The sequence below is a fragment of the Eriocheir sinensis genome, unplaced genomic scaffold (assembly GCF_024679095.1).
Source record: "Eriocheir sinensis breed Jianghai 21 unplaced genomic scaffold, ASM2467909v1 Scaffold898, whole genome shotgun sequence".
Lineage (NCBI taxonomy): Eukaryota > Metazoa > Arthropoda > Malacostraca > Decapoda > Varunidae > Eriocheir > Eriocheir sinensis.
In genome coordinates this window covers 62756-134844 of record NW_026112272.1, presented here as the reverse complement: position 1 = coordinate 134844, position 72089 = coordinate 62756, and the positions used below count along the sequence as shown (strand labels likewise).

Here is a 72089-nt window from a genome sequence, read left to right as displayed (position 1 = left end):
GCCACAACCACGGGTAAAAGCCGGCGACCAGCGACGGAGGCACGGGCTCTCCGGGCAGGCGCCCAGGAGACACCCGCAGCGGACTCGTGCGAGCAGCCGACCAGTCGACTTGACTGCGGAGGGGTGGCCCAAAGCGAGGATGACCCCACGGGTCCACCTCGCCTCCGCACTCAGCAGTCTATAGTTGGCCCAAAGGCCTGGAGAGTTGCTCGCTCGACGAGTGCTGGCGGTCCACTGGACGGCCACTTTTTTTTGTTTTTCTTTTTTTAGGGATTTACACCTAAAAGGGGAACAGGCCTTTGTCCATTGACGGCCCGTCGCAGGGGGGAGCCCGCCGCTGGCGTGCGGCGGGTGTGGGGGAAGCCTCCGCTGCCGCCACAGCCACGGAGAGAAGCCGGCGAGCAGCGACGGAGGCACGGGCCCTCCGAGCAGGCGCTCAGGAGCAGCCCGTAGCTGAGCCGAGCGAGCAACTCAGCAGTCTATAGTTGGCCCAAAGGCCTGGAGAGTTGCTCGCTCGACGAGTGCTGGCGGTCCACTCACGGCCACTTTTCGGTTCGGTTCGGTAGGGATTTACCCCCTAAAAAGGGGGAACGGGCCTTTGTCCATTGACGGCCCGGCGCAGAGAACCCGCCGCTGGCGTGCGGCGGTGGGGAATAGGGTGGAGTGAAAATCGCCCAAATATAATTTTTTGTGAATTTTCACTTACTTGAGTTTTTAAATGGTGCCAATGGACTAATAGAACAATATGCAAAAAGTTTATTTGAATTGGATAATTCTTTGATCGACCACCAGCCGTTATAGGTTTACAATAATATGCAATTTTACACCAATCGCCCAAGAAATATTTTTGTTAATTTTAACAGACTTAAGGCTTTAAAAGGTATCAATGGATTAATAGAACAATAATCAAAACAGGTTTATTTCAATCAGACAATTTTTTGATGGGCCACCAAGCGTTATAAGTTTACAATAATATACGATTTTACACAAAAATACATAAAATACTAGTAAACATTAGACTATATATTTTCTGTGATTTTAGCACACTATTATGCTAATGATAGAATCTGAATTATGCATGCATGGTTAATGGTCAATTCAGAACTTATAGTCACTTTTAGACTCAAGTTTCGGCATAAGCTGCCGAGAAGCAATGCGAGCCGAATATAAATCCATGGCGGGACGTCTCGCCACACACAGCGGCTGAAGCTTCGGTAACTAGCTTCACACATCTTTCCACTGCCTGTGTGTGACAAGGGAAGCGAGGGAAGATGACACTTGGTGAAATTTGAGCAGAGATCATGTCCTTCAATTCGTTGTTCGTCATATCCATCATAACAGGAGGCTCCGTCACGGTCAAAGTCTGCCAATCGACCATGTCATGGTATTCGGTCGCGTTGAGGTTGAGTGGTGGCACTTGAAATCTGCGGATTTTGTTTGCAGACACATGTGATCTTGCCTTCATGATTCTTCTGAGTCCAAGTTCCCTTATATGTGGTCACTCATCTGTTATCATGGCTAATAGCACGTTCTCGGGGTGACCGCAGAAGCCATTTCGCTGAATCACCGGGTCGATGACTTTCTTTAGAGAGGAGCTGAGGTACCGTGTTCTCACCATCATCCCGTGCAGATGCTTGGCTCCATCTTTACATGATGGCTGTGTTTTGATGGCGAACCATGTTGGGGCGTAGACGCGGATGATGAATGTGACAAGAGTTTTGATGTTGTTGGATGGTGTATCGAGGCCAACATAGAGGCGCAGGATTCTGTTGGCCGTTGTCAACCATCGCGAGTGGTTCATTAGTCCTGGTTTTCGCAATGCTAGATCACAGGGACAGTGTCCTTTGCTGACAGCTTGACACATCTGCCACAGGTACTGCTGGTCAGTGCTCAGGTCCTTCACATCAACATGCGGCAGTGGCTGTAATAGTGGTATCGGTTCATATGATGTTATATGGAGTTCCGTGCATGCTGTGAGAGCTTTCCCTATTGGTCCTGAGAAGCACTTAGGTCCTGTAGTTGCTCCATCTAAATGCTGAAACAGGTGTCGCAGAAGGAGCTCGGTAGTAATAAGCACACAAGCCATTGTAGCGGTTTTGTAGTAATTCCTCAAACTGCCGAATAACTCCACCATTATGTCCAGTATTGACAGCGGTTCCGTCACATCCGACAACTTTCACACTGTCGAGATCCACACTTCGCACAGTCAAGCATTCAAAGATTGCTTTGGAAATCGCCTTGCTTGATCCACTTGACGGCATCACATGGCCAAAGTATGATGAACCTGGTTCACAAATAATGCTGACGTGCTCTTCCGTAACTCTGTCCCGGTGGCCATGTCCTGCGGCATCTCGTACATTTTCATCGTTTTATCCTTCCGACCGTCAAAGTACAATCCAGGAAAGCATGTCATACTGCTGTCTGAGTCTAGTTTTGTCAGTTCTTGACGAGTTCTGCTTCTTTTTCGGCGAATTTTACTACGATCAATGACTTTGGAGGTGTCATTTGGAGACACAATTCCCATGTCTTGTAGCACAGATGAGGCAATAATGGCTGCTGCTCGATCTGAGACGCCCGTTCTATCGCAAGCTTTAGCCAAAGATGGTAATCGTACAGTCATCGCCATTTTTGTCGTTTACTCTCTGGTGTTGGTAGATCATGTTTACAGTGTGACTTAGATAGAGTGTCATCTTCATCGCTGGTATCTGTGTCGTCGTCCTTGTCTTCCACATTGTAGCTTCTAGAATTGCATTGCTGCTTCGATTGTTCTTGCTGAATGCTGTCACTGTGTCTTCTTGATTCACTTTCTTTCCTGGATATTTTCTTCTGTAGCCTCTTTGTATCCATCAAATCGATGCCTCCTATAATCATCTTCCTGGCTCCTCTCTGGTCCACTAGAAAGTCTCTTTCACTGAGTGGTACTTTGTCTGCTCTTTTGCACTTACAGCTCATTAGGAAATCTACACATTTGCATTTGCTAATGTCAAATAATTTATCTGAGTCTTCTCTGAACTGTTCAAGTTGTTGCTTGTACTTGTCATTGCCCTTCCGAGCCTTGTATGGTTTCAAGATTTTCTTGTATTTTCATTGTATGATCTCAGTGTTTCAATTACTCGTCCGTGTGTCACTGTCGGAAGAGACGCTTTTTCCCAAACAAGTTCAACATCGACGCAAACTTTGTTTGATACTTCGGCGAATGGTGGATATTTGTTATTCTTCGTTGTCAACTGTTGTCTTGTATTGATGTAGGCCTTCATAACATCGGCGTAGGTTGGAAGAACATTAGTGGGTATCTCGTGTGGTGCGCCAAAATCACACATGCCACCTTCTCCCTCGTAATAGTTGCCATTCTGAAAGGAAAAAAATATATAAATTGTAAACAATATAAGACTCCTGTAAGTGATACATCAATGGTTCAAGAAAAGATAACACTGGGGCATTATATCACCCTATGGAATGTTTACAGACCTAGCAGAGCTCTCTATGGGGGGCATTATCCCATCAATTCAATTAACCACTTAAGGTGAAGAATACCAACTTGTAAACAGACATAATTATAATTGACATTAATTTACATTCCACACATGTTGTAATCTTAAAGTAAATCTCAATCATGCAATAAAACAGCCTAAAGCAAACTAAGATGTTAATTTTGAAAAACTTGCATGAAAGATTTTGTGTAATTTTGTGTAAAAATACAGTATATTTAGGTATTACATGAATGCATAATCGTCAAAATCACCTTATAGGAGCCTGGGCAGCACACAACCTCTCAGCTCAATAGCTCAAGCCAAACTGACAGGGTGAAACATGTAATCTGCTGTGCTACCACAGACGTCAGACAGTCACTGAACATGTAAAATCTTGAAATATGCCATATATTAAAATCGCTGGTGGTCAATCAAGCAATGCTTCAATTGTTTTATAATTTCACATGATTGATTATAAAGCCCATTGGCACCTTTTCCACACTCAAGTAAATTAAAAATTCAAAAATAATTTTTTCACTCCACCCTAGTAGGGAAGCCTCCGCCGCCGCTACAGCCACGGGTAGAAGCCGGCGAGCAGCGACGGAGGCACGGGCCCTCCGAGTATGCGCTCAAGAGCAGCCCGTAGCTGAGCCGAGCGAGCAACTCATCAGTCTATAGGTGGCCCAGAGGCCTTGAGTTGCTCGCTCGACGAGTGCTGGCCACTTTTCGTTTTCGTTTCAAGGTTTACCCCTAAGAAGGGGGATCGGGCCGTTGTCTGTGCGACGGCCCGTCGCAGGGGGGAACCCGCCGCTGGCGTGCGGCGGGTGTGGGGAAGCCTCCGCCGCCGCCACAGCCACGAGTAAGAGCCGGCGAGCAGCGACGGAGGCACGGGCTCTCTGGGCAGGCGCCCAGCAGACACGTGCGAGCAGCCGACTGGTCGACTTGACCACGGAGGGGTGGCCCTAAGCGAGGATGACCCCACGGGTCAACCTCGCCTCCGTAGAAAGGCCACCCGGCCGCTCGCCCGAGGAGTGCTGGCGTTCCACTCTGGCCACTTTTTTTTTTCTTTTTTAGGGATTTACCCCCTAAAAAGGGGGAACGGGCCTTTGTCCATTGACGGCCCGTCGCAGGGGGGAACCCGCCGCTGGCGTGCGGCGGGTGTGGGGAAGCCTCCGCCGCCGCCACAGCCACGGGTAGAAGCCGGCGAGCAGCGACGGAGGCACGGGCCCTCCGAGCAGGCGCTCTGGAGCAGCCCGTAGCTGACCCGAGCGAGCAACGCAGCAGTCTATAGGTGGCCAAGAGGCCTGGAGAGTTGCTCGCTCGAGGAGTTGTTGTTGTGTGGGATTTACCCCCTAAAAAAGGGGGAACGGGCCTTTGTCGATTGACGGCCCGTCGCAGGGGGGAACCCGCCGCTGGCGTGCGGCGGGTGTGGGGAAGTCTCCGCCGCCGCCACAGCCACGGGTAGAAGCCGGCGAGCAGCGACGGAGGCACGGGCCCTCCGAGCAGGCGCTCAGGAGCAGCCCGTAGCTGACCCGAGCGAGCAACTCAGCAGTCTATAGGTGGCCAAGAGGCCTGGAGAGTTGCTCGCTCGAGGAGTTGTTGTTCTGTGGGATTTACCCCCTAAAAAAATGGGAACGGGCCTTTGTCGATTGACGGCCCGTCGCAGGGGGGAACCCGCCGCTGCCGTGCGGCGGGTGTGGGGGAAGCCTCCGCCGCCGCCACAGCCACGGGTAGAAGCCGGCGAGCAGCGACGGAGGCACGGGCCCTCCGAGCAGGCGCTCAGGAGCAGCCCGTAGCTGAGCCGATCAAGCAACTCAGCAGTCTATAGGTGGCCCAGAGGCCGGGAGAGTTGCTCGCTCGAGGAGTTCGTTTTCGTTTCAAGGATTTACCCCCTAAAAAGGGGGAACGGGCCTTTGTCCGTGGACGGCCCGTCGCAGAGGGGAACCCGCCGCTGGCATGCGGCGGGTGTGGGGACCCCTCCGCCGCCGCCACAGCCACGGGTAGAAGCCGGCGAGCAGCGACGGAGGAACGGGCCCTCCGAGCAGGCGCTCAGGAGCAGCCCGTTGGGGTGGGCGAGCAATGCAAGCTCGTTGCGGGACGCCCCCGCCGCCGCCACAGCCACGGGTAACAGCCGGCGAGCAGCGACGGAGGCACGGGCTCTCTGGGCAGGCGCCCAGTAGACACCCGTAGCGGTGCACGGGCGAGCAGGCGACCGGTCGACTTGACTGCCGCGGTGGGGCCCTAAGCGAGGATAACCAGGCGGGTCAACCACGCCGCCGCAGAAGGACCCCCCAGCTGCTCGCCCGATGAGTGCTGGCGTTCCACTGGCTCGAGGAGTTTCGTTTCGTTTCTAGGATTTACCCCCTAAAAAGGGGGAACGGGCCTTTGTCCGTGGACGGCCCGTCGCAGATGGGAACCCGCCGCTGGCGTGCGGCGGGTGTGGGGATCCCTCCGCCGCCGCCACAGCCACGGGTAGAAGCCGGCGAGCAGCGACGGAGGAACGGGCCCTCCGAGCAGGCGCTCAGGAGCAGCCCGCTCGTGTGGGCGAGCAATGCAAGCTCGTTGCGGGACCCCTCCGCCGCCGCCACAGCCACGGGTAACAGCCGGCGAGCAGCGACGCTGGCACGGGCTCTCTGGGCTGGCGCCCAGTAGAGGCCCGTCGCGGTGCACGGGCGAGCAGCCGACCGGTCGACTTGACTGCCGCGGTGGGGCCCTAAGCGAGGATAACCAGGCGGGTCAACCACACCGCCGCAGAAGGACCCCCCAGCTGCTCGCCCGAGGAGTGCTGGCGTTCCACTGCTCGAGGAGTTTTTTTTCTTCTTTGTGGGATTTACCCCCTAAAAAGGGGGAACGGGCCTTTGTCAATTGACGGCCCGTCGCCCGCCATAGAGGGGGGCAGGGCCTTGGCCAAATGGTGGCCCTGTAAGGGGGAGCGAGCAATGCAAGCTCGTTGCTGGCGTGCGGCGTGTGTGGGGAAGCCTCCGCCGCCGCCACAGCCACCGGTAGAAGCCGGCGAGCAGCGACGGGGGCACGGGCCCTCCGAGCAGACGCTCAGGAGCAGCCCGTAGCTGAGCCGAATGAGCAACTCAGCAGTCTATAGGTGGCCCAGAGGCCTGGAGAGTTGCTCGCTCAACGAGTTGTTGTTGTTGTTGAAGGTTTACCCCCTAAAAAGGGGGAACGGGCCTTTGTCACAGTGGACGGCCCGTCGCAGAGGGGAACCCGCCGCGGGCGTGCGGCGGGTGGGGAAACCCGTCCGTCGCCGCCTCAGCCACGGGTATAAGCCGGGGGGCAGCGACGGAGGAACGGGCCCTCCGAGCTCTGGCTCAGGAGCAGCCCGCTCGTATGGGCGAGCAATGCAAGCTCGATGCGGGACGCCTCCGCCGCCGCCACAGCCACGGGTAACAGCCGGCGAGCAGCGACGGAGACCTGCTCAGTGGACCGCCAGCACTCCTCGGGCGAGCAGCCGGGGGGTCCTTCTGCTGCGGCGTGGTTGACCCGCTTGGTCATCCTCGCCTAGGGCCCCACCGCGGCAGTCAAGTCGATCGGTCGGCTGCTCGCCCGTGCACCGCTACGGGTGTCTGCTGGGCGCCTGCCCAGAGAGCCCGTGCCTCCGTCGCTGCTCGCCGGCTGTTACCCGTGGCTGTGGCGGCGGCGGAGGCTCCCGCTACGAGCTTGCATTGCTCGCCCACACGAGCGGGCTGCTCCTTGAGCCAGAGCTCGGAGGGCCCGTTCCTCCGTCCCTGCCCCCCGGTTTATACCCGTGGCTGAGGCGGCGACGGAAGGGCTCCCCCACCCGCCGCACGCCCGCGGCGGGTTCCCCTCTGCGGCGGGCCGTCCACTGTGACAAAGGCCCGTTCCCCCTTTTTTAGGGGGTAAATCTGAAAAGGAAAGGAAAGGAAAGGGGGACCTGCTGCTTTCGCCCTGACAAGACGTCTGCCCCGCTTGCTCCAGTACAAGTCACGCCTCGCCGCTCGGTAGTGTCGCCCGCCCATCACCGTGGGCTGTCCACCCCGCGCACGCCGGCCGGCCGCTCGCCTGGTGATAAGCTGCCCCGCGCTGCACACCACACTGTGCCAGTGCTGCCAGATTTGGGGAATTTTCCCTAGTTTTGGGGAAATCATGATGTTGATGGGGAAATGGGGAATTCATGCCCATTTTTGGGGAATTTTCATATGCGACTTCGGATTTACTAGAAAAAATGGGGATTTTTCATTGTGGAGCAGCATTTTCTCTTAGTTTGGTAATTCTTCAACACATCAATATAAATAATATGATACATAATAACTTTAACGGATGTATCTATGGAAATATAATAATTTTAAGATGAAGAGGTAGCCACTAGTAGGAAACAGACAAGTGATAACGGAGTGGAAGTGAGTGGACGCGTCCAGTTCGCGTCCGCCGCCCGCGAGACAGCTCCCTTACTGTGACTGTGTCACTCACTGCCACCCGTGACCCACGCCACGGGCCACACGAGTCACGACACACCACACCAACTTCAACTCCTTACAGTGGTATGTTTATTTCTTTCTGATAGTCTGATATTTGCGATAGAGTTAGGATATATATTGTGCTATGGATTAGAAGAGAGAGTACTAACGAAATGTGTCGTAAATCAGTGTTATTTGGAAGAAATATTCCTTGTGACAAATTATTCACTTACGAAGAGCTCCGGTATAATCAGCCTAACATTTTTTTTTCATTTGGTATAGTTGTGTGAGAGTGAGTCGAGGTTTACCCGAGTCGAGTCAGTTAACTAAAAACATTGGTTGGATTGCTCCATACTAGGCGATACTTGAAAGAGGATTTTTGTTTTAGTTTCCCTGTAAGTATCACCCTTCTCCAACGCATGACCTCTGAAAGCTCTGATATGTATGATTCAGAGTGAATCATGTATATGATACAGGATTAAGGTTAACTAAGCAATGCTACATTTAAGTTTAAAGTTATAATAAGTTTTGAGAGAAGTGTACTACCTATGTTTTTCATTATTGTATTTAAGTTTTCATATTAAAAGTGTGTTCAGCATAAATATAATTGGATCTTCAGTTAACTATGCCAGTATCCTAACTCAAATAAAACGCAATTAAAACCAAACTTTTTGAAATGGGGAAATTTTGTCCAAAAAGGGGAATTTTGGCACTCGGATTTGGGGAAATGTGAGTCATTGCATCTGGCAGCACTGCACTGTGCACCCTCCACCTCGCGCCAGCCTCCATCACACTCCGGCTCCTGCCTTGTACACTCCGTGTACGTGTCCCCCCGCACTTCCTGTGCTCTACCTGTTTTGGTTAAGACCAGTGCTACAACTGCCAATTAGAGACCCCCACTCTTTTCCGACGCCGAACCCTGAAGGAGTGCCAGCGTAGGGCACGTCCACGACGGGGGCCCTCAGAGGGCTGGTTATAGGAAATTGTGGGGTGGCCGTTAGGGACTCTGATAGGTGACAAAGACCCGTAAGGGGCAACGACGGGCCCAGTCTGAAGACTATTTAGCCACCCGTTCGTTGTAGGTCACTGGCATCCAGCCCTCACCCCTCACCCTTAGCTAGCTGTGTTCCCGTTGGGGGCGGTCTTGTTTCTTAGGGTTGTTAGGTTTACTGCTTGTGTTTTTTCATCATGGGCAAGCAGAAAGCCCGGCGTAAATACGCCCCCCCGCCTGCTGGTACTGTTGCTACCCGCTCATCTCCCTCCCCTCCGCCCGCTCGTGGTGGTGTTTCCCGTTCCCGCTCTCCTCCCTCTTCTCCGCCCGCTCGCGGTGCGGCCTCCCGTTCCCGCTCTCCTACCTCTCCTCCGCCCGCTCGTGGTGCTGCTTCCCGCCCCCTCTCTCCTACCGCTTCTCAGCACTCCTCTGCTGTCTCTGGCTCTGACCCCGGCCCCGCTGTTCCTACCCCTGCTGCCACTGCGTCTGTCCTCGGCGCCGGCCCTCCCCTCACTGACTCTGACTCCTGCCCTGGCAGCCCCGCTGACTCTGACTCTCGCCCTGACGGCCCCGCTGCCTCTCTGACTCCGACTCTACCGGCCTCCCCTGCTGACTCTAACTCTAGCCCCGGCTGCTCCGCTGCTCCTCCCTCCGCCTCCGGCCGTGACGTCCAGCATAAGCGTGCCCGCTGCTCCTCCTCCTCGTCCGCTGCCTCCTCAACTGAGGACTTGCCTCCTGATGAGCCCGCCGACTCCTCTGCTTCTCGGGCGTGTAAGTCGCGGAGAGTTCATGATCGAATGGAGGACTCTGAGTCGGGGTCGAGCTTGACATCTTCATCTGAGTCGGAGATTGTCGTCGATGTCCTCGACGGGGAGACTGCTCCTTCACCCACCGCGCCCCCCATCAACGACCCTGCGGGTGATGACGGTTGGCAAACGGTGGGCCCCAAGCGACAGCGTCGCTCCTTACCGGCTGATTCTGCCTTGTCCGCCGGCGCTTCTACCTCGCTGCCCCCTCGGCACCCTCTCGCCCCAGTCACCTCTGCCCCCGCCACCTCGGACTATGAACGCCCCTGCCGCTGCTCAACCCGCTTCGCTGCCGAAGCTGCTCATTCCGGCGACTGTCGGCTTCGAGACAACCCTCGACCTTGCCGAGGCACTGGAGCAACAGCTGGGCGAACGCCTCTCGCTCAAGTTCCTGGAGTCGGGGTGTGTGTTGATCACACCTGCAGACAGTGCCCAGCACGACACCCTGCTCGCGGTGAGGGAGGTATCCGGCGTACCTGTGCAGCTGAGGGTGGCCCCCGGGGCGAACACCAAGGGCGTGCTGCTGGCATACCCTGTTGCCATGCCCCTCAAGCCACTGTTGCGCCATCCACGCGTGTTGGAGGCAGTGCGCTGCACTACCCGAGACGGGCCGACGCGCCAGGTATTCGTCACTGTCGCGGGGCCGCTGCCTGGCTCGTTGGACCTGGGGAGCTGGGGAACCTTCTACACGCGCCCCTACAGCAAGGAGCCCCTCAGGTGCTACAATTGCCAGCAGTTCGGCCACCACCGGGCCAGGTGCAGCCGTCCCCCGGTCTGCGGCATATGCTCTGCCAGTCACGACACGGAGCGGTGCCTGTCAAAATACAAGACTGGCCAGACCATCACCAGCAGATGCCCGAATTGCCAGGGCGAACACCATGCCTGGAATCGGGCCTGCGCCAACAGGCGAGCTGGTCGACAAACAGCGCACTGTCCAACAGCGCTGGGTCATCACTCATCGCCCTGCTCCTCTCGGCACCTTCCGCTGGGGAGCCCAACAGCCCCCCGCGTCCACGGCTGCTCCAACGCCCCGCCTCCCCCAGACTGCTCACCAGCCATCTCTTATACCCCCTTCACCAGCTCCGTACGAGGAGAGCTTCCCTCCCCTTACCCCACACCATCTGCCACCGCCTCCTCCGGCCCAGCCCACCGCTCCCCAAGCGCCCGACGCCAGCCGCCAGCCCCGCCTCCCCACTACAGCAGCTCCCACTGCCGCCCCTCCCGGCTGTCTCCTCATCACAAGGGAGATGATGGTGGGCCTCTTGGAGGGCTTCGGGCGGATTATCGCAACGGCACTCAAGTCGGACGTCGAGCCGAGAGTGTTCTCGGACGCAGCGCAGCAGGTGGTGGGAAATCTCTTCCCGGAAACGCCGGCCCAGCAAGCTGCCGTACCTCCTGTGCAGGCTCCTTCCCCCGACGGGCCATCTTCAACCCCACCTACGCCAACCCCTCGTGCTCTGAAGACTCCCCTTCCACCTCCTCCTGCCCCCGTGCACGCGAGCAGCTCCACACTCCTCCCAACCCCTCCGGCCGTTGCAACCAGCCAGCACTATCCGTTGGTGGCACTGCCCCCTGCTCCCACCTCCCTGAACGAGGGCGGGCTACCGCCCCGGCCGGTGATGGCCCGGTACAGGCACTCCAGGAAGCTGTCCGTATAAATGCCCACCGCCTCACGGTTCTCCAATGGAACATCTGTGGCATCCGCGGTAGGTCCAACCTCCTGCGTGCCGCGATGGCAAGAGACTCTGTGGATGTGGTTCTCCTGCAGGAGACGCTTCTTCCAGAACAGCGCGTGCCCTTCTTCCGGGGTTACCAGTCTTTTTACCTCCCTGCCGTGGCCGGTCAGACACGCGGGTGTGGTATCTTGGTCAAGGATTCAATTCCTTGTTCTCGAGTGCGTCACCCCGTGGCTTGCGGCGACGGCGTGGAGGTATTGGCTGTCACCATCGCGCTTGCCCGGTTGCGCCTGACTTTCTATTGCGTCTACTGTGGGCCGGCGGCGGAGCCTGACTTCGGTGAGCTGTTCACGCTTGCCAGCGAGGAGCCCACCTTCATCGGGGGAGACTTTAATGCTCACCACGAACGCTGGGGAGATGCCAGGCGCAACCGGGCAGGGCGTCTCCTATCTGCCACCCTCGACGAGACCCCTCGGGTGTCTCTCCTTAACACTGGTGAGCCGACACACCTAGCGGGGGGGGTATTAGACCTCTCCTTTGTGTCGAGGCCCTTAGGTGTCGACGCAACGTGGTCGCTCCACCAACACCTCGTGAGCGACCACATTGCCTCCGTCGTCACTCTCCCAGTCCTGCCGCCTGTTCTCCCTCCCCGTCCTCCTGGCTGGAACTTCCGCAGGGCTGACTGGGATAAATTCCGCCACTGTATCACCACCCACCTGGCTGAAACTCCCAGCCCTGCCGAGGCTGACGCTGCCGAGGCCCGCCTTGTCGCCGCCTTCCACTCCGCGGCAGCCTCTGCCATACCCGTCTCCCGTCGCCCCACTTTCCACCACAGGGACAGGTGGTACTATGACGAGGAGATCCGGGAGGTAAACCACCGCGTCAACATGGCGAGAAGACTCAACCGCCGCCATAACACCGAGGAGACTCGACGCCTCCTGCGGGCCGCGGTCCGTATAGCCAGGACAACGACCGACCGGGTGAAGGAGGAGCGTTGGCTCGCCTGGTGCGCCTCCCTCGACTCCACCACTCCTGTCTCCCTCCTCTGGCGAAAGATTCGCTCCATTCGCCGAGGGGCCGTTACCAGGCCGGCGCTTCACCCCCGGCCTCAGGAAGAGGCTGAACGCCTCGCCGAGCTCTTCGCCTCCCGTTCTGCCTCCGCTCGTCTCCCCCCTGCGGTCCAATTGAGGCAACGCCGGGTAAACCCTGGAAGGTGGCTGGCGTACCAGCGGGCTTGCCTCCTGCCACATCCAGCGGACGCTGTCCTTCTCCTCCATGAGCTCCGGCGTGCTATTCCGGGCCGCAACACCTCGCCAGGGGAGGACAAGATCAGCTATTCTATGCTGCGCAATGCTGGTCCTGCCATGGAAGCGGAGATACTCCACCTCTTCAACGCCTCCTACGCCTCTCGCACTGTCCCCACTGCATGGAAGTCCGCTGCCATTGTCCCCATCCCGAAGGCAGGGGATGCCACGCAATACCGCCCCATTTCCCTCATTAGCTGCCTGGGCAAGACGATGGAGCGGGTGCTCTTCGCTCGTCTTGAGTGGGCGCTAGGTCCCCTTCATCGCCATCTCTTCGCTTTTCGCCGGGGCAAAGGCACGCGTGACTGTATATCGACTCTCCTGTCGGGGGTTGTTGGCGGCAAGGCAGTGGTGGTCTTTCTCGATATCGAGAAGGCCTTCGAGATGGCCTCCACTCCTGCCATTCTCTCCATATTGGCTGCAAAGGGCGTGCACGGTCTCCTGCTCAGCTGGGTCGGGCAGTACCTGCAGGGTCGGACGGCGACTGTCCGCTTTCAAGGCACCTCCTCAACTTCGAAGGCCTTTGAAAATGGGACGCCGCAAGGAGGCATTCTCAGCCCTCTCCTCTTCAACCTCTTGGTGGAGCAGCTCGTACGCCTCCAGGGGAACGGGCAGGCCCGGGTCCTGAGCTACGCGGATGACATCGCCATCGTCGCCTCAGGGCCCAACCACGTGGCTCGGGCCCGCGCCATGCTCCGCCGCCTCCTTGTCTCCCAGGCACCCTCTGTGCCCCTTCTCCAGGCGTCCTCTGCACCTTTCCCCAGGCACTCTCTGTGCCCCCTCCAGGCACCCTCTGTGCGTCTTCTCTAGGCACCTTCAGCGCCTCCTCCAGGCTTCCTTAGTGCCCCCTGGTGCTCCTCCCAGCCCTCACCCACCCACCCACCCACCCATCCACCTCCTTCCTGCCTCTCCGCTGGTCCGGCGAATGAGACACGCACACCGTGTGACACGCACACTAGACTCAGTGAACACTCAAACTCAGTGCGACACATTACTGAGACACAGTGACACACACTCAGTGTACACGCCATACAGACTCAATGTATACGCCACCATACACCACACAGACTCAGTGTACACGCAGACACAGTGTGACACCCCACTGGGATTAATAGCTGCCCCCTTGTTTAACCACCGCCTCCTGGATCTACCACCGCCCTCTTGGATTATCCTACACTTGTGGATCTATGTGTACAGTGCAGTGTGTCCATCAACAGTTCAGTGCAGCAAGTCCCCAGCAACAGTTAGTGTCACAGTGTTCCCACTAAGTGTACAGTGTTGTTTTTCAGTGCTTTCTTGGACACTGGTTCACTCCCCGGGCCACTGAGGCCCCTAGCACGCGCCTGTGCCTATACTACACGCAGTTCGTTCTACTCTCACGGACTGCCGTGGCTCCTGGCCCGTTGTACGCCAGCGCCCTTGCCAACACCGTTCAACTTCACCATGTCTGACGACGACAACTCTTCCGCTGGGGCGGCGGTGTCCTTCAAAGCGCCGCCCTTCTGCTCATAGGACCCGTCCATATGGTTCTCGATTTTGGAGTGCGGATTCAAGACTGCCAAAATTACTAACAGCCTTACTCAGTACACTCACGCTGTTAGCCTCCTGCCCGCCGACGTCCTTCCACAAGTCTCTGACGTCATCGCCTCAGCCTACAACTCTGATCATGCCTATGAAGACCTGAAGACGGCCCTACTCCAACGCCTTCAGTCTTCTGTCGCCACCCGCCTCCGTGAACTTCTCTCCAAAGAAGAGTTGGGTAATGAGAAGCCGACGGACCTCCTACGCCGCATGAAGCAGCTGCTCGGCGAAAAGTACCAGTCTTTCGACTCAGACTTGTTCAAACAGCTGTTTTACCAACGTCTGCCCCCTGCTGTCCAGCGCAGCCTTTTCAGCGTTAAGGACGACCTGAAGCCCGACGCCATTGCCAAGTTAGCAGACGAATTCATGGCAAATCTACCTGGACCGCTAACTTCCTCAGTGTATTCCGTCGCCTCCGAAAGGACCACTCAATTTGACGAACTCGTCAAGCAAGTCTTCCTGCTCGCGACGAATGTCACCTCTCTTGAGGAGCGGCTCGATCGCCCCGCTTTCGCTCCCCCACTCCTCACCGACGTCGGCGCCGCTCCCGTTCGAAAAGCACAGGACTCTTCTGGTACCACAACAACTTCGGCGAGAAAGCTAAGAGGTGTACCACCCCGTGCACTTACAAGACGTCAAACTCCAAGGACGAGCACTAGTGCAGCATAGCGCTCGTCATCAACCCTCGGCGCTGCTCCAACTTCATGATTGCCGTTCCAACACAAAGTTCCTGATTGACACCGTCGCTGATGTCAGTATTATCCCAGCAACCGCCAGTCAGCGAACTCTACCTCCACTCTTGCACCTGTACGCCGCCAACGGTACCAAAATACCTGTCTACTCGAGACACACCATGCAAGTGGACCTTTACCTACGACGTTGCTTCGAATGGACCTTCTACGTCGGGAACGTCTCGCAGGCAATCCTTGGAGCTGACTTCCTAAGGCACTTCAACCTCTTAGTCGACGTCAAAGGACGGAGGTTGGTTGACCCGCTCACTTCCATCTTCTCCAATGCTCAACCACCACCAGGTGACAGCTCGCAACTTGCCGTCGTTCACAAGGACCACCAGTTCGCCGCCCTGCTCAAGTCCTTTCCCACGCTGACACAGCCCTATTCAGCCAGCCTGCCCGTCAAGCATCACGTTACGCATCACAGAGACTACAGGACCTCCAGTACACGCCAAGGCCCGTCGCTTAGCTCCTGAACGCTACCGTCAAGCCAAAGCCAAGTTCGAGTCTCTGTTGCGTCAAGGTATTGTACGACCCAGTAGTAGCAACTGGTCATCAGCCCTCCACGTCGTCCCCAAGAAGAACGGCGACATACGTCCCTGTGGAGACTACCGAGCCCTTAACTCGCGCACTAAGATGGACAGATACCCGGTGCCAAACATCCAGGAATTCTCGTCTCAACTTGCTGTTTCCACCATCTTTTCAAGTGTGGACCTTGTCAAGGCCTTTCACCAGATTCCAGTCCATCCTGACGACATACCGAAGACTGCCGTCATCACGCCCTTCGGTCTCTTTGAATACGTCAGGATGCCGTTTGGACTCATGAATGCGGCCCAGACCTTTCAACGCTTCATCGACGAAGTTCTCCGCGGCTTACCCTTCTGCTTCGCCTGCATAAACGATCTGCTCATCGCTAGCCCGGATGAAGCCTCTCACAAACAGCACCTTCACCAAGTCCTCACCAGCTTGCAAGACTACGGAGTACAGATCAACGTGGACAAGTCTGAGCTCGGTGTTACTTCCCTCACCTTCCTTGGCCACACTGTTACTCCAGAGGGCATCGCTCCACTCAACTCGAGGACTGAAGCCATCCAGCAGTTCCTGAAGCCGTCCACCCAGCGCCAACTCAAGGAATTCCGGGGTATGGTTAACTTCTACAACCGCTTCGTCCCACACTGCTCTCTCATGCTTCAACCTCTCTACGCCATGGTGCTAAGAAGGCTCTCAGCGACACAGTCATGTTGTCCTTCCCTGCCCATGACGCGGATATCTCCATAGCAACAGACGCCTCCGACACTGGGACTGGTGCTGTCCTACAACAGTTCATCGACAACGCCTGGAAGCCGATCGCCGTCTTCTCCGTAAGCTCTCTAAGTCTGAAGCCAAGTACAGCGCTTACGACCGGGAACTTCTCGCCATCTTAAAGGCTGTCAAACGTTTCCGCTACTTCATTGAAGGCCGGCGTTTCCACGTGTTCACCGACCACAAGCCCCTCACTACAACCTTCCTGAGGAACAAAGACTCTTATACCTCACGTCAGCTCCGCCACATGGACTACATCTCGCAGTTCACCACTGACATCCGGTACATCAAAGGTGCGGACAACGCTCCAGCTGGCGCCCTCTCACGCAACATTACCGCTGTGACGTCCTCTTCACTTGATTACGCCGCCATAGCCGCCGATCAGTCCGGCGACGCAGAGCTGGAGAAGCTTCTGGACAACCCGGCGCTTAAAGCGAAGAAAATCACACTCCCAGGCACCAAGGTCACTCTCTACGCTGACGTCTCCACGGCCACCATCCGTCCCTACCTGCTACAGCGACACCGCTACCAGGCCTTCCGTCAGCTTCACGACCTCTGTCATCCTGGCATTCGAGCCTCGCAGCGCCTGATAAAGTCCCGCTTCATTTGGGAGGAATTAACAAAGACGTCAGACTATGGACCAAAACCTGCACTGACTGCCAAACCTCCAAGGTGACGCGACATACTCTCTCCACTCGGCACCTTCACGCCCGTCACGGAGAGGTTCGACCACATCCACAAAGACCTTGTTGGTCTCCTGCCACCCTCCCAAGGTCACCGCTACATTCTCACCTGTGTGGATCGTTTCACACGCTGGCCCGAGGCCGTCCCCATCGCTGACATCACTACAGACGTCGTCGCCCATGCCTTCATCGCTACTTAGGTCTCCAGGTTCGGTGTCCCTCTCAGCCTCACCTCAGACCGCGGCGGCCAGTTCGAGGCTAACGTGTGGAACAAAGTTATGACCCTCCTCGGCATCCGCCGCTACAGAACGTCAAGCTATCACCCGCAGGCTAACGGCATGGTCGAGCGCTTCCATCGGCAGCTGAAATCCTCCATCATGGCCTCCACCCAACGCGACAACTGGTCCCTGGCTCTTCCCTTGGTCCTCCTCGGCATCAGGTCCTCCCTGAAGGAAGACCTGCACCACTCCTCGGCTGAGCTAGTGTACGGCACCAACCTCCGGCTCCCAGGCGAACTTCTGGCGCCCACACCTGACACCGCCCCCTGCGGCGTCCAGGACTTCACCGCCCGCCTCAAAGGTGCCATGAGGAGCCTCCAGCCGGTGCAGCCTCGCTCTTCCCCGAAGAAGACCTTCGTCAACCAGGACCTCGACACCTGCACCCACGTCTTCGTGCGCGTGGATGCCGTTCGGCGGCCCCTGCAGCAGCCTTACCAAGGACCCTACCGCGTCCTGACACGGACCAGAAAGACTGTCACGATCGACAAACATGGTTCTCAGGACGCGGTTTCCATAGTCAGGGTCAAGACGGCGTACCTGCTGGCCCCAGACCAGGCGCCCCATCTCTCCGTCGCCGAAACAACACCGTCTGCACCAGTCCGCACCAGGAAGATATCGTTCCTTCTATGAAGTCACTTGGGAGGGGGGGGGGGGGGGGATATCTGTAGCAGTCACCGCTCGAATCGCGTGTTCCTTCCCCTCAGTGACTCAGAGACAGTGGTGCACTGCATAGAAGACTTTAAAATTGTGTTTTCATGTTCATCGTTAGTACTTGTCTCTGTCCGCGTCGTGTCTTCAATGTTTATCTTTCTTGTACTCGTTTACCTTTGATTGTCCGTCTATGTCCTTTTGTTGTCCACCGTTACTCATTGTTATATACATACACCAACACTTAAATGTTAACCTACACAAACAATATTCACACAAACGCATACCCACACAGACACCTTTTCCTTGTGTTGTGTTTGTCTCAATGACTTGATGTATTTTTGTCCAATAAGGTAACCCTGACGGATATGAGTTTCTCTATCCGTGAACCGATTAGCACTTAGAACACTCGCTACCACCAACACGTCCACCTGGGCGCTCCGAGGATATGCCGCAGCGCATACATAAAGATGATTCTAGTATTGATTCCTTCGGGAGGTACGTTGCACGTAGAATACATTCAATGAACCAACGTACTGTAATAACAACTCGAAAGCTAATTCAAGATGTATTGTTTGAGGCAGAGATGGGAAACTTGAATTCTTCATCTAGAGATATTTCAACAACACTCCAAGAAACAGTACCACTACCAATCCCTTCGACTACCTCTGTTTATAGTTGTAGTAGCAACAACAGCAGCAACAGCTATGACTCTGAGATGTCGCACTATTTTGCACATTTTCAACCTTAGTACCGCATAGCACATGCCCCCAACTGTATTTGTTATTTTTTTTATTTTTATACCAACCTTAATATAGATTTATTTTGCTACATATCAGCTCTGCCATAATATGTTTTCAATAAACACTTTGAAATAAACAATTGTTAAAAGTATTTCTTACCTTTAGATAGTCCTTTTGAAGAACCCTTTAGAGAGCATCACACGTTTCTGGTATGATTGATGATAAAGTGCTAGTGGAAATGATAGCTGAAAATTTCAGATCACTAAGTGACCTGCCTGTTGCTAAATAACGTAAAGTGACACTCAGTCTTTCATGTGAAGTTATGGTCTTTCTCATACATGTATCTTCATACGTAATGAAAGGGGTGACACGCCTCAGAAGATCAATGTATATTTCTTCGTCCATCCGCAAATTATTACGCCAGTCATCTGGATCTAATTTCAAATCAACAAGCAAGTTGGTGTGTGAAAGTTGATCTCTTTTTGGCAGCCAGTCCTTCGTCCACTTTGATCTTCTTTTTTTTTCTTTCTTAGTGCCACCGCTAAGCCGTTGGCAATCAAATCGCCCTGGTCAAGAGACATAAGGGAGGCGGTGGTAACTTTGCTTCGCAAACAACACTGAATGGAGGACGTGAGGTTTGATGTACAATGTTTGACTGTCTGACACCTCCTCGAACCGTTTGACAAGCAGGTTCGACAACCGGGTTTGACGCACAGTTTGACCGTGTAAACCCGCCTTAACCTACGATAAGACAACTAACCTGAAACAGCGGGGATACAGCTCTCCACCCTCTAAAGGGCTCGGTAGAGGCCGCTGTTGCCCCTTGCGGGTTTTGGGGGGACCTAGTTAAAACTCCGGTGCTTCCTATAACCATCCCTTTATCCTAAGGGTGCGTTCCCACCAAACCATTCAATTCAATTCCATTCCATTCAATTCATTGTCATTCATGAGTGGCTATGATGGATCACGTTAATTCCTATGTAAGCGTTCCCACCGGGTCATTCAATTCAATTCCATTCCATTCAATTCCTGGCCATTCTCATTCAATGATGCATCTGGTTCCATTTTTCTCTTGAATGACAATCATTCGACTATAATATATAATAATTTTGCAGGTAGCGCCATGTATATTGTCTAATATTTATATTTTTCTGCTAATTTTCATAACTTAATATTCGTGTAAGAAACAATCTGCAATTATCTATATTAATTACAGGTCTATTACGTGTTTGGTTCTCGTATTGAACGTGTTCAGTTGTCGTTGCCATCACAGAGCAACCGCTTCAGTTGTGCTTATGCTGTCGTCATCGAAGCATGGACGTGGAACAATTAATAAGTTTAGTGCAAGACCGGCGGCCCATATTCGATCCCAGCGATCCTTTGCACCGCAATAGGGATGCTATTTCCGCCTTATGGAAGGAGATTGCAGAAAAAATGAAATGCAAAGGTAAGTTTTATTACAGGTTTACTTATCTAACTGAGTATGGAATATTCTTGACTGTTACAATAGATGAAATAGAAAAACGTTATACCTAAAAATATAAACAATACAGCATAGTAAACAACAACTCAATGTGTAGTGTGTTCATTAGTGAATGCTTCTGTCCTGCCACTCAACAGCTCCACCTGGTGAGACAAAATAATGTTTTAGGGCGTCGCGAATGGACGAGGCCTCTACTGTAGGTCGTGTACTTCTTGTTGGTGACATGCTCCTAATGTTCTCGTGGTTGTCATCAATCGCATCATTAGTATTACTGTAAAGGGTCAGGTTATCGTCATAGTGGACGAAATTATGAAGCACACAGATACTTTTAACTACTGCTTGCGATACCTCAACGCTTGTTTCCATTGATGTTTTTAGTACACCAAATTTCTGTGTTAACATGCCGAAAGCACATTCGACGGTTCTCCTGGCTCTACTAATCCTACAGTTGTATACTTTTTGAGGGTAATCTAGGTCTTTTCTGGGATAGGGTCTCATTAAATTGGGCTTCAAAGGGAAAGCTTCATCACCAATGAGGTAGAAAGGTGTTTTGATGTTTGTTCCAGCTATTTCAGTAGGCTGAGGATATTTAACTGCCCAGAGAAAAGGACTTACCAAGGACCCTACCGCGTCCTGACACGGACCAGAAAGACTGTCACGATCGACAAACATGGTTCTCAGGACGCGGTCTCCATAGTCAGGGTCAAGACGGCGTACCTGCTGGCCCCAGACCAGGCGCCCCATCTCTCCGTCGCCGAAACAACACCGTCTGCACCAGTCCGCACCAGGAAGATATCGTTCCTTCTATGAAGTCACTTGGGAGGGGGGATATCTGTAGCAGTCACCGCTCGAATCGCGTGTTCCTTCCCCTCAGTGACTCAGAGACAGTGGTGCACTGCATAGAAGACTTTAAAATTGTGTTTTCATGTTCATCGTTAGTACTTGTCTCTGTCCGCGTCGTGTCTTCAATGTTTATCTTTCTTGTACTCGTTTACCTTTGACTGTCCGTCTATGTCCTTTTGTTGTCCACCGTTACTCATTGTTATATACATACACCAACACTTAAATGTTAACCTACACAAACAATATTCACACAAACGCATACCCACACAGACACCTTTTCCTTGTGTTGTGTTTGTCTCAATGACTTGATGTATTTTTGTCCAATAAGGTAACCCTGACGGATATGAGTTTCTCTATCCGTGAACCGATTAGCACTTAGAACACTCGCTACCACCAACACGTCCACCTGGGCGCTCCGAGGATATGCCGCAGCGCATACATAAAGATGATTCTAGTATTGATTCCTTCGGGAGGTACGTTGCACGTAGAATACATTCAATGAACCAACGTACTGTAATAACAACTCGAAAGCTAATTCAAGATGTATTGTTTGAGGCAGAGATGGGAAACTTGAATTCTTCATCTAGAGATATTTCAACAACACTCCAAGAAACAGTACCACTACCAATCCCTTCGACTACCTCTGTTTATAGTTGTAGTAGCAACAACAGCAGCAACAGCTATGACTCTGAGATGTCGCACTATTTTGCACATTTTCAACCTTAGTACCGCATAGCACATGCCCCCAACTGTATTTGTTATTTTTTATTTTTATACCAACCTTAATATAGATTTATTTTGCTACATATCAGCTCTGCCATAATATGTTTTCAATAAACACTTTGAAATAAACAATTGTTAAAAGTATTTCTTACCTTTAGATAGTCCTTTTGAAGAACCCTTTAGAGAGCATCACACGTTTCTGGTATGATTGATGATAAAGTGCTAGTGGAAATGATAGCTGAAAATTTCAGATCACTAAGTGACCTGCCTGTTGCTAAATAACGTAAAGTGACACTCAGTCTTTCATGTGAAGTTATGGTCTTTCTCATACATGTATCTTCATACGTAATGAAAGGGGTGACACGCCTCAGAAGATCAATGTATATTTCTTCGTCCATCCGCAAATTATTACGCCAGTCATCTGGATCTAATTTCAAATCAACAAGCAAGTTGGTGTGTGAAAGTTGATCTCTTTTTGGCAGCCAGTCCTTCGTCCACTTTGATCTTCTTTTTTTCTTTCTTAGTGCCACCGCTAAGCCGTTGGCAATCAAATCGCCCTGGTCAAGAGACATAAGGGAGGCGGTGGTAACTTTGCTTCGCAAACAACACTGAATGGAGGACGTGAGGTTTGATGTACAATGTTTGACTGTCTGACACCTCCTCGAACCGTTTGACAAGCAGGTTCGACAACCGGGTTTGACGCACAGTTTGACCGTGTAAACCCGCCTTAACCTACGAGAAGCCAACTAACCTGCAACAGCGGGGGGATACAGCTCTCCCACCCTCTAAAGGGCTCGGTAGAGGCCGCTGTTGCCCTTGCGGGTTTTGGGGACCTAGTTAGAACTCCGGTGCTTCCTATAACCATCCCTTTATCCTAAGGGTGCGTTCCCACCAAACCATTCAATTCAATTCCATTCCATTCAATTCATTGTCATTCATGAGTGGCTATGATGGATCACGTTAATTCCTATGTAAGCGTTCCCACCGGGTCATTCAATTCAATTCCATTCCATTCAATTCCTGGCCATTCTCATTCAATGATGCATCTGGTTCCATTTTCTCTCTTGAATGACAATCATTCGACTATAATATATAATAATTTTGCAGGTAGCGCCATGTATATTGTCTAATATTTATATTTTTCTGCTAATTTTCATAACTTAATATTCGTGTAAGAAACAATCTGCAATTATCTATATTAATTACAGGTCTATTACGTGTTTGGTTCTCGTATTGAACGTGTTCAGTTGTCGTTGCCATCACAGAGCAACCGCTTCAGTTGTGCTTATGCTGTCGTCATCGAAGCATGGACGTGGAACAATTAATAAGTTTAGTGCAAGACCGGCGGCCCATATTCGATCCCAGCGATCCTTTGCACCGCAATAGGGATGCTATTTCCGCCTTATGGAAGGAGATTGCAGAAAAAATGAAATGCAAAGGTAAGTTTTATTACAGGTTTACTTATCTAACTGAGTATGGAATATTCTTGACTGTTACAATAGATGAAATAGAAAAACGTTATACCTAAAAATATAAACAATACAGCATAATAAACAACAACTCAATGTGTAGTGTGTTCATTAGTGAATGCTTCTGTCCTGCCACTCAACAGCTCCACCTGGTGAGACAAAATAATGTTTTAGGGCGTCGCGAATGGACGAGGCCTCTACTGTAGGTCGTGTACTTCTTGTTGGTGACATGCTCCTAATGTTCTCGTGGTTGTCATCAATCGCATCATTAGTATTACTGTAAAGGGTCAGGTTATCGTCATAGTGGACGAAATTATGAAGCACACAGATACTTTTAACTACTGCTTGCGATACCTCAACGCTTGTTTCCATTGATGTTTTTAGTACACCAAATTTCTGTGTTAACATGCCGAAAGCACATTCGACGGTTCTCCTGGCTCTACTAATCCTACAGTTGTATACTTTTTGAGGGTAATCTAGGTCTTTTCTGGGATAGGGTCTCATTAAATTGGGCTTCAAAGGAAAGCTTCATCACCAATGAGGTAGAAAGGTGTTTTGATGTTTGTTACAGCTATTTCAGTAGGCTGAGGTATATTTAACTGCCCAGAGAAAAAGGACTTACCAATATTAGAGTTACTGAAAACTGCACTATCACTATTTCGACCATATGCGCCAACATCAATGAGAGTAAAACAACACTTTGAATCAGCAATAGCCATTAGTACAATAGAGTGATATTGCTTGTAATTATGAAAGAGTGAGCCTGCATTTGGTGGGCATTTCATTCGACAATGCTTTCCGTCCACACTTCCGATACAGTTTGGGACATTGCACTTTTCGAAGAAATGTCTTGCAATTTCTTCCCACTTCTGATGGTCCGGTACTGGCATGTAGAGCGGCTGCAACACCTCCCATACGGCATCACTGGTGTCTTTGATAATTATCTGCACTGAACTCTTCCCAACACGAAATTGGAACGCAAGGGAAGCGAAGGACTCACCGGTAGCAACATATCTGAAATAGAGATGAGACATAATACACTGTTAATAATGATACAACATATTATTCCTAATATAATAGACTACACAGGTAGTTATGTTGTTCCAACTATAAAATTCAATAGTGTAATAAATGTGAATGTGGCGAAGAGAAACGTATTGGAATGATAGGCTAACAGTCACATTTATTTTCCGAGTCGACGGGGGATGTGAGTAGATAGAGAGCGCACTTCACTATTCATACCTACACGTTATAGATAATAATATTTTGATCAGATGTATATAATCAAATCGTCAGTGAAAATGGAAGAAAGTGGTAGCCTAGCAGTGCAGCGCTGACCAAGCATCGTCTCCACCCAGGCAATAGGCTATATCGCGTCGTCTGTCGTGTTTCGTGCAACTTTGAATTATGTTTGGGCACTTGTCGATATTTTTCTTTGGATTTTACCGTTAAATATAAACATAAACAATTGATTTTGTGATTTGTTTTTCAGAATATCACTGATTTCACACACAAGGTTTACATAGTCATGCATGAATGTCGTTCCTGATGACGTCATCATCAAATGCGAGTTTATTATGTAGTATTTTTTTCGCATTTTATCAAATGAAGAGCAGCTAATTATTTTCTTCCTATTATTTTATAATATAGGGATTAATACTATATTGAAAAAAAGAGCAATATATTTGTGCAGTTATATATATACTTAGTTTCAACATAGAACTCATTTGACTCTTTTAATGTCTTGAACGAAAACTGTATCAAAATGTTTCGGCAGAGGCTGCTTTTAATATAACGTTATAAGGTAAAAATTTCCACTCTATTGAATTTATTTACTTTCTCTACATCATATTTGGTGTATCTATAACAAAATCACTCCCATACATCCCTTCTCTTCAAATAATATTATGTAATATTTGAACGAAAGTCATTGCAAACTGTGTCAACACTTCGTAGCGCGATTGTACCATAATTCCGGCGTTTGTTTGTGTGTCTGTCTATTTGTCTGTCTGTCTGTCTTTTCCTATTCACTAATATTATTCTTCTCTTCTTTGCAGATAGTGACTGCAAGGAGAAATGGCAACAGTTGCGGAGCAATTTCATGCGAGAAAAGAAGAAATTTGATGCTCTGCCATCTGGTTCGGCCACTGTCAAAGCACGGAAATGGGTATTCTATGATGCAATGACTTTCCTCACACCTTGTGTAACACCACGTGCCACTTCCAGTAATGTATCGTCACCCCTTGAATAAATGAATACTGAACTTGATGCTGAAGGTGAGGGTGCTACATTAGATGATACTGATAACAAGGGCTCAGCATCAACTGCATCTAATGTGAATGCCAATGAAAAACAAACTAGCTCATCTGCTATCAAGCAGCCATCATTTACACCAAAGAACAAAGGTGCCTACAAGAAGCGTCGCGGCAATCTTGAACATGATGACGTGGATGAGCAACTGATGGGGGAGCTACGAAAGATGCGAGAACAAGCAGTTAGTAAGGAAAAAGAAGAATCTGACTCAGATCGTCTTTTTCTGCTGAGTCTTCTCCCTCTCATGAAACAACTGTCACCTATGGACAACCTTGATGCTAAAATTGAAATCCAGCAGATCTTTCGAAGAAAACTTGCAGCGAATAAGAAGTCTAGCTACGGTTACAGTACTGCCTCTCAACCAGCAACATCTGCTCGAGAAACACCATCACGACATGCATATGCACAACCAGCACCATATGCATATGAAACACAAGCACCATATGCATATGAAACAACATCACCATACGCTAGTCAGAGGACATCACCAGTATGTCATGAAACGTCATTACTCCATGACCTTGATACACCAGCATTTGATTAAGCAACAGCGTCAGCATGTAATCATAAAACGATGTATTTAGACACTAGTAAGGTGTTGTTAAAGCATTAACTTGCTTTTAATTGTTAAGTGAAAGTCTGTAATTTTCATTTCATTATTTTTATTTTTCATTATGTAGCTAATGAATGGTGTAATATTTCCCTTAATAGGTTTTTAGTTCAATATTACTTATGTACTTATTTATTTTGAATATTAACACCATATATAAATATTGGAACAATATACATTTCAAATCAAGTTTAGCTCATTTGCAATTTAAATAAACGCTCAACAAATTATTGAAGAGTTTTATAAGTTATTGCCTTACCTTAGATAAATGGCCAGTCTTTCTTCTGCTTCAATAGCACGACGGTAATTAGTATTTTGCTTCTGAATGGAGAGCCTCAGTAACTCGACCAACTGCTTAAATTTCTCCTTGTCAATCCTGAAGAAATCGTGAAATTTATCTGGATTATTGAGCAAATCTGGGAACAAATGTGCAAATGTCCCAAATTGTGCTCTCCTGCTATTAATGGGATGCATCCACATATTCCTTTGTTTCCTACGCCTTCTACGCCGCTGCAACAACAACAATGTTATTCTTGCTAGGTCACTGACGTCCATCTCGCACGAAGGCTTATTGCATACTAGATGACCTGAATGAAAAGTAAGCTGATGGCGTTGGTTGGAACGGTGTTCATTCAAAAAGAATTGAATGACGTGAATTGAATGGAATGGACTTGAATGGTTTGGTGGGAACGCACCCTAAGGGGCCCCCTCGTGGCACTGCCCTCGAGGTTCGGCGTCGTACCACACCGGAGTCTAAACGGCACAAGCACACAAAAGCAAAATAACAAAAATCCTCAAGCACAGAGCAGCAAGGAAAGGATTCGGTCGCTTGTAACGTGCGACGCATGACCAGTGACACAGACAGTGTGCACTGGCACGGCGGAGCGCGGAGCAGGGTGAAGTGTGCAGCGCGGGGCAGTGAGGCGGCGTGCGCGAGGTGGAAGGTGCGTGGTGAGGGCTGGCAACTCAGGGGAGTTAGTGACACGTGATCAGGGAGCACTGACAAGGTGACTCACAGCCTGACAAAAGCAGAGCAGCTCTATCGCTCGCCCGCGAGAGCTGTTGCTAGACGGTAGGGAAAAGGTGTGAACGGTGCCAGGTCCGGGAAGCCAATGGACCCGCCACTTTCTTCTTCTTCGTGGGATTTACCCCCTAAATAGTGGGAACGGGCCTTTGTCTTACGACGGCCACTTTCTTCTTCTTCTAATGATTTATCCCCTAAATAGGGGGAACGGGCCTTTGTCTTGCGACGGCCCGTCGCAGGGGGGAACCCGCCGCTGGCGTGCGGCGGGTGTAGGGACACCTCCGCCGCCGCCACAGCCACGGATAATAGCCGGCGAGCAGCGACGGAGGCACGGGCTGTCTAGGCAGGCGCCCAGCAGACACCAGTAGCGGTACTCGTGCGAGCAGCCGACTGGTCGACTTGACCGCGGAGGGGTGGCCCAAAGCGAGGATGATCCCACGGGTCCACCTCGCCTCCGTAGAAGGGCCACCCGGCTGCTCGCCCGAGGAGTGCTGGCGTTCCACTGACGGCCACTTTCTTCTTCTTCTTCTTCTTCTTCTTCTTAAGTTTTATCACCCTCAGGGGGAAACAGGCCTTGGTCTCGAGAGACAGCCTGTAGCTACAAGCGGTGAACATAAGGCTCTCTATCGGGGAGGGTCACACTCCTCCACGAGCCGCAGCAGCTGGGCGTCACTGAGGTACCCGAGAAGGCTAGGGCCGGCAGCCCCTCCAGGTTGTTAATTAATTGCTGAGTGCCCTCACCCTCGAGGAGGTAGTGGAGGAGTGGTTGGAGAACCTCCTCCCACAGTGCGAGCATGCGACAAGGACTGGATCATCGGGATTCAGCGTAGAAGCACACTTATAGCCAAGACGCAGGCGGCGGAGGCTGGTTTCCGCCCTTCGTGGGAGGGGCAGCGGTATTTCGCGTTGACCGAAGTCAGTGGCTGTGGAATACCAATGCGCTGATGGGGAGCCCACCGCCACTGCCTCCTCGAGCTTCCTCCTGCTCTCGACTGAGGCGTGCTTAGCTGCGCCCCGGGGGAGTAGCCTGTGCTTAACCACAGGGAGCAGTGTGGCCTCCGCAGCACCTTGGTCCGCAGCCTCGTTCCCTGGAACGCCGGCATGGCTGGGCACCCAGTTGAAATGAATTACCCGCCCCTCCCTCTGCATTCCTTGCATCCGGGCGTGGATGCTGGTAAGGAGGGAGATGTTGTCGGTAGCGGGTTCGGCGAGGAGGGACTGAATGGCCGGTACCGAATCGCAGTGGAGGACGACAGCCCCAACGCCCTCCTCCTCACCGTGTTTCAGGGCCCAGCTGATGGAAACAAGCTCCGCCTGAGTCGATGATAAGCCATCCGACAATCAAATGAGCTCTAATAATAATACTAATAATACTAGGTTTATTAATGTAAGGCAGCCGTCAAGCTGAAAATATACAAATTAAATTAAAAATACAAGAAACTAATAGTAAATAGGCTACACTAGAGGGAGGGAGAGGGTGGGGGGTGGTTTGGGAGAGCTAAAAATAGAGACATAAGGGAGAGGGAGGATAGTGTGAGGGGGGAACTTGAGAGGTAGCGGCGAGGTGCTAAACTCCACCGCGGCCATTTGGGTATGACTGTCACTGGGCATTGTTTATCATCCGCACCATCGCGGGCACTGCGCTACGTTTGTAACGGTCGGCTCGCGGCGCCCTGAAGGGGTTGAGTTTGTTGTGGTGTCTGGTGAAGCGGGTTGGAGGAGGCGCGTCGGGGGGCAGAAGGTGGCGAAAGCGAGGATGGTGAAGCAGGGAGATTCCGAATTTTCTGATGGCGTCCTGGTGCCTGTCAGAGAGCCTCGGGAGACTCAGGGTGGCCAGGGCATTGTCGTAGGTGCGGTAGTCAGGGCCTAAAATCACCCTGAATGCCCTCTTTTGAACCCTCTCAAGCTGCTGTTGTTGGGTGAGGGTAAGGGACGATGACGACGCCGGGGAGGCATACATTAGCTTTGACAATATGAATAATGAATAAATACTGCACAGATCAGCAGCTGGTGCCCCCAGCGTCCTGAGTCTACGCAGCATGTACAGCTTGTAGGATGCTCCTCTGACGGTGTTGAAGACGTGGAGCTTTCAGTTGAGCTAGTAGTCCACAGTGATGCCTAGTAGTTTGGTGGACTGGACGACCTGGAGGTGGTGTGAGCCAATAGACAGCAGCGGAGGTGGCACATCTCTCTTGGAAGTGCAAACGTGCATCACCATGGTCTTGGTGTGGTTGATAGTGGCACTGTTGTCAACCGTCCATGTCTGAAGGTTGTCGAGCGACGCTTGAAGAGGTGCATAGTCAGGATCCCTGTTGTTGACGGGGACGCCCAAGGTGCTGTCGTCAACATATTTCCAGCGATGCAGTGTGTCCATGAGGGCGTTGTTAATGAGCACCAAGAAGCAAAGCGGACCCATTTTGGTGCCTTGCGGGACGCCACACGTCAGCTGAAGAGTGGAGACCGAGCCCTGGGAGCGAACTATTTGCTGGCGTACGCTGAGGAAATCAGTCAGCCACGATATGAAATTAGGGTGAAGCCCCAGCTCAGTGACAACAGTGTGGTCTACAAGGTCAAAAGCTTTCCTGAAGTCGACAAAAGCAAGGGCAAGGGAGGTGTTTAATTTGTCTAGGTGGCTGTGTATGCAATCTAGAAAGCTGACCAGGCAATGAGTGGTGGAGGAGTGCTTCATGTTGCCAAATTGTTGGATGTCTATGAGGCTACTAATATCATCATAAAGCCAGTTAAAAATAAAATCTTCACGAATGAGGCTGGGAATGGGTGTGATGGCGATTGGCCTTAGGTCATCAAGGGACTGTGGGCTGGAAATTTTGGGGATGGGAGTGACAAAGGAAGTTTTCCAGTCGCTAGGGCAAGTGTTTTGTTCAAGTGAAGCATTTATTATGGAGCAAATGGGGGTGGTAACTTCAGGGGCAAATTCCTTATAGATTTTGATTGGGAGGTCAGTGGGCGTGGTGGCTTTGTGCGTCCTTAATTTCTTTAATTTGTTGAAAACGTCAACCTCCTGGACGGAGGGGGGTGGGGAGGGGGATGGTAGGTAAGCGGGGAGGGCAGTGAGATCAAGTTTTGGGAGGCTTTGACAGATACCCGCGAAATGGGTATTTATCTCCTCGGCCGCCCGGTCAGGTGATAAATGTGAAGTGCAAGGGAAGGAGGGTGAATGTTTGCCGAGTCCACAAAGAGACCTAACCTTGTGATACCACTGTCTATTGTTGGCCTGTTTAAGATGGTGTATTTTTTCAGGATAATAGGCCGTGACAAACCCTGTACCGATGGCCCTGTGTGGTGGTCGACAGAGCCGTCGGTGTAGTAAGTAGCTGTCCGAAAGTGCGAGACTTCCTCCACCCTCGCTGCGGCCTCCCTTGCCAGCCTCTCCTCAGACAGAATGGCCTTTTTTGATGGCAGGGGCTTGATGGTGGCGGTGAAGGACCGTAGAGCCCAAGGCGGTGGAGCCACATAGGCCGGGTGGGGCGCGTTAGGCGTCACGATGGAGGCACACGCCAGGGCATGTGGCCTTAGCCTAGCAGCTGCTACCGCCGCCCACAACATTCGTCGGAAAAAGGTCTGGGTCTTGTAGGAGGGCCTGCCCCAAGGAGTCACGGAGTGACTCCAACCCCCTGATGCGGAGTAGCTTAACTAGGTGGCTGATGGAGAGCTGGTTTACCCTGGTGGAGATGGAGGGCAATCGGGCCTCCGCTCTTAGGCACACGCATTTTGTCCATCTTGGGGCCTCGAGTTTGTGGCGGAGTGCCGCGTTCTGGGCCACCTCAAGCGGCTCGAGTGCAGCGGGGCTAACGGTGAGGAGGCATGGCGACCCATAGTCCACAAAGGAGCCTGTACATAAAATCGCCTCAGCACCCTGCCCCTCGCACCGCCCTCCGTCCGTGCCAGGGCGCGCATGATGTTGGTGCGGCTCTTCACCCTCGCACTGAGAGAGGCGATGTATGGCACAAATGAAAGCCGTGAGTCGATGGTCATGCCCAGGTACTTGTACGAGGGCACCCACGGTATCGGCTCGCCGCCAAGCAGGAGAGGCTCGGGAGGACGCCTCTGCCGGAACATCATTGCCTTGGTCTTTTCCGTGCTGACGACGAGGCCGAGGGAAGCACAAACCTTGGTGATGCGGCGGAGGAGCAGGCGAGCGCTGGCCACAGGATTTGGCCCCGTAGCCACCATGGCCACGTCATCAGCATAGCACAGCACTTTGCAATACCTGCTAGTCGGGAGAGCCGCCAGTTTCTCGACTAGCAGGTTAAAGAGAACGGACTGCATCCTGTCGACCCATGAGGTAGTGCCATATCCAGGCTAAAAGGCGGCCCCGTACACCTCTGTCCGCCAGGATCGAGAGAATGGCAGGCGCCGATGCAAGCTCGAAAGCTTTTTCTAAGTCGAGGAACACCACTATCGCCGCCCTATCGAGGATGGTTAAAAGGAGGGTGGAGATGCAGTCCCGTGTCCCCCTGTCTTGCCGGAAGGCAAACAGATGGTGGTGCAGAGGGCCTATGGTCCAGAGGAGGCGAGAGAGGATGACCCTCTCCATCGTCTTCCCCAGGTAGCTGAGAAGGGAGATGGGGCGGTGTTGGCCATCTTCACCCTTGGGGATAGGGACAATGGTGACTGTTTTATATGCCGCGGGAAGGGCACCGAGAGTATAGGACTTGTTAAAAATAGCCGTTATTTCGTCCTGCATCTCCGCCCCATGTTCCGGAGGAATGTGAACGATATGGCATCATCTCCAGGGGCCTTGTCGGCAGCGTGGTTATCCTTGCAGACTGCCGTGAATGCCTCGATCCTGGCAGCGTAGCTTCCCTCTGAAGCTCCCTGGTGGCCGGAGGCAGCCTGACAGACGATGCCCGCGAGACAAAGGTGGTAAGCAGTCTCCCGGCCTTGACTTGAGGCTGCGGGTGAAGCGGCGGCCTAGGCCTGGCCCCTATTGCAACCGCTCGGAGCTTCCGCCAGAGCATGGCAGTGGATACACCGGCGTCGATGGTGTCGCACCAGGATAGCCAGTGCTCCTCTTGCACCCTCTCTGCAGTTGCCTTAGCCCGGCGGATGGCCGCCCGGAGGAGGCCCCTCGTGGCGTCGGTGTTGTGACGCCTGTTGAGTTTACGCGCCTGATTTACTCGGTGGTTGGCCTCTTTTATGTCCGCATTGTAGTACCACCGGTCCTTAAAGTTCCGCTTCGCAGGTCTGGTGGTGGGGATGGCCTCGTCAGCTAAACTGCGGAACATCTCAATCAGGCGCGCCGCCGCCCCCTCTAAGTCGTCAGGCCTGTCGGTGGTCGCCAGATGACGGGCAACCGCCGCGCGGAACCTAGGCCCATCAGCCCGGCTCGCGTTCCAGCGTGCCGGCCGCTGCGGAGGCACAGGCGGTGCCACAGGTAGGGTGGTGATAGTGGCAAAGTGGTCGCTGGCTAGGCTGTCATGCAGGGCCCACGTCGCGCCGCAGCAAGAGGCTGCAACACCAGAGAGAGGTCCAGCACCCCCCCCGCTGACGAGAGTGGGCTCCCCCGTGTTGAGCAGAGTGACAGTCGGCATGTCCACCAGCGTTGTTGCGATATGGCGGCCGACACGGTTGTTCTGGCGGCTCCCCCACCTTTCGTGGTGGGCGTTAAAGTCGCCGCCGATGAAAGTGGGGTCATCGGCGGCGAGGGAAAAAAGCTCGCCACAGCCGCCACAACCACGGGTAAAAGCCGGCGAGCAGCGACGGAGGCACGAGCTCTCTGGATAGGCGCCTAGCAGACATCCGTAGCGGTACTCGTGCTAGCAGCCGACTGGTCGACTTGACCACGGAGGGGTGGCCCTAAGCGAGGATCACCCCACGGGTCCACCTCGCCTCCGTAGAAGGGCCACCCGGCTGCCCGCCCGAGGAGTGCAGGCGTTCCACTGGGACGGCCACTTTCTTCTTCTTCTAGGGATTTACCCCCTAAATAGGGGGAACGGGCCCCTGTCCTACGACAGCCCGTCGCAGGGGGGAACCCGCCGCTGGCGTGCGGCGGGTGTAGGGAAGCCTACGCCGCCGCCACAGCCACGGGTAATAGCCGGCGACCAGCGACGGAGGCACGGGCTCTCCGGGCAGGCGCCCAGGAGACACCCGCAGCGGACTCGTGCGAGCAGCCGACCAGTCGACTTGACTGCGGAGGGGTGGCCCAAAGCGAGGATGACCCCACGGGTCCACCTCGCCTCCGCACTCAGCAGTCTATAGTTGGCCCAAAGGCCTGGAGAGTTGCTCGCTCGACGAGTGCTGGCGGTCCACTGGACGGCCACTTTTTTTTGTTTTTCTTTTTTTAGGGATTTACACCCTAAAAAGGGGGAACGGGCCTTTGTCCATTGACGGCCCGTCGCAGGGGGGAGCCCGCCGCTGGCGTGCGGCGGGTGTGGGGGAAGCCTCCGCTGCCGCCACAGCCACGGAGAGAAGCCGGCGAGCAGCGACGGAGGCACGGGCCCTCCGAGCAGGCGCTCAGGAGCAGCCCGTAGCTGAGCCGAGCGAGCAACTCAGCAGTCTATAGTTGGCCCAAAGGCCTGGAGAGTTGCTCGCTCGACGAGTGCTGGCGGTCCACTCACGGCCACTTTTCGGTTCGGTTCGGTAGGGATTTACCCCCTAAAAAGGGGGAACGGGCCTTTGTCCATTGACGGCCCGTCGCAGGGGGGAACCCGCCGCTGGCGTGCGGCGGGTGTGGGGAATAGGGTGGAGTGAAAATCGCCCAAATATAATTTTTTGTGAATTTTCACTTACTTGAGTTTTTAAATGGTGCCAATGGACTAATAGAACAATATGCAAAAAGTTTATTTGAATTGGATAATTCTTTGATCGACCACCAGCCGTTATAGGTTTACAATAATATGCAATTTTACACCAATCGCCCAAGAAATATTTTTGTTAATTTTAACAGACTTAAGGCTTTAAAAGGTATCAATGGATTAATAGAACAATAATCAAAACAGGTTTATTTCAATCAGACAATTTTTTGATGGGCCACCAAGCGTTATAAGTTTACAATAATATACGATTTTACACAAAAATACATAAAATACTAGTAAACATTAGACTATATATTTTCTGTGATTTTAGCACACTATTATGCTAATGATAGAATCTGAATTATGCATGCATGGTTAATGGTCAATTCAGAACTTATAGTCACTTTTAGACTCAAGTTTCGGCATAAGCTGCCGAGAAGCAATGCGAGCCGAATATAAATCCATGGCGGGACGTCTCGCCACACACAGCGGCTGAAGCTTCGGTAACTAGCTTCACACATCTTTCCACTGCCTGTGTGTGACAAGGGAAGCGAGGGAAGATGACACTTGGTGAAATTTGAGCAGAGATCATGTCCTTCAATTCGTTGTTCGTCATATCCATCATAACAGGAGGCTCCGTCACGGTCAAAGTCTGCCAATCGACCATGTCATGGTATTCGGTCGCGTTGAGGTTGAGTGGTGGCACTTGAAATCTGCGGATTTTGTTTGCAGACACATGTGATCTTGCCTTCATGATTCTTCTGAGTCCAAGTTCCCTTATATGTGGTCACTCATCTGTTATCATGGCTAATAGCACGTTCTCGGGGTGACCGCAGAAGCCATTTCGCTGAATCACCGGGTCGATGACTTTCTTTAGAGAGGAGCTGAGGTACCGTGTTCTCACCATCATCCCGTGCAGATGCTTGGCTCCATCTTTACATGATGGCTGTGTTTTGATGGCGAACCATGTTGGGGCGTAGACGCGGATGATGAATGTGACAAGAGTTTTGATGTTGTTGGATGGTGTATCGAGGCCAACATAGAGGCGCAGGATTCTGTTGGCCGTTGTCAACCATCGCGAGTGGTTCATTAGTCCTGGTTTTCGCAATGCTAGATCACAGGGACAGTGTCCTTTGCTGACAGCTTGACACATCTGCCACAGGTACTGCTGGTCAGTGCTCAGGTCCTTCACATCAACATGCGGCAGTGGCTGTAATAGTGGTATCGGTTCATATGATGTTATATGGAGTTCCGTGCATGCTGTGAGAGCTTTCCCTATTGGTCCTGAGAAGCACTTAGGTCCTGTAGTTGCTCCATCTAAATGCTGAAACAGGTGTCGCAGAAGGAGCTCGTTAGTATGTAATAAGCACACAAGCCATTGTAGCGGTTTTTGTAGTAATTCCTCAAACTGCCGAATAACTCCACCATTATGTCCAGTATTGACAGCGGTTCCGTCACATCCGACAACTTTCACACTGTCGAGATCCACACTTCGCACAGTCAAGCATTCAAAGATTGCTTTGGAAATCGCCTTGCTTGATCCACTTGACGGCATCACATGGCCAAAGTATGATGAACCTGGTTCACAAATAATGCTGACGTGCTCTTCCGTAACTCTGTCCCGGTGGCCATGTCCTGCGGCATCTCGTACATTTTTCATCGTTTTATCCTTCCGACCGTCAAAGTACAATCCAGGAAAGCATGTCATACTGCTGTCTGAGTCTAGTTTTGTCAGTTCTTGACGAGTTCTGCTTCTTTTTCGGCGAATTTTACTACGATCAATGACTTTGGAGGTGTCATTTGGAGACACAATTCCCATGTCTTGTAGCACAGATGAGGCAATAATGGCTGCTGCTCGATCTGAGACGCCCGTTCTATCGCAAGCTTTAGCCAAAGATGGTAATCGTACAGTCATCGCCATTTTTTGTCGTTTACTCTCTGGTGTTGGTAGATCATGTTTACAGTGTGACTTAGATAGAGTGTCATCTTCATCGCTGGTATCTGTGTCGTCGTCCTTGTCTTCCACATTGTAGCTTCTAGAATTGCATTGCTGCTTCGATTGTTCTTGCTGAATGCTGTCACTGTGTCTTCTTGATTCACTTTCTTTCCTGGATATTTTCTTCTGTAGCCTCTTTGTATCCATCAAATCGATGCCTCCTATAATCATCTTCCTGGCTCCTCTCTGGTCCACTAGAAAGTCTCTTTCACTGAGTGGTACTTTGTCTGCTCTTTTGCACTTACAGCTCATTAGGAAATCTACACATTTGCATTTGCTAATGTCAAATAATTTATCTGAGTCTTCTCTGAACTGTTCAAGTTGTTGCTTGTACTTGTCATTGCCCTTCCGAGCCTTGTATGGTTTCAAGATTTTCTTGTATTTTTCATTGTATGATCTCAGTGTTTCAATTACTCGTCCGTGTGTCACTGTCGGAAGAGACGCTTTTTCCCAAACAAGTTCAACATCGACGCAAACTTTGTTTGATACTTCGGCGAATGGTGGATATTTGTTATTCTTCGTTGTCAACTGTTGTCTTGTATTGATGTAGGCCTTCATAACATCGGCGTAGGTTGGAAGAACATTAGTGGGTATCTCGTGTGGTGCGCCAAAAATCACACATGCCACCTTCTCCCTCGTAATAGTTGCCATTCTGAAAGGAAAAAAATATATAAATTGTAAACAATATAAGACTCCTGTAAGTGATACATCAATGGTTCAAGAAAAGATAACACTGGGGCATTATATCACCCTATGGAATGTTTACAGACCTAGCAGAGCTCTCTATGGGGGGCATTATCCCATCAATTCAATTAACCACTTAAGGTGAAGAATACCAACTTGTAAACAGACATAATTATAATTGACATTAATTTACATTCCACACATGTTGTAATCTTAAAGTAAATCTCAATCATGCAATAAAACAGCCTAAAGCAAACTAAGATGTTAATTTTGAATAAACTTGCATGAAAGATTTTGTGTAATTTTGTGTAAAAATACAGTATATTTAGGTATTACATGAATGCATAATCGTAAAAATCACCTTATAGGAGCCTGGAGCAGCACACAACCTCTCAGCTCAATAGCTCAAGCCAAACTGACAGGGTGAAACATGTAATCTGCTGTGCTACCACAGACGTCAGACAGTCACTGAACATGTAAAATCTTGAAATATGCCATATATTAAAATCGCTGGTGGTCAATCAAGCAATGCTTCAATTGTTTTATAATTTCACATGATTGATTATAAAGCCCATTGGCACCTTTTCCACACTCAAGTAAATTAAAAATTCAAAAATAATTTTTTCACTCCACCCTAGTAGGGAAGCCTCCGCCGCCGCTACAGCCACGGGTAGAAGCCGGCGAGCAGCGACGGAGGCACGGGCCCTCCGAGTATGCGCTCAAGAGCAGCCCGTAGCTGAGCCGAGCGAGCAACTCATCAGTCTATAGGTGGCCCAGAGGCCTTGAGTTGCTCGCTCGACGAGTGCTGGCCACTTTTCGTTTTCGTTTCAAGGATTTACCCCTAAGAAGGGGAACGGGTTTTGTCTGTGCGACGGCCCGTCGCAGGGGGGAACCCGCCGCTGGCGTGCGGCGGGTGTGGGGAAGCCTCCGCCGCCGCCACAGCCACGAGTAAGAGCCGGCGAGCAGCGACGGAGGCACGGGCTCTCTGGGCAGGCGCCCAGCAGACACGTGCGAGCAGCCGACTGGTCGACTTGACCACGGAGGGGTGGCCCTAAGCGAGGATGACCCCACGGGTCAACCTCGCCTCCGTAGAAAGGCCACCCGGCCGCTCGCCCGAGGAGTGCTGGCGTTCCACTCTGGCCACTTTTTTTTTTCTTTTTTAGGGATTTACCCCCTAAAAAGGGGGAACGGGCCTTTGTCCATTGACGGCCCGTCGCAGGGGGGAGCCCGTCGCTGGCGTGCGGCGGGTGTGGGGGAAGCCTCCGCCGCCGCCACAGCCACGGGTAGAAGCCGGCGAGCAGCGACGGAGGCACGGGCCCTCCGAGCAGGCGCTCTGGAGCAGCCCGTAGCTGACCCGAGCGAGCAACGCAGCAGTCTATAGGTGGCCAAGAGGCCTGGAGAGTTGCTCGCTCGAGGAGTTGTTGTTGTGTGGGATTTACCCCCTAAAAAAGGGGGAACGGGCCTTTGTCGATTGACGGCCCGTCGCAGGGGGGAACCCGCCGCTGGCGTGCGGCGGGTGTGGGGAAGTCTCCGCCGCCGCCACAGCCACGGGTAGAAGCCGGCGAGCAGCGACGGAGGCACGGGCCCTCCGAACAGGCGCTCAGGAGCAGCTCAGAAGCTGACCCGAGCGAGCAACTCAGCAGTCTATAGGTGGCCAAGAGGCCTGGAGAGTTGCTCGCTCGAGGAGTTGTTGTTCTGTGGGATTTACCCCCTAAAAAAATGGGAACGGGCCTTTGTCGATTGACGGCCCGTCGCAGGGGGGAACCCGCCGCTGCCGTGCGGCGGGTGTGGGGGAAGCCTCCGCCGCCGCCACAGCCACGGGTAGAAGCCGGCGAGCAGCGACGGAGGCACGGGCCCTCCGAACAGGCGCTCAGGAGCAGCCCGTAGCTGAGCCGATCAAGCAACTCAGCAGTCTATAGGTGGCCCAGAGGCCGGGAGAGTTGCTCGCTCGAGGAGTTCGTTTTCGTTTCAAGGATTTACCCCCTAAAAAGGGGGAACGGGCCTTTGTCCGTGGACGGCCCGTCGCAGAGGGGAACCCGCCGCTGGCATGCGGCGGGTGTGGGGACCCCTCCGCCGCCGCCACAGCCACGGGTAGAAGCCGGCGAGCAGCGACGGAGGAACGGGCCCTCCGAGCAGGCGCTCAGGAGCAGCCCGTTGGGGTGGGCGAGCAATGCAAGCTCGTTGCGGGACGCCCCCGCCGCCGCCACAGCCACGGGTAACAGCCGGCGAGCAGCGACGGAGGCACGGGCTCTCTGGGCAGGCGCCCAGTAGACACCCGTAGCGGTGCACGGGCGAGCAGGCGACCGGTCGACTTGACTGCCGCGGTGGGGCCCTAAGCGAGGATAACCAGGCGGGTCAACCACGCCGCCGCAGAAGGACCCCCCAGCTGCTCGCCCGATGAGTGCTGGCGTTCCACTGGCTCGAGGAGTTTCGTTTCGTTTCTAGGATTTACCCCCTAAAAAGGGGGAACGGGCCTTTGTCCGTGGACGGCCCGTCGCAGATGGGAACCCGCCGCTGGCGTGCGGCGGGTGTGGGGATCCCTCCGCCGCCGCCACAGCCACGGGTAGAAGCCGGCGAGCAGCGACGGAGGAACGGGCCCTCCGAGCAGGCGCTCAGGAGCAGCCCGCTCGTGTGGGCGAGCAATGCAAGCTCGTTGCGGGACCCCTCCGCCGCCGCCACAGCCACGGGTAACAGCCGGCGAGCAGCGACGGAGGCACGGGCTCTCTGGGCAGGCGCCCAGTAGACGCCCGTAGCGGTGCACGGGCGAGCAGCCGACCGGTCGACTTGACTGCCGCGGTGGGGCCCTAAGCGAGGATAACCAGGCGGGTCAACCACACCGCCGCAGAAGGACCCCCCAGCTGCTCGCCCGAGGAGTGCTGGCGTTCCACTGCTCGAGGAGTTTTTTTTCTTCTTTGTGGGATTTACCCCCTAAAAAGGGGGAACGGGCCTTTGTCAATTGACGGCCCGTCGCCCGCCATAGAGGGGGGCAGGGCCTTGGCCAAATGGTGGCCCTGTAAGGGGGAGCGAGCAATGCAAGCTCGTTGCTGGCGTGCGGCGGGTGTGGGGAAGCCTCCGCCGCCGCCACAGCCACCGGTAGAAGCCGGCGAGCAGCGACGGGGGCACGGGCCCTCCGAGCAGACGCTCAGGAGCAGCCCGTAGCTGAGCCGAATGAGCAACTCAGCAGTCTATAGGTGGCCCAGAGGCCTGGAGAGTTGCTCGCTCAACGAGTTGTTGTTGTTGTTGAAGGTTTACCCCCTAAAAAGGGGGAACGGGCCTTTGTCACAGTGGACGGCCCGTCGCAGAGGGGAACCCGCCGCGGGCTTGCGGCGGGTGGGGGAACCCGTCCGTCGCCGCCTCAGCCACGGGTATAAGCCGGGGGGCAGCGACGGAGGAACGGGCCCTCCGAGCTCTGGCTCAGGAGCAGCCCGCTCGTATGGGCGAGCAATGCAAGCTCGATGCGGGACGCCTCCGCCGCCGCCACAGCCACGGGTAACAGCCGGCGAGCAGCGACGGAGACCTGCTCAGTGGACCGCCAGCACTCCTCGGGCGAGCAGCCGGGGGGTCCTTCTGCTGCGGCGTGGTTGACCCGCTTGGTCATCCTCGCCTAGGGCCCCACCGCGGCAGTCAAGTCGATCGGTCGGCTGCTCGCCCGTGCACCGCTACGGGTGTCTGCTGGGCGCCTGCCCAGAGAGCCCGTGCCTCCGTCGCTGCTCGCCGGCTGTTACCCGTGGCTGTGGCGGCGGCGGAGGCTCCCGCCACGAGCTTGCATTGCTCGCCCACACGAGCGGGCTGCTCCTTGAGCCAGAGCTCGGAGGGCCCGTTCCTCCGTCCCTGCCCCCCGGTTTATACCCGTGGCTGAGGCGGCGACGGAAGGGCTCCCCCACCCGCCGCACGCCCGCGGCGGGTTCCCCTCTGCGACGGGCCGTCCACTGTGACAAAGGCCCGTTCCCCCTTTTTAGGGGGTAAATCTGAAAAGGAAAGGAAAGGAAAGGGGGACCTGCTGCTTTCGCCCTGACAAGACGTCTGCCCCGCTTGCTCCAGTACAAGTCACGCCTCGCCGCTCGGTAGTGTCGCCCGCCCATCACCGTGGGCTGTCCACCCCGCGCACGCCGGCCGGCCGCTCGCCTGGTGATAAGCTGCCCCGCGCTGCACACCACACTGTGCCAGTGCTGCCAGATTTGGGGAATTTTCCCTAGTTTTGGGGAAATCATGATGTTGATGGGGAAATGGGGAATTCATGCCCATTTTTGGGGAATTTTCATATGCGACTTCGGATTTACTAGAAAAAATGGGGATTTTTCATTGTGGAGCAGCATTTTCTCTTAGTTTGGTAATTCTTCAACACATCAATATAAATAATATGATACATAATAACTTTAACGGATGTATCTATGGAAATATAATAATTTTAAGATGAAGAGGTAGCCACTAGTAGGAAACAGACAAGTGATAACGGAGTGGAAGTGAGTGGACGCGTCCAGTTCGCGTCCGCCGCCCGCGAGACAGCTCCCTTACTGTGACTGTGTCACTCACTGCCACCCGTGACCCACGCCACGGGCCACACGAGTCACGACACACCACCAACTTCAACTCCTTACAGTGGTATGTTTATTTCTTTCTGATAGTCTGATATTTGCGATAGAGTTAGGATATATATTGTGCTATGGATTAGAAGAGAGAGTACTAACGAAATGTGTCGTAAATCAGTGTTATTTGGAAGAAATATTCCTTGTGACAAATTATTCACTTACGAAGAGCTCCGGTATAATCAGCCTAACATTTTTTTTTCATTTGGTATAGTTGTGTGAGAGTGAGTCGAGGTTTACCCGAGTCGAGTCAGTTAACTAAAAACATTGGTTGGATTGCTCCATACTAGGCGATACTTGAAAGAGGATTTTTGTTTTAGTTTCCCTGTAAGTATCACCCTTCTCCAACGCATGACCTCTGAAAGCTCTGATATGTATGATTCAGAGTGAATCATGTATATGATACAGGATTAAGGTTAACTAAGCAATGCTACATTTAAGTTTAAAGTTATAATAAGTTTTGAGAGAAGTGTACTACCTATGTTTTTCATTATTGTATTTAAGTTTTCATATTAAAAGTGTGTTCAGCATAAATATAATTGGATCTTCAGTTAACTATGCCAGTATCCTAACTCAAATAAAACGCAATTAAAACCAAACTTTTTGAAATGGGGAAATTTTGTCCAAAAAGGGGAATTTTGGCACTCGGATTTGGGGAAATGTGAGTCATTGCATCTGGCAGCACTGCACTGTGCACCCTCCACCTCGCGCCAGCCTCCATCACACTACTGCTCCTGCCTTGTACACTCCGTGTACGTGTACGTGTACCCACGCACTTCCTGTGCTCTACCTGTTTTGGTTAAGACCAGTGCTACAACTGCCAATTAGAGACCCCCACTCTTTTCCGACGCCGAACCCTGAAGGAGTGCCAGCGTAGGGCACGTCCACGACGGGGGCCCTCAGAGGGCTGGTTATAGGAAATTGTGGGGTGGCCGTTAGGGACTCTGATAGGTGACAAAGACCCGTAAGGGGCAACGACGGGCCCAGTCTGAAGACTATTTAGCCACCCGTTCGTTGTAGGTCACTGGCATCCAGCCCTCACCCCTCACCCTTAGCTAGCTGTGTTCCCGTTGGGGGCGGTCTTGTTTCTTAGGGTTGTTAGGTTTACTGCTTGTGTTTTTTCATCATGGGCAAGCAGAAAGCCCGGCGTAAATACGCCCCCCCGCCTGCTGGTACTGTTGCTACCCGCTCATCTCCCTCCCCTCCGCCCGCTCGTGGTGGTGTTTCCCGTTCCCGCTCTCCTCCCTCTCCTCCGCCCGCTCGCGGTGCGGCCTCCCGTTCCCGCTCTCCTACCTCTCCTCCGCCCGCTCGTGGTGCTGCTTCCCGCCCCCTCTCTCCTACCGCTTCTCAGCACTCCTCTGCTGTCTCTGGCTCTGACCCCGGCCCCGCTGTTCCTACCCCTGCTGCCACTGCGTCTGTCCTCGGCGCCGGCCCTCCCCTCACTGACTCTGACTCCTGCCCTGGCAGCCCCGCTGACTCTGACTCTCGCCCTGACGGCCCCGCTGCCTCTGACTCCGACTCTACCGGCCCTCCCCCTGCTGACTCTAACTCTAGCCCCGGCTGCTCCGCTGCTCCTCCCTCCGCCTCCGGCCGTGACGTCCAGCATAAGCGTGCCCGCTGCTCCTCCTCCTCGTCCGCTGCCTCCTCAACTGAGGACTTGCCTCCTGATGAGCCCGCCGACTCCTCTGCTTCTCGGGCGTGTAAGTCGCGGAGAGTTCATGATCGAATGGAGGACTCTGAGTCGGGGTCGAGCTTGACATCTTCATCTGAGTCGGAGATTGTCGTCGATGTCCTCGACGGGGAGACTGCTCCTTCACCCACCGCGCCCCCCATCAACGACCCTGCGGGTGATGACGGTTGGCAAACGGTGGGCCCCAAGCGACAGCGTCGCTCCTTACCGGCTGATTCTGCCTTGTCCGCCGGCGCTTCTACCTCGCTGCCCCCTCGGCACCCCTCTCGCCCCCAGTCACCTCTGCCCCCGCCACCTCGGACTATGAACGCCCCTGCCGCTGCTCAACCCGCTTCGCTGCCGAAGCTGCTCATTCCGGCGACTGTCGGCTTCGAGACAACCCTCGACCTTGCCGAGGCACTGGAGCAACAGCTGGGCGAACGCCTCTCGCTCAAGTTCCTGGAGTCGGGGTGTGTGTTGATCACACCTGCAGACAGTGCCCAGCACGACACCCTGCTCGCGGTGAGGGAGGTATCCGGCGTACCTGTGCAGCTGAGGGTGGCCCCCGGGGCGAACACCAAGGGCGTGCTGCTGGCATACCCTGTTGCCATGCCCCTCAAGCCACTGTTGCGCCATCCACGCGTGTTGGAGGCAGTGCGCTGCACTACCCGAGACGGGCCGACGCGCCAGGTATTCGTCACTGTCGCGGGGCCGCTGCCTGGCTCGTTGGACCTGGGGAGCTGGGGAACCTTCTACACGCGCCCCTACAGCAAGGAGCCCCTCAGGTGCTACAATTGCCAGCAGTTCGGCCACCACCGGGCCAGGTGCAGCCGTCCCCCGGTCTGCGGCATATGCTCTGCCAGTCACGACACGGAGCGGTGCCTGTCAAAATACAAGACTGGCCAGACCATCACCAGCAGATGCCCGAATTGCCAGGGCGAACACCATGCCTGGAATCGGGCCTGCGCCAACAGGCGAGAGCTGGTCGACAAACAGCGCACTGTCCAACAGCGCTGGGTCATCACTCATCGCCCTGCTCCTCTCGGCACCTTCCGCTGGGGAGCCCAACAGCCCCCCGCGTCCACGGCTGCTCCAACGCCCCGCCTCCCCCAGACTGCTCACCAGCCATCTCTTATACCCCCTTCACCAGCTCCGTACGAGGAGAGCTTCCCTCCCCTTACCCCACACCATCTGCCACCGCCTCCTCCGGCCCAGCCCACCGCTCCCCAAGCGCCCGACGCCAGCCGCCAGCCCCGCCTCCCCACTACAGCAGCTCCCACTGCCGCCCCTCCCGGCTGTCTCCTCATCACAAGGGAGATGATGGTGGGCCTCTTGGAGGGCTTCGGGCGGATTATCGCAACGGCACTCAAGTCGGACGTCGAGCCGAGAGTGTTCTCGGACGCAGCGCAGCAGGTGGTGGGAAATCTCTTCCCGGAAACGCCGGCCCAGCAAGCTGCCGTACCTCCTGTGCAGGCTCCTTCCCCCGACGGGCCATCTTCAACCCCACCTACGCCAACCCCTCGTGCTCTGAAGACTCCCCTTCCACCTCCTCCTGCCCCCGTGCACGCGAGCAGCTCCACACTCCTCCCAACCCCTCCGGCCGTTGCAACCAGCCAGCACTATCCGTTGGTGGCACTGCCCCCTGCTCCCACCTCCCTGAACGAGGGCGGGCTACCGCCCCGGCCGGTGATGGCCCGGTACAGGCACTCCAGGAAGCTGTCCGTATAAATGCCCACCGCCTCACGGTTCTCCAATGGAACATCTGTGGCATCCGCGGTAGGTCCAACCTCCTGCGTGCCGCGATGGCAAGAGACTCTGTGGATGTGGTTCTCCTGCAGGAGACGCTTCTTCCAGAACAGCGCGTGCCCTTCTTCCGGGGTTACCAGTCTTTTTACCTCCCTGCCGTGGCCGGTCAGACACGCGGGTGTGGTATCTTGGTCAAGGATTCAATTCCTTGTTCTCGAGTGCGTCACCCCGTGGCTTGCGGCGACGGCGTGGAGGTATTGGCTGTCACCATCGCGCTTGCCCGGTTGCGCCTGACTTTCTATTGCGTCTACTGTGGGCCGGCGGCGGAGGAGCCTGACTTCGGTGAGCTGTTCACGCTTGCCAGCGAGGAGCCCACCTTCATCGGGGGAGACTTTAATGCTCACCACGAACGCTGGGGAGATGCCAGGCGCAACCGGGCAGGGCGTCTCCTATCTGCCACCCTCGACGAGACCCCTCGGGTGTCTCTCCTTAACACTGGTGAGCCGACACACCTAGCGGGGGGGGTATTAGACCTCTCCTTTGTGTCGAGGCCCTTAGGTGTCGACGCAACGTGGTCGCTCCACCAACACCTCGTGAGCGACCACATTGCCTCCGTCGTCACTCTCCCAGTCCTGCCGCCTGTTCTCCCTCCCCGTCCTCCTGGCTGGAACTTCCGCAGGGCTGACTGGGATAAATTCCGCCACTGTATCACCACCCACCTGGCTGAAACTCCCAGCCCTGCCGAGGCTGACGCTGCCGAGGCCCGCCTTGTCGCCGCCTTCCACTCCGCGGCAGCCTCTGCCATACCCGTCTCCCGTCGCCCCACTTTCCACCACAGGGACAGGTGGTACTATGACGAGGAGATCCGGGAGGTAAACCACCGCGTCAACATGGCGAGAAGACTCAACCGCCGCCATAACACCGAGGAGACTCGACGCCTCCTGCGGGCCGCGGTCCGTATAGCCAGGACAACGACCGACCGGGTGAAGGAGGAGCGTTGGCTCGCCTGGTGCGCCTCCTCGACTCCAACACTCCTGTCTCCCTCCTCTGGCGAAAGATTCGCTCCATTCGCCGAGGGGCCGTTACCAGGCCGGCGCTTCACCCCCGGCCTCAGGAAGAGGCTGAACGCCTCGCCGAGCTCTTCGCCTCCCGTTCTGCCTCCGCTCGTCTCCCCCCTGCGGTCCAATTGAGGCAACGCCGGGTAAACCCTGGAAGGTGGCTGGCGTACCAGCGGGCTTGCCTCCTGCCATCCAGCGGACGCTGTCCTTCTCCTCCATGAGCTCCGGCGTGCTATTCCGGGCCGCAACACCTCGCCAGGGGAGGACAAGATCAGCTATTCTATGCTGCGCAATGCTGGTCCTGCCATGGAAGCGGAGATACTCCACCTCTTCAACGCCTCCTACGCCTCTCGCACTGTCCCCACTGCATGGAAGTCCGCTGCCATTGTCCCCATCCCGAAGGCAGGGGATGCCACGCAATACCGCCCCATTTCCTCATTAGCTGCCTGGGCAAGACGATGGAGCGGGTGCTCTTCGCTCGTCTTGAGTGGGCGCTAGGTCCCCTTCATCGCCATCTCTTCGCTTTTCGCCGGGGCAAAGGCACGCGTGACTGTATATCGACTCTCCTGTCGGGGGTTGTTGGCGGCAAGGCAGTGGTGGTCTTTCTCGATATCGAGAAGGCCTTCGAGATGGCCTCCACTCCTGCCATTCTCTCCATATTGGCTGCAAAGGGCGTGCACGGTCTCCTGCTCAGCTGGGTCGGGCAGTACCTGCAGGGTCGGACGGCGACTGTCCGCTTTCAAGGCACCTCCTCAACTTCGAAGGCCTTTGAAAATGGGACGCCGCAAGGAGGCATTCTCAGCCCTCTCCTCTTCAACCTCTTGGTGGAGCAGCTCGTACGCCTCCAGGGGAACGGGCAGGCCCGGGTCCTGAGCTACGCGGATGACATCGCCATCGTCGCCTCAGGGCCCAACCACGTGGCATGCTCCGCCGCCTCCTTGTCTCCCAGGCACCCTCTGTGCCCCTTCTCCAGGCGTCCTCTGCACCTTTCCCCAGGCACTCTCTGTGCCCCCTCCAGGCACCCTCTGTGCGTCTTCTCTAGGCACCTTCAGCGCCTCCTCCAGGCTTCCTTAGTGCCCCCTGGTGCTCCTCCCAGCCCTCACCCACCCACCCACCCACCCATCCACCTCCTTCCTGCCTCTCCGCTGGTCCGGCGAATGAGACACGCACACCGTGTGACACGCACACTAGACTCAGTGAACACTCAAACTCAGTGCGACACATTACTGAGACACAGTGACACACACTCAGTGTACACGCCATACAGACTCAATGTATACGCCACCATACACCACACAGACTCAGTGTACACGCAGACACAGTGTGACACCCCACTGGGATTAATAGCTGCCCCCTTGTTTAACCACCGCCTCCTGGATCTACCACCGCCCTCTTGGATTATCCTACACTTGTGGATCTATGTGTACAGTGCAGTGTGTCCATCAACAGTTCAGTGCAGCAAGTCCCCAGCAACAGTTAGTGTCACAGTGTTCCCACTAAGTGTACAGTGTTGTTTTTCAGTGCTTTCTTGGACACTGGTTCACTCCCCGGGCCACTGAGGCCCCTAGCACGCGCCTGTGCCTATACTACACGCAGTTCGTTCTACTCTCACGGACTGCCGTGGCTCCTGGCCCGTTGTACGCCAGCGCCCTTGCCAACACCGTTCAACTTCACCATGTCTGACGACGACAACTCTTCCGCTGGGGCGGCGGTGTCCTTCAAAGCGCCGCCCTTCTGCTCATAGGACCCGTCCATATGGTTCTCGATTTTGGAGTGCGGATTCAAGACTGCCAAAATTACTAACAGCCTTACTCAGTACACTCACGCTGTTAGCCTCCTGCCCGCCGACGTCCTTCCACAAGTCTCTGACGTCATCGCCTCAGCCTACAACTCTGATCATGCCTATGAAGACCTGAAGACGGCCCTACTCCAACGCCTTCAGTCTTCTGTCGCCACCCGCCTCCGTGAACTTCTCTCCAAAGAAGAGTTGGGTAATGAGAAGCCGACGGACCTCCTACGCCGCATGAAGCAGCTGCTCGGCGAAAAGTACCAGTCTTTCGACTCAGACTTGTTCAAACAGCTGTTTTACCAACGTCTGCCCCCTGCTGTCCAGCGCAGCCTTTTCAGCGTTAAGGACGACCTGAAGCCCGACGCCATTGCCAAGTTAGCAGACGAATTCATGGCAAATCTACCTGGACCGCTAACTTCCTCAGTGTATTCCGTCGCCTCCGAAAGGACCACTCAATTTGACGAACTCGTCAAGCAAGTCTTCCTGCTCGCGACGAATGTCACCTCTCTTGAGGAGCGGCTCGATCGCCCCGCTTTCGCTCCCCCACTCCTCACCGACGTCGGCGCCGCTCCCGTTCGAAAAGCACAGGACTCTTCTGGTACCACAACAACTTCGGCGAGAAAGCTAAGAGGTGTACCACCCGTGCACTTACAAGACGTCAAACTCCAAGGACGAGCACTAGTGCAGCATAGCGCTCGTCATCAACCCTCGGCGCTGCTCCAACTTCATGATTGCCGTTCCAACACAAAGTTCCTGATTGACACCGTCGCTGATGTCAGTATTATCCCAGCAACCGCCAGTCAGCGAACTCTACCTCCACTCTTGCACCTGTACGCCGCCAACGGTACCAAAATACCTGTCTACTCGAGACACACCATGCAAGTGGACCTTTACCTACGACGTTGCTTCGAATGGACCTTCTACGTCGGGAACGTCTCGCAGGCAATCCTTGGAGCTGACTTCCTAAGGCACTTCAACCTCTTAGTCGACGTCAAAGGACGGAGGTTGGTTGACCTGCTCACTTCCATCTTCTCCAATGCTCAACCACCACCAGGTGACAGCTCGCAACTTGCCGTCGTTCACAAGGACCACCAGTTCGCCGCCCTGCTCAAGTCCTTTCCCACGCTGACACAGCCCTATTCAGCCAGCCTGCCCGTCAAGCATCACGTTACGCATCACAGAGACTACAGGACCTCCAGTACACGCCAAGGCCCGTCGCTTAGCTCCTGAACGCTACCGTCAAGCCAAAGCCAAGTTCGAGTCTCTGTTGCGTCAAGGTATTGTACGACCCAGTAGTAGCAACTGGTCATCAGCCCTCCACGTCGTCCCCAAGAAGAACGGCGACATACGTCCCTGTGGAGACTACCGAGCCCTTAACTCGCGCACTAAGATGGACAGATACCCGGTGCCAAACATCCAGGAATTCTCGTCTCAACTTGCTGTTTCCACCATCTTTTCAAGTGTGGACCTTGTCAAGGCCTTTCACCAGATTCCAGTCCATCCTGACGACATACCGAAGACTGCCGTCATCACGCCCTTCGGTCTCTTTGAATACGTCAGGATGCCGTTTGGACTCATGAATGCGGCCCAGACCTTTCAACGCTTCATCGACGAAGTTCTCCGCGGCTTACCCTTCTGCTTCGCCTGCATAAACGATCTGCTCATCGCTAGCCCGGATGAAGCCTCTCACAAACAGCACCTTCACCAAGTCCTCACCAGCTTGCAAGACTACGGAGTACAGATCAACGTGGACAAGTCTGAGCTCGGTGTTACTTCCCTCACCTTCCTTGGCCACACTGTTACTCCAGAGGGCATCGCTCCACTCAACTCGAGGACTGAAGCCATCCAGCAGTTCCTGAAGCCGTCCACCCAGCGCCAACTCAAGGAATTCCGGGGTATGGTTAACTTCTACAACCGCTTCGTCCCACACTGCTCTCTCATGCTTCAACCTCTCTACGCCATGGTGCTAAGAAGGCTCTCAGCGACACAGTCATGTTGTCCTTCCCTGCCCATGACGCGGATATCTCCATAGCAACAGACGCCTCCGACACTGGGACTGGTGCTGTCCTACAACAGTTCATCGACAACGCCTGGAAGCCGATCGCCTTCTTCTCCCGTAAGCTCTCTAAGTCTGAAGCCAAGTACAGCGCTTACGACCGGGAACTTCTCGCCATCTTAAAGGCTGTCAAACGTTTCCGCTACTTCATTGAAGGCCGGCGTTTCCACGTGTTCACCGACCACAAGCCCCTCACTACAACCTTCCTGAGGAACAAAGACTCTTATACCTCACGTCAGCTCCGCCACATGGACTACATCTCGCAGTTCACCACTGACATCCGGTACATCAAAGGTGCGGACAACGCTCCAGCTGGCGCCCTCTCACGCAACATTACCGCTGTGACGTCCTCTTCACTTGATTACGCCGCCATAGCCGCCGATCAGTCCGGCGACGCAGAGCTGGAGAAGCTTCTGGACAACCCGGCGCTTAAAGCGAAGAAAATCACACTCCCAGGCACCAAGGTCACTCTCTACGCTGACGTCTCCACGGCCACCATCCGTCCCTACCTGCTACAGCGACACCGCTACCAGGCCTTCCGTCAGCTTCACGACCTCTGTCATCCTGGCATTCGAGCCTCGCAGCGCCTGATAAAGTCCCGCTTCATTTGGGAGGGAATTAACAAAGACGTCAGACTATGGACCAAAACCTGCACTGACTGCCAAGCCTCCAAGGTGACGCGACACACTCTCTCCACCCGGCACCTTCACGCCCGTCACGGAGAGGTTCGACCACGTCCACATCGACCTTGTTGGTCCCCTGCCACCCTCCGCAGGCCACCGCTACATCCTCACCTGCGTGGATCGTTTCACACGCTGGCCCGAGGCCGCCCCCATCGCTGACATCACTACGGACGCCGTCGCCCACGCCTTCATCGCTACTTGGGTCTCCAGGTTCGGCGTCCCTCTCAGCCTCACCTCAGACCGCGGCGGCCAGTTCGAGGCTAACGTGTGGAACAAAGTTATGACCCTCCTCGGCATCCGCCGCTACAGAACGTCAAGCTATCACCCGCAGGCTAACGGCATGGTCGAGCGCTTCCATCGGCAGCTGAAATCCTCCCTCATGGCCTCCACCCAACGCGACAACTGGTCCCTGGCTCTTCCCTTGGTCCTCCTCGGCATCAGGTCCTCCCTGAAGGAAGACCTGCACCACTCCTCGGCTGAGCTAGTGTACGGCACCAACCTCCGGCTCCCAGGCGAACTTCTGGCGCCCACACCTGACACCGCCCCTGCGACGTCCAGGACTTCACCGCCCGCCTCAAAGGTGCCATGAGGAGCCTCCAGCCGGTGCAGCCTCGCTCTTCCCCGAAGAAGACCTTCGTCAACCAGGACCTCGACACCTGCACCCACGTCTTCGTGCGCGTGGATGCCGTTCGGCGGCCCCTGCAGCAGCCTTACCAAGGACCCTACCGCGTCCTGACACGGACCAGAAAGACTGTCACGATCGACAAACATGGTTCTCAGGACGCGGTTTCCATAGTCAGGGGCAAGACGGCGTACCTGCTGGCCCCAGACCAGGCGCCCCATCTCCGTCGCCGAAACAACACCGTCTGCACCAGTCCGCACCAGGAAGATATCGTTCCTTCTATGAAGTCACTTGGGAGGGGGATATCTGTAGCAGTCACCGCTCGAATCGCGTGTTCCTTCCCCTCAGTGACTCAGAGACAGTGGTGCACTGCATAGAAGACTTTAAAATTGTGTTTTCATGTTCATCGTTAGTACTTGTCTCTGTCCGCGTCGTGTCTTCAATGTTTATCTTTCTTGTACTCGTTTACCTTTGATTGTCCGTCTATGTCCTTTTGTTGTCCACCGTTACTCATTGTTATATACATACACCAACACTTAAATGTTAACCTACACAAACAATATTCACACAAACGCATACCCACACAGACACCTTTTCCTTGTGTTGTGTTTGTCTCAATGACTTGATGTATTTTTGTCCAATAAGGTAACCCTGACGGATATGAGTTTCTCTATCCGTGAACCGATTAGCACTTAGAACACTCGCTACCACCAACACGTCCACCTGGGCGCTCCGAGGATATGCCGCAGCGCATACATAAAGATGATTCTAGTATTGATTCCTTCGGGAGGTACGTTGCACGTAGAATACATTCAATGAACCAACGTACTGTAATAACAACTCGAAAGCTAATTCAAGATGTATTGTTTGAGGCAGAGATGGGAAACTTGAATTCTTCATCTAGAGATATTTCAACAACACTCCAAGAAACAGTACCAGTACCAATCCCTTCGACTACCTCTGTTTATAGTTGTAGTAGCAACAACAGCAGCAACAGCTATGACTCTGAGATGTCGCACTATTTTGCACATTTTCAACCTTAGTACCGCATAGCACATGCCCCCAACTGTATTTGTTATTTTTTTTATTTTTATACCAACCTTAATATAGATTTATTTTGCTACATATCAGCTCTGCCATAATATGTTTTCAATAAACACTTTGAAATAAACAATTGTTAAAAGTATTTCTTACCTTTAGATAGTCCTTTTGAAGAACCCTTTAGAGAGCATCACACGTTTCTGGTATGATTGATGATAAAGTGCTAGTGGAAATGATAGCTGAAAATTTCAGATCACTAAGTGACCTGCCTGTTGCTAAATAACGTAAAGTGACACTCAGTCTTTCATGTGAAGTTATGGTCTTTCTCATACATGTATCTTCATACGTAATGAAAGGGGTGACACGCCTCAGAAGATCAATGTATATTTCTTCGTCCATCCGCAAATTATTACGCCAGTCATCTGGATCTAATTTCAAATCAACAAGCAAGTTGGTGTGTGAAAGTTGATCTCTTTTTGGCAGCCAGTCCTTCGTCCACTTTGATCTTCTTTTTTTTCTTTCTTAGTGCCACCGCTAAGCCGTTGGCAATCAAATCGCCCTGGTCAAGAGACATAAGGGAGGCGGTGGTAACTTTGCTTCGCAAACAACACTGAATGGAGGACGTGAGGTTTGATGTACAATGTTTGACTGTCTGACACCTCCTCGAACCGTTTGACAAGCAGGTTCGACAACCGGGTTTGACGCACAGTTTGACCGTGTAAACCCGCCTTAACCTACGAAGCCAACTAACCTGCAACAGCGGGGGATACAGCTCTCCCACCCTCTAAAGGGCTCGGTAGAGGCCTGTTGCCCTTGCGGGTTTTGGGGGGACCTAGTTAAAACTCCGGTGCTTCCTATAACCATCCCTTTATCCTAAGGGTGCGTTCCCACCAAACCATTCAATTCAATTCCATTCCATTCAATTCATTGTCATTCATGAGTGGCTATGATGGATCACGTTAATTCCTATGTAAGCGTTCCCACCGGGTCATTCAATTCAATTCCATTCCATTCAATTCCTGGCCATTCTCATTCAATGATGCATCTGGTTCCATATTCTCTCTTGAATGACAATCATTCGACTATAATATATAATAATTTTGCAGGTAGCGCCATGTATATTGTCTAATATTTATATTTTTCTGCTAATTTTCATAACTTAATATTCGTGTAAGAAACAATCTGCAATTATCTATATTAATTACAGGTCTATTACGTGTTTGGTTCTCGTATTGAACGTGTTCAGTTGTCGTTGCCATCACAGAGCAACCGCTTCAGTTGTGCTTATGCTGTCGTCATCGAAGCATGGACGTGGAACAATTAATAAGTTTAGTGCAAGACCGGCGGCCCATATTCGATCCCAGCGATCCTTTGCACCGCAATAGGGATGCTATTTCCGCCTTATGGAAGGAGATTGCAGAAAAAATGAAATGCAAAGGTAAGTTTTATTACAGGTTTACTTATCTAACTGAGTATGGAATATTCTTGACTGTTACAATAGATGAAATAGAAAAACGTTATACCTAAAAATATAAACAATACAGCATAGTAAACAACAACTCAATGTGTAGTGTGTTCATTAGTGAATGCTTCTGTCCTGCCACTCAACAGCTCCACCTGGTGAGACAAAATAATGTTTTAGGGCGTCGCGAATGGACGAGGCCTCTACTGTAGGTCGTGTACTTCTTGTTGGTGACATGCTCCTAATGTTCTCGTGGTTGTCATCAATCGCATCATTAGTATTACTGTAAAGGGTCAGGTTATCGTCATAGTGGACGAAATTATGAAGCACACAGATACTTTTAACTACTGCTTGCGATACCTCAACGCTTGTTTCCATTGATGTTTTAGTACACCAAATTTCTGTGTTAACATGCCGAAAGCACATTCGACGGTTCTCCTGGCTCTACTAATCCTACAGTTGTATACTTTTTGAGGGTAATCTAGGTCTTTTCTGGGATAGGGTCTCATTAAATTGGGCTTCAAAGGGAAAGCTTCATCACCAATGAGGTAGAAAGGTGTTTTGATGTTTGTTCCAGCTATTTCAGTAGGCTGAGGGATATTTAACTGCCCAGAGAAAAAGGACTTACCAAGGACCTACCGCGTCCTGACACGGACCAGAAAGACTGTCACGATCGACAAACATGGTTCTCAGGACGCGGTCTCCATAGTCAGGGTCAAGACGGCGTACCTGCTGGCCCCAGACCAGGCGCCCCATCTCTCCGTCGCCGAAACAACACCGTCTGCACCAGTCCGCACCAGGAAGATATCGTTCCTTCTATGAAGTCACTTGGGAGGGGGATATCTGTAGCAGTCACCGCTCGAATCGCGTGTTCCTTCCCTCAGTGACTCAGAGACAGTGGTGCACCGCATAGAAGACTTTAAAATTGTGTTTTCATGTTCATCGTTAGTACTTGTCTCTGTCCGCGTCGTGTCTTCAATGTTTATCTTTCTTGTACTCGTTTACCTTTTGACTGTCCGTCTATGTCCTTTTTGTTGTCCACCGTTACTCATTGTTATATACATACACCAACACTTAAATGTTAACCTACACAAACAATATTCACACAAACGCATACCCACACAGACACCTTTTCCTTGTGTTGTGTTTGTCTCAATGACTTGATGTATTTTTGTCCAATAAGGTAACCCTGACGGATATGAGTTTCTCTATCCGTGAACCGATTAGCACTTAGAACACCTGCTACCACCAACACGTCCACCTGGGCGCTCCGAGGATATGCCGCAGCGCATACATAAAGATGATTCTAGTATTGATTCCTTCGGGAGGTACGTTGCACGTAGAATACATTCAATGAACCAACGTACTGTAATAACAACTCGAAAGCTAATTCAAGATGTATTGTTTGAGGCAGAGATGGGAAACTTGAATTCTTCATCTAGAGATATTTCAACAACACTCCAAGAAACAGTACCACTACCAATCCCTTCGACTACCTCTGTTTATAGTTGTAGTAGCAACAACAGCAGCAACAGCTATGACTCTGAGATGTCGCACTATTTTGCACATTTTCAACCTTAGTACCGCATAGCACATGCCCCCAACTGTATTTGTTATTTTTTTTATTTTTATACCAACCTTAATATAGATTTATTTTGCTACATATCAGCTCTGCCATAATATGTTTTCAATAAACACTTTGAAATAAACAATTGTTAAAAGTATTTCTTACCTTTAGATAGTCCTTTTGAAGAACCCTTTAGAGAGCATCACACGTTTCTGGTATGATTGATGATAAAGTGCTAGTGGAAATGATAGCTGAAAATTTCAGATCACTAAGTGACCTGCCTGTTGCTAAATAACGTAAAGTGACACTCAGTCTTTCATGTGAAGTTATGGTCTTTCTCATACATGTATCTTCATACGTAATGAAAGGGGTGACACGCCTCAGAAGATCAATGTATATTTCTTCGTCCATCCGCAAATTATTACGCCAGTCATCTGGATCTAATTTCAAATCAACAAGCAAGTTGGTGTGTGAAAGTTGATCTCTTTTTGGCAGCCAGTCCTTCGTCAACTTTGATCTTCTTTTTTTCTTTCTTAGTGCCACCGCTAAGCCGTTGGCAATCAAATCGCCCTGGTCAAGAGACATAAGGGAGGCGGTGGTAACTTTGCTTCGCAAACAACACTGAATGGAGGACGTGAGGTTTGATGTACAATGTTTGACTGTCTGACACCTCCTCGAACCGTTTGACAAGCAGGTTCGACAACCGGGTTTGACGCACAGTTTGACCGTGTAAACCCGCCTTAACCTACGAGAAGCCAACTAACCTGCAACAGCGGGGGGATACAGCTCTCCCACCCTCTAAAGGGCTCGGTAGAGGCCGCTGTTGCTCTTGCGGGTTTTGGGGGACCTAGTTAAACTCCGGTGCTTCCTATAACCATCCCTTTATCCTAAGGGTGCGTTCCCACCAAACCATTCAATTCAATTCCATTCCATTCAATTCATTGTCATTCATGAGTGGCTATGATGGATCACGTTAATTCCTATGTAAGCGTTCCCACCGGGTCATTCAATTCAATTCCATTCCATTCAATTCCTGGCCATTCTCATTCAATGATGCATCTGGTTCCATTTTTTCTCTTGAATGACAATCATTCGACTATAATATATAATAATTTTGCAGGTAGCGCCATGTATATTGTCTAATATTTATATTTTTCTGCTAATTTTCATAACTTAATATTCGTGTAAGAAACAATCTGCAATTATCTATATTAATTACAGGTCTATTACGTGTTTGGTTCTCGTATTGAACGTGTTCAGTTGTCGTTGCCATCACAGAGCAACCGCTTCAGTTGTGCTTATGCTGTCGTCATCGAAGCATGGACGTGGAACAATTAATAAGTTTAGTGCAAGACCGGCGGCCCATATTCGATCCCAGCGATCCTTTGCACCGCAATAGGGATGCTATTTCCGCCTTATGGAAGGAGATTGCAGAAAAATGAAATGCAAAGGTAAGTTTTATTACAGGTTTACTTATCTAACTGAGTATGGAATATTCTTGACTGTTACAATAGATGAAATAGAAAACGTTATACCTAAAAATATAAACAATACAGCATAGTAAACAACAACTCAATGTGTAGTGTGTTCATTAGTGAATGCTTCTGTCCTGCCACTCAACAGCTCCACCTGGTGAGACAAAATAATGTTTTAGGGCGTCGCGAATGGACGAGGCCTCTACTGTAGGTCGTGTACTTCTTGTTGGTGACATGCTCCTAATGTTCTCGTGGTTGTCATCAATCGCATCATTAGTATTACTGTAAAGGGTCAGGTTATCGTCATAGTGGACGAAATTATGAAGCACACAGATACTTTTAACTACTGCTTGCGATACCTCAACGCTTGTTTCCATTGATGTTTTAGTACACCAAATTTCTGTGTTAACATGCCGAAAGCACATTCGACGGTTCTCCTGGCTCTACTAATCCTACAGTTGTATACTTTTTGAGGGTAATCTAGGTCTTTTCTGGGATAGGGTCTCATTAAATTGGGCTTCAAAGGGAAAGCTTCATCACCAATGAGGTAGAAAGGTGTTTTGATGTTTGTTCCAGCTATTTCAGTAGGCTGAGGGATATTTAACTGCCCAGAGAAAAAGGACTTACCAAGGACCCTACCGCGTCCTGACACGGACCAGAAAGACTGTCACGATCGACAAACATGGTTCTCAGGACGCGGTCTCCATAGTCAGGGTCAAGACGGCGTACCTGCTGGCCCCAGACCAGGCGCCCCATCTCTCCGTCGCCGAAACAACACCGTCTGCACCAGTCCGCACCAGGAAGATATCGTTCCTTCTATGAAGTCACTTGGGAGGGGATATCTGTAGCAGTCACCGCTCGAATCGCGTGTTCCTTCCCCTCAGTGACTCAGAGACAGTGGTGCACTGCATAGAAGACTTTAAAATTGTGTTTTCATGTTCATCGTTAGTACTTGTCTCTGTCCGCGTCGTGTCTTCAATGTTTATCTTTCTTGTACTCGTTTACCTTTGACTGTCCGTCTATGTCCTTTTGTTGTCCACCGTTACTTATTGTTATATACATACACCAACACTTAAATGTTAACCTACACAAACAATATTCACACAAACGCATACCCACACAGACACCTTTTCCTTGTGTTGTGTTTGTCTCAATGACTTGATGTATTTTGTCCAATAAGGTAACCCTGACGGATATGAGTTTCTCTATCCGTGAACCGATTATCACTTAGAACACTCGCTACCACCAACACGTCCACCTGGGCGCTCGAGGATATGCCGCAGCGCATACATAAAGATGATTCTAGTATTGATTCCTTCGGGAGGTACGTTGCACGTAGAATACATTCAATGAACCAACGTACTGTAATAACAACTCGAAAGCTAATTCAAGATGTATTGTTTGAGGCAGAGATGGGAAACTTGAATTCTTCATCTAGAGATATTTCAACAACACTCCAAGAAACAGTACCACTACCAATCCCTTCGACTACCTCTGTTTATAGTTGTAGTAGCAACAACAGCAGCAACAGCTATGACTCTGAGATGTCGCACTATTTTTGCACATTTTCAACCTTAGTACCGCATAGCACATGCCCCAACTGTATTTGTTATTTTTTATTTTATACCAACCTTAATATAGATTTATTTTGCTACATATCAGCTCTGCCATAATATGTTTTCAATAAACACTTTGAAATAAACAATTGTTAAAAGTATTTCTTACCTTTAGATAGTCCTTTTGAAGAACCCTTTAGAGAGCATCACACGTTTCTGGTATGATTGATGATAAAGTGCTAGTGGAAATGATAGCTGAAAATTTCAGATCACTAAGTGACCTGCCTGTTGCTAAATAACGTAAAGTGACACTCAGTCTTTCATGTGAAGTTATGGTCTTTCTCATACATGTATCTTCATACGTAATGAAAGGGGTGACACGCCTCAGAAGATCAATGTATATTTCTTCGTCCATCCGCAAATTATTACGCCAGTCATCTGGATCTAATTTCAAATCAACAAGCAAGTTGGTGTGTGAAAGTTGATCTCTTTTTGGCAGCCAGTCCTTCGTCCACTTTGATCTTCTTTTTCTTTCTTAGTGCCACCGCTAAGCCGTTGGCAATCAAATCGCCCTGGTCAAGAGACATAAGGGAGGCGGTGGTAACTTTGCTTCGCAAACAACACTGAATGGAGGACGTGAGGTTTGATGTACAATGTTTGACTGTCTGACACCTCCTCGAACCGTTTGACAAGCAGGTTCGACAACCGGGTTTGACGCACAGTTTGACCGTGTAAACCCGCCTTAACCTACGAGAAGCCAACTAACCTGCAACAGCGGGGGGATACAGCTCTCCCACCCTCTAAAGGGCTCGGTAGAGGCCGCTGTTGCCCTTGCGGGTTTTGGGGACCTAGTTAAAACTCCGGTGCTTCCTATAACCATCCCTTTATCCTAAGGGTGCGTTCCCACCAAACCATTCAATTCAATTCCATTCCATTCAATTCATTGTCATTCATGAGTGGCTATGATGGATCACGTTAATTCCTATGTAAGCGTTCCCACCGGGTCATTCAATTCAATTCCATTCCATTCAATTCCTGGCCATTCTCATTCAATGATGCATCTGGTTCCATTTTTCTCTTGAATGACAATCATTCGACTATAATATATAATAATTTTGCAGGTAGCGCCATGTATATTGTCTAATATTTATATTTTTCTGCTAATTTTCATAACTTAATATTCGTGTAAGAAACAATCTGCAATTATCTATATTAATTACAGGTCTATTACGTGTTTGGTTCTCGTATTGAACGTGTTCAGTTGTCGTTGCCATCACAGAGCAACCGCTTCAGTTGTGCTTATGCTGTCGTCATCGAAGCATGGACGTGGAACAATTAATAAGTTTAGTGCAAGACCGGCGGCCCATATTCGATCCCAGCGATCCTTTGCACCGCAATAGGGATGCTATTTCCGCCTTATGGAAGGAGATTGCAGAAAAAATGAAATGCAAAGGTAAGTTTTATTACAGGTTTACTTATCTAACTGAGTATGGAATATTCTTGACTGTTACAATAGATGAAATAGAAAAACGTTATACCTAAAAATATAAACAATACAGCATAATAAACAACAACTCAATGTGTAGTGTGTTCATTAGTGAATGCTTCTGTCCTGCCACTCAACAGCTCCACCTGGTGAGACAAAATAATGTTTTAGGGCGTCGCGAATGGACGAGGCCTCTACTGTAGGTCGTGTACTTCTTGTTGGTGACATGCTCCTAATGTTCTCGTGGTTGTCATCAATCGCATCATTAGTATTACTGTAAAGGGTCAGGTTATCGTCATAGTGGACGAAATTATGAAGCACACAGATACTTTTAACTACTGCTTGCGATACCTCAACGCTTGTTTCCATTGATGTTTTTAGTACACCAAATTTCTGTGTTAACATGCCGAAAGCACATTCGACGGTTCTCCTGGCTCTACTAATCCTACAGTTGTATACTTTTTGAGGGTAATCTAGGTCTTTTCTGGGATAGGGTCTCATTAAATTGGGCTTCAAAGGGAAAGCTTCATCACCAATGAGGTAGAAAGGTGTTTTGATGTTTGTTCCAGCTATTTCAGTAGGCTGAGGGATATTTAACTGCCCAGAGAAAAAGGACTTACCAAGGACCCTACCGCGTCCTGACACGGACCAGAAAGACTGTCACGATCGACAAACATGGTTCTCAGGACGCGGTCTCCATAGTCAGGGTCAAGACGGCGTACCTGCTGGCCCCAGACCAGGCGCCCCATCTCTCCGTCGCCGAAACAACACCGTCTGCACCAGTCCGCACCAGGAAGATATCGTTCCTTCTATGAAGTCACTTGGGAGGGGGATATCTGTAGCAGTCACCGCTCGAATCGCGTGTTCCTTCCCCTCAGTGACTCAGAGACAGTGGTGCACTGCATAGAAGACTTTAAAATTGTGTTTTCATGTTCATCGTTAGTACTTGTCTCTGTCCGCGTCGTGTCTTCAATGTTTATCTTTCTTGTACTCGTTTACCTTTGACTGTCCGTCTATGTCCTTTTGTTGTCCACCGTTACTCATTGTTATATACATACACCAACACTTAAATGTTAACCTACACAACAATATTCACACAAACGCATACCCACACAGACACCTTTTCCTTGTGTTGTGTTTGTCTCAATGACTTGATGTATTTTGTCCAATAAGGTAACCCTGACGGATATGAGTTTCTCTATCCGTGAACCGATTACCACTTAGAACACTCGCTACCACCAACACGTCCACCTGGGCGCTCCGAGGATATGCTGCAGCGCATACATAAAGATGATACTAGTATTGATTCCTTCGGGAGGTACGTTGCACGTAGAATACATTCAATGAACAAAAGTACTGTAATAACAACTCGAAAGCTAATTCAAGATGTATTGTTTGAGGCAGAGATGGGAAACTTGAATTCTTCATCTAGAGATATTTCAACAACACTCCAAGAAACAGTACCACTACCAATCCCTTCGACTACCTCTGTTTATAGTTGTAGTAGCAACAACAGCAGCAACAGCTATGACTCTGAGATGTCGCACTATTTTGCACATTTTCAACCTTAGTACCGCATAGCACATGCCCCAACTGTATTTGTTATTTTTTTATTTTTACCAACCTTAATATAGACTTATTTTGCTACATATCAGCTCTGCCATAATATGTTTTCAATAAACACTTTGAAATAAACAATTGTTAAAAGTATTTCTTACCTTTAGATAGTCCTTTTGAAGAACCCTTTAGAGAGCATCACACGTTTCTGGTATGATTGATGATAAAGTGCTAGTGGAAATGATAGCTGAAAATTTCAGATCACTAAGTGACCTGCCTGTTGCTAAATAACGTAAAGTGACACTCAGTCTTTCATGTGAAGTTATGGTCTTTCTCATACATGTATCTTCATACGTAATGAAAGGGTGACACGCCTCAGAAGATCAATGTATATTTCTTCGTCCATCCGCAAATTATTACGCCAGTCATCTGGATCTAATTTCAAATCAACAAGCAAGTTGGTGTGTGAAAGTTGATCTCTTTTGGCAGCCAGTCCTTCGTCCACTTTGATCTTCTTTTTTCTTTTCTTAGTGCCACCGCTAAGCCGTTGGCAATCAAATCGCCCTGGTCAAGAGACATAAGGGAGGCGGTGGTAACTTTGCTTCGCAAACAACACTGAATGGAGGACGTGAGGTTTGATGTACAATGTTTGACTGTCTGACACCTCCTCGAACCGTTTGACAAGCAGGTTCGACAACCGGGTTTGACGCACAGTTTGACCGTGTAAACCCGCCTTAACCTACGAGAAGCCAACTAACCTGCAACAGCGGGGGGATACAGCTCTCCCACCCTCTAAAGGGCTCGGTAGAGGCCGCGGTTGCCTGCGGGTTTTGGGGGACCTAGTTAAAACTCCGGTGCTTCCTATAACCATCCCTTTATCCTAAGGGTGCGTTCCACCAAACCATTCAATTCAATTCCATTCCATTCAATTCATTGTCATTCATGAGTGGCTATGATGGATCACGTTAATTCCTATGTAAGCGTTCCCACCGGGTCATTCAATTCAATTCCATTCCATTCAATTCCTGGCCATTCTCATTCAATGATGCATCTGGTTCCATTTTTCTCTCTTGAATGACAATCATTCGACTATAATATATAATAATTTTGCAGGTAGCGCCATGTATATTGTCTAATATTTATATTTTTCTGCTAATTTTCATAACTTAATATTCGTGTAAGAAACAATCTGCAATTATCTATATTAATTACAGGTCTATTACGTGTTTGGTTCTCGTATTGAACGTGTTCAGTTGTCGTTGCCATCACAGAGCAACCGCTTCAGTTGTGCTTATGCTGTCGTCATCGAAGCATGGACGTGGAACAATTAATAAGTTTAGTGCAAGACCGGCGGCCCATATTCGATCCCAGCGATCCTTTGCACCGCAATAGGGATGCTATTTCCGCCTTATGGAAGGAGATTGCAGAAAAAATGAAATGCAAAGGTAAGTTTTATTACAGGTTTACTTATCTAACTGAGTATGGAATATTCTTGACTGTTACAATAGATGAAATAGAAAAACGTTATACCTAAAAATATAAACAATACAGCATAGTAAACAACAACTCAATGTGTAGTGTGTTCATTAGTGAATGCTTCTGTCCTGCCACTCAACAGCTCCACCTGGTGAGACAAAATAATGTTTTAGGGCGTCGCGAATGGACGAGGCCTCTACTGTAGGTCGTGTACTTCTTGTTGGTGACATGCTCCTAATGTTCTCGTGGTTGTCATCAATCGCATCATTAGTATTACTGTAAAGGGTCAGGTTATCGTCATAGTGGACGAAATTATGAAGCACACAGATACTTTTAACTACTGCTTGCGATACCTCAACGCTTGTTTCCATTGATGTTTTTAGTACACCAAATTTCTGTGTTAACATGCCGAAAGCACATTCGACGGTTCTCCTGGCTCTACTAATCCTACAGTTGTATACTTTTTGAGGGTAATCTAGGTCTTTTCTGGGATAGGGTCTCATTAAATTGGGCTTCAAAGGGAAAGCTTCATCACCAATGAGGTAGAAAGGTGTTTTGATGTTTGTTCCAGCTATTTCAGTAGGCTGAGGGATATTTAACTGCCCAGAGAAAAAGGACTTACCAAGGACCCTACCGCGTCCTGACACGGACCAGAAAGACTGTCACGATCGACAAACATGGTTCTCAGGACGCGGTCTCCATAGTCAGGGTCAAGACGGCGTACCTGCTGGCCCCAGACCAGGCGCCCCATCTCTCCGTCGCCGAAACAACACCGTCTGCACCAGTCCGCACCAGGAAGATATCGTTCCTTCTATGAAGTCACTTGGGAGGATATCTGTAGCAGTCACCGCTCGAATCGCGTGTTCCTTCCCCTCAGTGACTCAGAGACAGTGGTGCACTGCATAGAAGACTTTAAAATTGTGTTTTCATGTTCATCGTTAGTACTTGTCTCTGTCCGCGTCGTGTCTTCAATGTTTATCTTTCTTGTACTCGTTTACCTTTGACTGTCCGTCTATGTCCTTTTGTTGTCCACCGTTACTTATTGTTATATACATACACCAACACTTAAATGTTAACCTACACAAACAATATTCACACAAACGCATACCCACACAGACACCTTTTCCTTGTGTTGTGTTTGTCTCAATGACTTGATGTATTTTTGTCCAATAAGGTAACCCTGACGGATATGAGTTTCTCTATCCGTGAACCGATTAGCACTTAGAACACTCGCTACCACCAACACGTCCACCTGGGCGCTCCGAGGATATGCCGCAGCGCATACATAAAGATGATTCTAGTATTGATTCCTTCGGGAGGTACGTTGCACGTAGAATACATTCAATGAACCAACGTACTGTAATAACAACTCGAAAGCTAATTCAAGATGTATTGTTTGAGGCAGAGATGGGAAACTTGAATTCTTCATCTAGAGATATTTCAACAACACTCCAAGAAACAGTACCACTACCAATCCCTTCGACTACCTCTGTTTATAGTTGTAGTAGCAACAACAGCAGCAACAGCTATGACTCTGAGATGTCGCACTATTTTGCACATTTTCAACCTTAGTACCGCATAGCACATGCCCCCAACTGTATTTGTTATTTTTTTTATTTTTATACCAACCTTAATATAGATTTATTTTGCTACATATCAGCTCTGCCATAATATGTTTTCAATAAACACTTTGAAATAAACAATTGTTAAAAGTATTTCTTACCTTTAGATAGTCCTTTTGAAGAACCCTTTAGAGAGCATCACACGTTTCTGGTATGATTGATGATAAAGTGCTAGTGGAAATGATAGCTGAAAATTTCAGATCACTAAGTGACCTGCCTGTTGCTAAATAACGTAAAGTGACACTCAGTCTTTCATGTGAAGTTATGGTCTTTCTCATACATGTATCTTCATACGTAATGAAAGGGGTGACACGCCTCAGAAGATCAATGTATATTTCTTCGTCCATCCGCAAATTATTACGCCAGTCATCTGGATCTAATTTCAAATCAACAAGCAAGTTGGTGTGTGAAAGTTGATCTCTTTTTGGCAGCCAGTCCTTCGTCCACTTTGATCTTCTTTTTTTTCTTTCTTAGTGCCACCGCTAAGCCGTTGGCAATCAAATCGCCCTGGTCAAGAGACATAAGGGAGGCGGTGGTAACTTTGCTTCGCAAACAACACTGAATGGAGGACGTGAGGTTTGATGTACAATGTTTGACTGTCTGACACCTCCTCGAACCGTTTGACAAGCAGGTTCGACAACCGGGTTTGACGCACAGTTTGACCGTGTAAACCCGCCTTAACCTACGAGAAGCCAACTAACCTGCAACAGCGGGGGGATACAGCTCTCCCACCCTCTAAAGGGCTCGGTAGAGGCCGCTGTTGCCCCTTGCGGGTTTTGGGGGGACCTAGTTAAAACTCCGGTGCTTCCTATAACCATCCCTTTATCCTAAGGGTGCGTTCCCACCAAACCATTCAATTCAATTCCATTCCATTCAATTCATTGTCATTCATGAGTGGCTATGATGGATCACGTTAATTCCTATGTAAGCGTTCCCACCGGGTCATTCAATTCAATTCCATTCCATTCAATTCCTGGCCATTCTCATTCAATGATGCATCTGGTTCCATTTTTCTCTCTTGAATGACAATCATTCGACTATAATATATAATAATTTTGCAGGTAGCGCCATGTATATTGTCTAATATTTATATTTTTCTGCTAATTTTCATAACTTAATATTCGTGTAAGAAACAATCTGCAATTATCTATATTAATTACAGGTCTATTACGTGTTTGGTTCTCGTATTGAACGTGTTCAGTTGTCGTTGCCATCACAGAGCAACCGCTTCAGTTGTGCTTATGCTGTCGTCATCGAAGCATGGACGTGGAACAATTAATAAGTTTAGTGCAAGACCGGCGGCCCATATTCGATCCCAGCGATCCTTTGCACCGCAATAGGGATGCTATTTCCGCCTTATGGAAGGAGATTGCAGAAAAAATGAAATGCAAAGGTAAGTTTTATTACAGGTTTACTTATCTAACTGAGTATGGAATATTCTTGACTGTTACAATAGATGAAATAGAAAAACGTTATACCTAAAAATATAAACAATACAGCATAATAAACAACAACTCAATGTGTAGTGTGTTCATTAGTGAATGCTTCTGTCCTGCCACTCAACAGCTCCACCTGGTGAGACAAAATAATGTTTTAGGGCGTCGCGAATGGACGAGGCCTCTACTGTAGGTCGTGTACTTCTTGTTGGTGACATGCTCCTAATGTTCTCGTGGTTGTCATCAATCGCATCATTAGTATTACTGTAAAGGGTCAGGTTATCGTCATAGTGGACGAAATTATGAAGCACACAGATACTTTTAACTACTGCTTGCGATACCTCAACGCTTGTTTCCATTGATGTTTTTAGTACACCAAATTTCTGTGTTAACATGCCGAAAGCACATTCGACGGTTCTCCTGGCTCTACTAATCCTACAGTTGTATACTTTTTGAGGGTAATCTAGGTCTTTTCTGGGATAGGGTCTCATTAAATTGGGCTTCAAAGGGAAAGCTTCATCACCAATGAGGTAGAAAGGTGTTTTGATGTTTGTTCCAGCTATTTCAGTAGGCTGAGGGATATTTAACTGCCCAGAGAAAAAGGACTTACCAATATTAGAGTTACTGAAAACTGCACTATCACTATTTCGACCATATGCGCCAACATCAATGAGAGTAAAACAACACTTTGAATCAGCAATAGCCATTAGTACAATAGAGTGATATTGCTTGTAATTATGAAAGAGTGAGCCTGCATTTGGTGGGCATTTCATTCGACAATGCTTTCCGTCCACACTTCCGATACAGTTTGGGACATTGCACTTTTCGAAGAAATGTCTTGCAATTTCTTCCCACTTCTGATGGTCCGGTACTGGCATGTAGAGCGGCTGCAACACCTCCCATACGGCATCACTGGTGTCTTTGATAATTATCTGCACTGAACTCTTCCCAACACGAAATTGGAACGCAAGGGAAGCGAAGGACTCACCGGTAGCAACATATCTGAAATAGAGATGAGACATAATACACTGTTAATAATGATACAACATATTATTCCTAATATAATAGACTACACAGGTAGTTATGTTGTTCCAACTATAAAATTCAATAGTGTAATAAATGTGAATGTGGCGAAGAGAAACGTATTGGAATGATAGGCTAACAGTCACATTTATTTTCCGAGTCGACGGGGATGTGAGTATATATAGAGGTCACTTCACTATTCATACCTACACGTTATAGATAATAATATTTTGATCAGATGTATATAATCAAATCGTCAGTGAAAATGGAAGAAAGTGGTAGCCTAGCAGTGCAGCGCTGACCAAGCATCGTCTCCACCCAGGCAATAGGCTATATCGCGTCGTCTGTCGTGTTTCGTGCAACTTTGAATTATGTTTGGGCACTTGTCGATATTTTTCTTTGGATTTTACCGTTAAATATAAACATAAACAATTGATTTTGTGATTTGTTTTTCAGAATATCACTGATTTCACACACACAAGGTTTACATAGTCATGCATGAATGTCGTTCCCGATGACGTCATCATCAAATGCGAGTTTATTATGTAGTATTTTTCGCATTTTATCAAATGAAGAGCAGCTAATTATTTTCTTCCTATTATTTTATAATATAGGGATTAATACTATATTGAAAAAAAGAGCAATATATTTGTGCAGTTATATATATACTTAGTTTCAACATAGAACTCATTTGACTCTTTTAATGTCTTGAACGAAAACTGTATCAAAATGTTTCGGCAGAGGCTGCTTTTAATATAACGTTATAAGGTAAAAATTTCCACTCTATTGAATTTATTTACTTTCTCTACATCATATTTGGTGTATCTATAACAAAATCACTCCCATACATCCCTTCTCTTCAAATAATATTATGTAATATTTGAACGAAAGTCATTGCAAACTGTGTCAACACTTCGTAGCGCGATTGTACCATAATTCCGGCGTTTGTTTGTGTGTCTGTCTATTTGTCTGTCTGTCTGTCTTTTCCTATTCACTAATATTATTCTTCTCTTCTTTGCAGATAGTGACTGCAAGGAGAAATGGCAACAGTTGCGGAGCAATTTCATGCGAGAAAAGAAGAAATTTGATGCTCTGCCATCTGGTTCGGCCACTGTCAAAGCACGGAAATGGGTATTCTATGATGCAATGACTTTCCTCACACCTTGTGTAACACCACGTGCCACTTCCAGCAATGTATCGTCACCCCTTGAATAAATGAATACTGAACTTGATGCTGAAGGTGAGGGTGCTACATTAGATGATACTGACAACAAGGGCTCAGCATCAACTGCATCTAATGTGAATGCCAATGAAAAACAAACTAGCTCATCTGCTATCAAGCAGCCATCATTTACACCAAAGAACAAAGGTGCCTACAAGAAGCGTCGCGGCAATCTTGAACATGATGACGTGGATGAGCAACTGATGGGGGAGCTACGAAAGATGCGAGAACAAGCAGTTAGTAAGGAAAAAGAAGAATCTGACTCAGATCGTCTTTTTCTGCTGAGTCTTCTCCCTCTCATGAAACAACTGTCACCTATGGACAACCTTGATGCTAAAATTGAAATCCAGCAGATCTTTCGAAGAAAACTTGCAGCGAATAAGAAGTCTAGCTACGGTTACAGTACTGCCTCTCAACCAGCAACATCTGCTCGAGAAACACCATCACGACATGCATATGCACAACCAGCACCATATGCATATGAAACACAAGCACCATATGCATATGAAACAACATCACCATACGCTAGTCAGAGGACATCACCAGTATGTCATGAAACGTCATTACTCCATGACCTTGATACACCAGCATTTGATTAAGCAACAGCGTCAGCATGTAATCATAAAACGATGTATTTAGACACTAGTAAGGTGTTGTTAAAGCATTAACTTGCTTTTAATTGTTAAGTGAAAGTCTGTAATTTTCATTTCATTATTTTTATTTTTCATTATGTAGCTAATGAATGGTGTAATATTTCCTTAATAGGTTTTTAGTTCAATATTACTTATGTACTTATTTATTTTGAATATTAACACCATATATAAATATTGGAACAATATACATTTCAAATCAAGTTTAGCTCATTTGCAATTTAAATAAACGCTCAACAAATTATTGAAGAGTTTTATAAGTTATTGCCTTACCTTAGATAAATGGCCAGTCTTTCTTCTGCTTCAATAGCACGACGGTAATTAGTATTTTGCTTCTGAATGGAGAGCCTCAGTAACTCGACCAACTGCTTAAATTTCTCCTTGTCAATCCTGAAGAAATCGTGAAATTTATCTGGATTATTGAGCAAATCTGGGAACAAATGTGCAAATGTCCCAAATTGTGCTCTCCTGCTATTAATGGGATGCATCCACATATTCCTTTGTTTCCTACGCCTTCTACGCCGCTGCAACAACAACAATGTTATTCTTGCTAGGTCACTGACGTCCATCTCGCACGAAGGCTTATTGCATACTAGATGACCTGAATGAAAAGTAAGCTGATGGCGTTGGTTGGAACGGTGTTCATTCAAAAAGAATTGAATGACGTGAATTGAATGGAATGGACTTGAATGGTTTGGTGGGAACGCACCCTAAGGGGCCCCCTCGTGGCACTGCCCTCGAGGTTCGGCGTCGTACCACACCGGAGTCTAAACGGCACAAGCACACAAAAGCAAAATAACAAAAATCCTCAAGCACAGAGCAGCAAGGAAAGGATTCGGTCGCTTGTAACGTGCGACGCATGACCAGTGACACAGACAGTGTGCACTGGCACGGCGGAGCGCGGAGCAGGGTGAAGTGTGCAGCGCGGGGCAGTGAGGCGGCGTGCGCGAGGTGGAAGGTGCGTGGTGAGGGCTGGCAACTCAGGGGAGTTAGTGACACGTGATCAGGGAGCACTGACAAGGTGACTCACAGCCTGACAAAAGCAGAGCAGCTCTATCGCTCGCCCGCGAGAGCTGTTGCTAGACGGTAGGGAAAAGGTGTGAACGGTGCCAGGTCCGGGAAGCCAATGGACCCGCCACTTTCTTCTTCTTCGTGGGATTTACCCCCTAAATAGTGGGAACGGGCCTTTGTCTTACGACGGCCACTTTCTTCTTCTTCTAATGATTTATCCCCTAAATAGGGGGAACGGGCCTTTGTCTTGCGACGGCCCGTCGCAGGGGGGAACCCGCCGCTGGCGTGCGGCGGGTGTAGGGACACCTCCGCCGCCGCCACAGCCACGGATAATAGCCGGCGAGCAGCGACGGAGGCACGGGCTGTCTAGGCAGGCGCCCAGCAGACACCAGTAGCGGTACTCGTGCGAGCAGCCGACTGGTCGACTTGACCGCGGAGGGGTGGCCCAAAGCGAGGATGATCCCACGGGTCCACCTCGCCTCCGTAGAAGGGCCACCCGGCTGCTCGCCCGAGGAGTGCTGGCGTTCCACTGACGGCCACTTTCTTCTTCTTCTTGTTCTTCTTCTTCTTAAGTTTTATCACCCTCAGGGGGAAACAGGCCTTGGTCTCGAGAGACAGCCTGTAGCTACAAGCGGTGAACATAAGGCTCTCTATCGGGGAGGGTCACACTCCTCCACGAGCCGCAGCAGCTGGGCGTCACTGAGGTACCCGAGAAGGCTAGGGGCCGGCAGCCCCTCCAGGTTGTTAATTAATTGCTGAGTGCCCTCACACTCGAGGAGGTAGTGGAGGAGTGGTTGGAGAACCTCCTCCCCACAGTGCGAGCATGCGACAAGGACTGGATCATCGGGATTCAGCGTAGAAGCACACTTATAGCCAAGACGCAGGCGGCGGAGGCTGGTTTCCGCCCTTCGTGGGAGGGGCAGCGGTATTTCGCGTTGACCGAAGTCAGTGGCTGTGGAATACCAATGCGCTGATGGGGAGCCCACCGCCACTGCCTCCTCGAGCTTCCTCCTGCTCTCGACTGAGGCGTGCTTAGCTGCGCCCCGGGGGAGTAGCCTGTGCTTAACCACAGGGAGCAGTGTGGCCTCCGCAGCACCTTGGTCCGCAGCCTCGTTCCCTGGAACGCCGGCATGGCTGGGCACCCAGTTGAAATGAATTACCCGCCCCTCCCTCTGCATTCCTTGCATCCGGGCGTGGATGCTGGTAAGGAGGGAGATGTTGTCGGTAGCGGGTTCGGCGAGGAGGGACTGAATGGCCGGTACCGAATCGCAGTGGAGGACGACAGCCCCAACGCCCTCCTCCTCACCGTGTTTCAGGGCCCAGCTGATGGAAACAAGCTCCGCCTGAGTCGATGATAAGCCATCCGACAATCAAATGAGCTCTAATAATAATACTAATAATACTAGGTTTATTAATGTAAGGCAGCCGTCAAGCTGAAAATATACAAATTAAATTAAAAATACAAGAAACTAATAGTAAATAGGCTACACTAGAGGGAGGGAGAGGGTGGGGGGTGGTTTGGGAGAGCTAAAAATAGAGACATAAGGGAGAGGGAGGATAGTGTGAGGGGGGAACTTGAGGGGTAGCGGCGAGGTGCTAAACTCCACCGCGGCCATTTGGGTATGACTGTCACTGGGCATTGTTTATCATCCGCACCATCGCGGGCACTGCGCTACGTTTGTAACGGTCGGCTCGCGGCGCCCTGAAGGGGTTGAGTTTGTTGTGGTGTCTGGTGAAGCGGGTTGGAGGAGGCGCGTCGGGGGGCAGAAGGTGGCGAAAGCGAGGATGGTGAAGCAGGGAGATTCCGAATTTTCTGATGGCGTCCTGGTGCCTGTCAGAGAGCCTCGGGAGACTCAGGGTGGCCAGGGCATTGTCGTAGGTGCGGTAGTCAGGGCCTAAAATCACCCTGAATGCCCTCTTTTGAACCCTCTCAAGCTGCTGTTGTTGGGTGAGGGTAAGGGACGATGACGACGCCGGGGAGGCATACATTAGCTTTGACAATATGAATAATGAATAAATACTGCACAGATCAGCAGCTGGTGCCCCCAGCGTCCTGAGTCTACGCAGCATGTACAGCTTGTAGGATGCTCCTCTGACGGTGTTGAAGACGTGGAGCTTTCAGTTGAGCTAGTAGTCCACAGTGATGCCTAGTAGTTTGGTGGACTGGACGACCTGGAGGTGGTGTGAGCCAATAGACAGCAGCGGAGGTGGCACATCTCTCTTGGAAGTGCAAACGTGCATCACCATGGTCTTGGTGTGGTTGATAGTGGCACTGTTGTCAACCGTCCATGTCTGAAGGTTGTCGAGCGACGCTTGAAGAGGTGCATAGTCAGGATCCCTGTTGTTGACGGGGACGCCCAAGGTGCTGTCGTCAACATATTTCCAGCGATGCAGTGTGTCCATGAGGGCGTTGTTAATGAGCACCAAGAAGCAAAGCGGACCCATTTTGGTGCCTTGCGGGACGCCACACGTCAGCTGAAGAGGAGTGGAGACCGAGCCCTGGGAGCGAACTATTTGCTGGCGTACGCTGAGGAAATCAGTCAGCCACGATATGAAATTAGGGTGAAGCCCCAGCTCAGTGACAACAGTGTGGTCTACAAGGTCAAAAGCTTTCCTGAAGTCGACAAAAGCAAGGGCAAGGGAGGTGTTTAATTTGTCTAGGTGGCTGTGTATGCAATCTAGAAAGCTGACCAGGCAATGAGTGGTGGAGGAGTGCTTCATGTTGCCAAATTGTTGGATGTCTAATATCA

At 50.9% G+C, this 72089-nt stretch overlaps 2 protein-coding genes and 1 pseudogene across 2 annotated transcripts; 1 reads left to right on the top strand and 2 right to left on the bottom strand.

The window, feature by feature from the left end:
* Positions 1–2616: 2616 nt before the first annotated feature.
* On the bottom strand, positions 2617–3349 carry LOC126994857 (uncharacterized; annotated as a pseudogene).
* A 31304-nt stretch (positions 3350–34653) lies between these two features.
* LOC126994856 (uncharacterized) lies at positions 34654–37184 on the bottom strand. The gene is made up of 2 exons (XM_050854119.1): positions 35758–37184; positions 34654–35076 (listed from the first exon to the last, which is right to left on the bottom strand). The coding sequence occupies exons 1-2, from the start codon at positions 36511–36513 to the stop codon at positions 34654–34656; spliced, it is 1179 nt and encodes a 392-aa protein (XP_050710076.1). The 5' UTR covers positions 36514–37184.
* Positions 37185–42258: 5074 nt separating this feature from the next.
* Positions 42259–44529, top strand: LOC126994855 (proline-rich protein 36-like). Its single transcript, XM_050854118.1, has one exon. It carries the CDS (start codon positions 42259–42261, stop codon positions 44527–44529), a length of 2271 nt encoding a protein of 756 aa, XP_050710075.1.
* Positions 44530–72089: the final 27560 nt, after the last annotated feature.

Excerpts from the sequence above, each read along its gene's own strand:
- LOC126994856 (XM_050854119.1), bottom strand. The coding sequence starts at position 36,513 with ATGGCAACTATTACGAGGGAGAAGGTGGCATGTGTGATTTTTGGCGCA. Across the intron at positions 35,077-35,757 it reads CTGTACGATTACCATCTTTG|CCACTGCCGCATGTTGATGT; the intron begins GCTAAAGCTTGC and ends CCACTATTACAG.
- LOC126994855 (XM_050854118.1), top strand. The coding sequence starts at position 42,259 with ATGGGCAAGCAGAAAGCCCGGCGTAAATACGCCCCCCCGCCTGCTGGT.